We start from the raw sequence: 70,569 nt of genomic DNA on the forward strand, positions 1-70,569 counted from the left end.
AGGAAATCACGCGTCTCTTGTAGTTTGACGGTGGACCTCGTTGACGATGCCGCTCAAGATGAGCACTTGTTCGGTTCGGATCGAAGTCTTGAATTTTTCACGACGAGACAATGGACAGGGTGTCGAGATTCCTGGCTCGAAGATGAGGTCGAAGGGCCGCATTCCCTGCATGCCTTTCTGGAATGCTGCCACTTACCAGGGGATGATCCAAGGGGACGATCGCGAGGAGCTGTGATCGCTCGCTCGCGAATTATAGAAATTATTGGCGAAATCGCGTTCCTGTGAAGCGGGCCGCGTAAAGGGGACGTGGGCGATCCCCTTTATCCGCAGGGCGACCTCGCCGCATCCTCGGTGCATCCAGAATGCACAATGTGATGCCGAGGCTCTCCCGCAATTTCGCCGCGAGTCTGAGGGGCGATTTTGGCGAGGCCCGCGAGCGTTTCGCGATACTTTCCACTTCCTTCGGCACCCTCCGAGCCGTTCAGGAAGAAGGAAGGAGGCTCGTTGAGAACGGAAGTTCTGGTTAACAATGCGTCCGATGCAGACCACCTTGGTTTCAGGGGAGGTCAGGAGGGAGGACGCCATTCAGCCTTTCATCCCTCGCCGTCTATCACCCTCGTTTCGTCTAAGGTCAGAAACGTCCAACGCCGACTTTGTTCTAAATAAAATCCAAGGAAACTTTCTACGGAATTTTATAAACAATGATTTAGAGAAATCTCGAAACTTCGCGATTCTGCCCTTTCGTCCTTATTAAAGGCTACTGAACAGGTTACGAAGAAATATTCCGTAGGGAGCATCGCTTCTGGTTATTCTCGAGAAACCCTTTTAAGGGAGGGGATTAGCCGCTCGAAATTATTCTCGTTAAGATGAATAATGGAAGAAATTCTGCTCATCCCGGGTAGATCGGTGCGAGGCCTGAAAGGAATATAACTTTCCAATGACAATAACTAAACTTTGAGGGGCTCGAGTCGCCACGACGCGAGGTAGAATTTTCCTGCGAGGAATTTTCAGAAAATCTCGGCCTCCCGCCGAGTTTAAGCCACATCTTCATCGGATCCTTAACGAATCCGGGGTCGTTCAATATCGGGGGTCCCGCTCGTTTGGGGCTATACAATGAAATATAGCCGAGCCCTTCCGACTCCTGGCGCTCCCTAGGGTTCCCGCATCTCCAAAGATAGGTAATCGCGCCGACCTCGAGAATGACGCCGGTCCTCTCATGAATATGCTGACAAGACCAAAAGGTCCTACGCAAAGCGCCGCAGATTTCCTAATTCGGGGGGAAAAAATCCCATCGAGGGGCAATCAAATTGATTGCGCGCTATTCTATCCTGTCTTCGAATTCCCAAAACGCGGCGGCGCATTAGTTGAAAAATTAATCGAGCAAGGGGTGTACCCCTCGATTAGGGAGGAAACATTAGTAGGGGTCGGGTCGTCCAACCCAGTCCCTTAACACTTCATTTCCTGTCCTCTTTGGACGCATTCTATTTCCAATAACTTAATGGGAGCCTCGCAGGTTTGCCAGACACGTATCGGGAGTAAATACGAGAACGGTAGGAGGTTTGCGCCCCGGAAAGAGCGGCAACGTGCTCCACCGCGTTTACGCCCGTGGATTATTTATGAGAAGGATAAGACCCGACACTCCTGACTCCTTACATTATTCAGCGAAGACGGAGGAAAGGACATCTCCCACGGCGTGCATGTGCAAAAGTTTCCCGCTGAAATACGAAAGTACTTCTTGCACCTCCCTGACCTCTGACAGGCTCGCTCCCATGCTCGATTCCATCCGGAATCGATAGCATCCTCGATATATGGTTCATCGGCAGATTCGATATTCGCGCCGGGGCCAAAAAAGTTCCTACGTTCCCGGAATGCTGCCATCAAATTTTCAGCCACCTCCAGATCCTCCTGTCGTCTCTTCGGCGGCTTCTTCTTGGGTGCGATACCCTCGTCGGCCAGTCGGCGATTACCATAACACTGATTGCCACCCTTGTTGAGCTGCTCTCGAGTTGCTGGGCACTTTGCCGAGGGTAGTTGCTCCGAGGTTTACGGCTCATCCCCTCTCTATAATTCAAAAACGTACTTTTGATCTTCTTTAATGGAGACCTACTTGTTAGAGGTTTCACACGTACTGAATTTCCAACAAGATTCGATCGATGACGATTGATAAAAAATTACCTATAGGAGCGATCCAGTGTTGAACTTTCGTGCAGAGATTTTGGTAAGGGATGGTATCGTGTCTCTGTCGCCATCTTTTGGTCCAGATTATGTCGAGATTGATATCAGGAGGGTCGGTTATTATCCCGGTGAGAGGTTTCTTCAGGGTTCCCGAGCGCGATGCAGAGGGCAGTGGTTTACGAAATTCCCGAGTGATCCTCCTCCGGTAATTCAGGAAACTTTCCTGAATTTGTACTCCCTTCCACGAAGGGGTGGTGCCAAAAATCGCAACATAATTTCCTATCTTATGCATAAAAACGAGCACGACCAAATTTGGAAGCGCGTTCCGGGGCTAAAATATGCTTCTCTGATTTTCTAATTTCAATCTGCGCGAGAATTTTTTTTCGGGGGTAAGATCTGGAATAATACTTAAATCAATGCCACGCGTTGTGTAATTTTTTTCCTAGCTAGAACCTACAAAATTTGGGATAAAGGTTCCTGCTTATCTCAAGGAGCGCCCGGCCTGGATATCTCTTATTATCCGAGAGTGACATTGAAACTCGAATGGGAACTGATGAGCATAGCAAATTGGGGCTTATTTCATTTGCAGGCGCTTAAGGGAACGGCCAGCACCAGGTCACGTCCGAATCCGGAACATCTATCTATGCCTTTAAAAAAGGCCGAGGAGAGCTTCGAGCAAGCCGACTTGCAGTAATTCCACGGAAACGTGGAGTTGCATAACGAAATTGTAAACGCTACTTCAAGGCGAGGAGAGGTAGGAATTCTTTTTCCGCGGGAAAGTCGGGGCTGAATCCCGGTGGGTCTCGATCGCGCAGGCGCAGCTTCGGCTTTACCGAATCTCAGGGTGGAGGAAAGCTCGGAGCTTTCGTAATCAATACGGCAATGGCCGCCAGTAACCGGCCAGTCAGGGCTCGTCCTTCATCAAAGGCGCGTGTCACCGTTTCTGCGTCCCTAGAAAAGGGAGAAGACAGGAAAACACCAGAAGAAAATCGCAAGGCCAAGAGGTGGATCGAGAGGAGCCCTGAAGCCGTGCACCGAGTGCTCGTTCTTCGAGGCTCGAAAAAATTCCCATTGCCCCGCAGAATTAATTCCGGGTCGCTGTTGAAATTCCAGCATCCGGTGAGATTCATCTCCGGAGATGCGTTGATCGCGACCTGACCAGTGATCCAGGGTCTAGGGGACTCGTCTCGCGGATCATCCGCAGAGGGTGACTGACCCTGCGCAACAGCCACCGGTTCCGTATCATCCCTCTTCTGGGGCAGGGGTGATAAGTGCAGCAACAGTGCTCGGTAGTAGTGCCGCTTCGATTTCTGCTGCCTGAAATTGAAACCAGGTCGGCTAAAGTCTGCGACTCGATAGCGTCAAGTGACGATTCGACTTCTACCAAAGCCGGTCCTCGTAGAACATTTTTTTAGACCTCGGAGCCTCGAGAGAACCGCGTCGCATTTCGGCAGGACCCTTCGAGATGCATCCTTTGTGACTTGGTCTTGGGACCAACCTGAGGGTAACCGACCCTGCGCACCGGTGCACCGGTTACGTGCTATCCTTTGCGGTACCGCCTCCAAGTACTAGCAGTAAGTACAGCAAAGACTGCCAAAGACGGCACCGCGTCGATTTTCTACCCCAGAGTCTGGAAATTAGTCGCCATCGAGATTCAGCCAGAAGGACGTCGATCGATTCCCCGCGAATAGAACCAGATCGGTGCGGCACCTAAGACGTCGAGGTAGAATTGCATAAAATTAAAGTTACGGAGTTCTGGTCCAAGAGGGAGGTCTGGCCGTTACCAGGACCTTTTGAATATGCTTTCTTTGTGACCAGAACACCAGTCGATACCTGATTGGGCTTGATTCCCTGGAGCTTTCCCGAAGGGTAACTGACCTTGCGCAACAGCGATACCGGCTACGTGTCATGCCCGGTGACATTGTCCCGAGTCGAAGATAGAACCAAGAGGCACAGATTTCCCAACTGATCGGGTAAAACCCTAGTAAACTACCATATTTAGACATAAAATCTAGAATTATCCAGCCTGGCAGGAGTTCGACCTAGAAATTTAGGCACCTCGAAAGAAGACGAGGAAATTAACCCATCAACAGGAAGCCGAAGGCTCCTCGGACCAACTACAAAGAATTAAGGCCCATTCCTGCTCGTTCCTCATAGAAAGTCGGAAAGCTCCCATTCCGCAAAAGTCAGAGTCGTAGAAGAAAGGGAGGCTCGCCAGAAAAAAAATCCAGGGTTGGCTTTACGGGGACCAGCTGGAGAACGGCCAGAGCCATCTATCACTTCGGAAGCTAGCCAAGAGGATCCAACAGCGAGGGTACGAAGAAAGGAAGCCGAATCGGCAAGGAACTCGTCCAGAGGGAGCTCGACCCCGTGCCTGAAGAGCACCTGCGACCTGCCAGGACCTTTTTCTCGGATTCCCCCGGCTAGGACCTTGGTCCTAGTTCCCGGTTCCCCGGAGGAGCCTCCTTCCAGGTCCAGCTACCGCTACCACGATCGGCCTAATCGGCTCCTGGGAGGCCATCAGGCTCCTCTATCGGTGGTTCGGACGGGGTCGTGGGAGCGGCGGCTCGGACGGGAATTTTCGAAAACACTCCCAAAACGGCAACCCCCCGACGTCGCGCTGCCGTGGGCCCCACGCCGATCGCCCAGCGAGATCCAGAGAGATCTCACGATCGTCCACGGGCCGACCCGGTAAGATGGAGGAAAAGTCCTCCGCCAGGTTCTCTGAGTACCTATTCGCAAAAATGGGCGGCCAGGAAGTTTCGGCCTCGCAGGGTCCCCGCAAGGTGACCGCGGACACGCGCAAGTGGATGCGCGAGAATCTGCTCCTCTTGGTCACCCTGTCCGGTGTTCTGCTCGGTGTGATCCTTGGTAAGATTTCGACGAATTTCCCCACATTCTGCATGCTGCATGACCGCACTCACCGACGCCACCCTCGCCTTGCTCCTTGCCAGACCTTTGCTCCATTTTCCTCTCGAGGAAGCTGGCGGCGAGGGCACGTAGAACTTGTCTGCACGTTGCCCCCGACACTCCTCGGATCGCTTGCCCCGAGTTCGCGTCCTTACGATAGATACATCGTCCTTGTAGATATAGTTGTGCCTGCTAAGCCTATAGTGGTACCCAGGAGAGATCGGTGACGATATTCGAGGTCCTCCTCTGTCGCTCGGGCTAAATTTGACTTGCCTATTTTCCTGCAGGAGAAACGGGTAATTAGCTATGTGGAACGAAGGGTTGGGTGTTTCGAAGCTTCTGAACCGAAACAATGTCCCGCGACTTCCGAGAGCGATGCCTCCGCGGAAGTTCCCAAAGGATGGACCAGCTGATCGATCAGCTGATCCGACCTTTGGGGCTCCGCTGTGACGTAACCCTCCCACGTAGAGTGTGACGTAACTCCACCTAACCTGACCGGTCCCTAACTTGACGTACAAAAGAACCAACCCGGATGCGGAACCATCGGCTGAAATGTTACGCGCGTGATTCACCACGAAGCGAGCCATCGATTTATCGGATACTTAAAGAGAGGCTTCTCGGTGGGTGGCGGAGGGTGGAAAATCGGATGTGGCGGAGTAAAGTCTTCCAAAAAACGGCCTGCCAAACGAGCCATTCTTGGGCGTCCATTCTGTACTCCGGGTCCATTGTCGACGATGTATCCGATCGCGATCCTCCGTTGGAATTCCCCCAACGACTTGGTTTCTCGATTTTACTCGAGTCTGACCCAATTTTGCGACGCTCGAATTCAGACTTGGTGTTATGTAAAAGTCCGAGCGCTGGATGACTTTATCTCGTTAAAAGGTGCCAATCATCGTTAGGGGTTTCCTTTAAACGTCTCAGCTAATTGGATAACTGGGGGCTCGAGCTTTTAAAGAAATTCGGTAACGGCACGAGGTGTATCGCATGTCGCCACGCAATCGGTGCAGTTGCAGGCTCGTTGCATCATGCCACGTTGGATGACATAATCGAAGCCTGCCGTTTCTTAAAACGCAGTTTCCATGGAGAGCTTCTCGGCGCCGACGTCGCCTCTTCGGAGTGGGAATTCTTCCAAGTCATTTTGTTGGACAAGTAATCGAAAGAATGTCTATAAAAAGATGTCAAGGGTATCAGAAGGAGGCTTCCCGGGGTGTGGAAGGAGGGTTACGAAGATCGCTTTGAAAAGGGAAAAATCCATGTTATGTCTGGCCTTCGCCTATGGCTCGATTTTAAGTCCTGCAGGGGAAAAAAACCGGAGAGATGGACCGTGCCAAGAAACTGTCTCACGGGAACGAGGACGGTGTCAGGCTCGTGGATGCTCTATGTGAGACTGAAGCATACTTCAATGGACTTCAAAGTGTCCGTTCATGCTTCGGCGAGAGCATTTTCCGAAAGAAAGGGACGGGATCGATACCTCTTTCATTCGGGGTAGTGCCCACTCTCGAGAACTCGAAATATGGCCGTTCATTTGCGTCTTACTCGAGGTAGAACGTCGCAAAGCTTCTTTAGGTCGGGCCTGCTTTGTTGCCGAAATTCGATACAGTCGGATGGCTTAAAGCTGGCCGAGAAAGGACACTTTAAAGAGCTTTTCCTCATCCAGCGCATTCTGTACCAGAAACCGTGTACTTCGGAGGACACTTATTATTATCACCTCACGGCTAAGTCTATTAAAAAGCTCCGCGGTTGCTCTTGAATATTCATTATTATGCATCAGCCCATGCATCAAAATTTTCTTTTTAACGGAATTTCGAGTATTTTTCAAAAGCACGTTCGTGTAAAATTTTCAGAGTATTCGTATTCGCAGGCGGGTCTTCTTTTAACCAGAATAGAGAATTCATCCGATCAATCGCATGCTCGCCATCCTTCTCTCTCCTCGCTTCGATGTCTCTGAATTGCAATAAAACATCGCAAGAAGGCAAGTTGAGCTTTACTCGATTCAGAAAATTGCTCCAAAGTGGTGCACTCGATAATTATCGGCACGAGGTAGATTTCTTTTGCATCTGAAATTCGGCCAGCGAAGGTCAGGAGTAGAAGATTCTCCTCGAGTGACCTCCTTCAGTTGGATCGATGACCTCACTTATTCCTCTTTTTAACTATCGTACAGATGTGCACAATCACGGCAGAAAAATGAATATTCAACTCGCGAAAATCGACCTCCGGATTTTTCGTGCTCAACTTTGCCACGAGAATTAATTAATCCCTACTGCGAAGTACCATGGTTAATTATTTATTTTTTTTACCATGTCGATTAACAGGTTTTGGCCTTCGACCTCTGGCCCTAGGAGACGACGCGGTGATGCTCATGAGTTACCCCGGTGAACTCTTCATGAGGTTGCTGAAGTTAATGATTTTGCCGTTGGTCATCGCCAGCTTGATATCGGGTAAGTGATTTTATTTCTTATATCTTGTTAAAAGTCGAGATTTTAAATAGGAATCGAATGCAAAAATTGTAACCGGCACTAATCGCTCCTCCTCTTCAGGGTCGGCGAGTTTAAACGCGAGGATGAATGGGAAGATCGCAGTGAGGACTTTGTTGTACTTCATCCTGACTTCATTGTTGAACGCCATTCTCGGGGTTATTCTGGTGATTCTCATCCATCCTGGTGACCCTGGATTGAGGGAATCAGTCAACACCGTCACTCACACGAGGGTCGTCAATATCCTGGATAGTCTTCTAGACCTTGGAAGGTGACTACTGGATATCGAACCGCAATTTCTAATCAAAGTACAGAGTAGGTAATATACCCGATTCCGAGTGAAGCGCCCGTTATCGGTAAATTCGAGCACGAGTGCGAAGGAAACGGGCACTGTTCTACCTGGGCGAGGTAATTATAGCACCTCCCCGTATGAGGATTTAATCGGAATCGATTTCAAGAACTTTGGATTAAGCCGAAAGAGTTGGACGTCATTTCCGGCCGTGGAAATAACTACGTATCGATCGCACCTGTTTTATTCAAACGCGTATGAGGAGCGTTTGAAAGCCGCGATATATAGTCCCTCCTCGCGTTGGTTGACGAGTCGGACGGTTAGTTTTTCTTCAGGTTATAGTCCACCTCGACGAGGCCAGTCTATAAGAATTATTCTATATGATTCCAGGAACATGTTCCCAGATAATCTATTCCAGGCAGCTTTTCAACAGGTGAAGTACACCTTTTAAGAAATAAACGCTATCCCCTTTCGTCCATTCATACGACTCCATTCTCGAAACATGGTTTCTTCCAGGCCCACACGGTGTACGTTCCGAAGAAGCTGCCTTTTCAAAACGACACCGAGGAGTCGAACTCGGACGGAATGCCCGAGGAAGAGCTGATGCGAGTCATCCAGTACAGAAGCGGCACCAACACCTTGGGTATAGTCTTCTTCTGCCTGGTATTCGGCACCTTCCTGGGCACCATGGGCGACAAGGGGCAAGTGGTGATAGACTTCTTCAAGGCGGTGTTCGAAGTCACCATGAAAATGGTATCGACGGTCATGTGGTGAGTGGAGGTTCATCTTCGATCCGGTATTTAAATCGCTCTTGGGGAAGGTCCAGGTTCCATGGTAATACGTCACGTTCCAGGATGACTCCGGTGGGGATCACGTCGGTGATAGCAGGAAAGATCCTGGCGGTGGACGATCTCGGCCTGGTGATGTCGCAACTGGCCTGGTTCATCGTAACCATCGTAATCGGGGTATTTTTCTATCAGCTGGTGATCATGCAGCTGATCTACTTGGCGGTAGTGAGAAAGAACCCCTTTAAATTCTACGCCGGTCTGGCCCAGGGCACCCTCACCGCCTTCGCCATGGCATCAACGTGAGTCCGTCGACCTTGGACCCATCTGCCCATCATGCCCTCGTCCGACGCGTCTGCCTCACGTGGCCTCGGGGTCTTCAGTTCGTTCTTCATCTTCCGACCCTCTCGCTCTCTCGTTTCTTCGCCTCTCTCTTCTCGCCTAGCTCTACCTCTGCTTCTCCATCTTCGGTTTTTTCTTCTTTTCCGTCTGCTCCCGCCTGTTTCCCTTTCGTCGTCGCCACCTCGAGGACGGCCGGCGTCGTCTCTCTTCGAGGCTTTCGTCGTCACCTAGGCTAGCTCCTCCGTCGTATCTCAAGCGGAAAGAAATATGAAAGGGAGCCGTCCTGGCGTTCGTCCACGTTGCCGGAACGGGTGCCAGATCGTCCCTTGCCAGGCATTGGCATCGGGAGAATAATTTTAATAAGTCTTTGATATTTCTCTCCGTTCAGGGCTCTAGATAGCTCGGCAGCTTCCGACGATGCGACGAGACGGCGACGGCGTCCTCGAGGCTCCGGCGACGGAAGCACCCGAAAGAGTGCTCTCGTTTCGATTGATGACAGAGTGTGTTTCAGCCAGCCGGGATGGAGGCTTATGCGAGGCCGCCGCACTTCCTTCACCTTTTCCTCCAAGATCCATGTCATGGCCTCAGCTTTCCACGGCGTTACCGGCGACGCGGACCGGAAGACACCCGTCCAGTCGTCCGAAGTGCTTCGGCATTTATTCGGACACTTAACGCCGTGCAAATCTGACCACTCCCGAAATTCCTCTCTCTCAGACCCTCCTTGAAACTCGCCCGTTGCTCGCGAGAAACGGGAGCAAATCGTCATCTCCCTAAGAGAGGTATGCAGCTCCGGGTGGCACTTAGGACGCCGAATCCTTTCGATCTCTGCCGAGGTTCCCGATCTTTATATGTACCTCCGGGACCAGGGAACCGAGGCACGAGGTCGTTCTCGACGAGACTTTTCGGGAATTCCTTCCTGGACCGACTTCGATCGGGGATTCGAGTCGATTCGCTCATGGATCCTTTCGAGGACTTAAGGCGCCTCTGCATCGATCGGCCAGCTCCCCGGATCTTCGCGACCCACCATTTCAGGAGAGATTATCTTTAGAGGACGCTAGAGATCGGTCTAGACTCGGTAGACCCCCGATAACGAGCCGATAAATGCAGAGGCTCCCTTATCATCCAAGGAAGTTGGCCGACTCCGTGTCACCTGGACTGGTTCGGGTGCGGAAGTCAGAGGTCCTTTGCCTCCCGCGCTCTTCGGGTCGTCCCTCCTGGTTCCAGATCAAAAGAGAAGCGGACGATTCGACCTGTCGTCCGTGGGGAGGAAGAGGGATCGATGGTTTCTGCGCTAAAATAATATATCGAAGGTAACCAGGGCTGCGCGTTATCACCGAAACCGGTCGCAGTGTCACGAATCGACTGTCCGAGGTCTTCGAGAAAATTGCGCTACTCCCTTGGTTACCTTCAACACCGTTAATTAAGTATCGATTCGCGCATCAAGACCTGTGGAAGAAACTGGAAAAATATCAGGTGCTGGCGCCGATCGAGCTTTTCCAGGCCTTGCGATGAACTGATGACCATGCCGAGCAGAGCCGAGACTTCTATCATGGATCGCGTCGAGCAATGATCCATTTTCCCAGTTTCCCAGAGTCCAGCCTAGATTGTTCGACCTCGCTGGTCGTCGCTCGGGAACGACGGGTGCTCGGTGTCCCCACTTTCCGCGTCTCGGAAGTGTCTCCCCGGAAACCCCGAGCCCGGGGATGAATCTCGAGAAAATTTCCCAGAGCCAGAGGAGCGACACCTTTGGCCTTCGAAATTTCATTCGCCCGGGTTCCCGAAGTCTCCAAAACGTCCCGACTTGGAATCATCCGACACGATGTCCAATCTCGACTCCTCGCGCAGTGCTTTGAAAGCGCCCAGATCTCGACCCAGGCTTGATCAAATGACTCAACTTGTTTTCTGTGTGGATTAACTGTTTCCAGAATGCACTGAGTACAGTACACTGAACTGACCACTGAGAGCGCGTCTCAGTGTCTCATGAACAGACTATATGATATCATGATGATGTATTAGAAAGCGGCACGCGCGGCCTTTTGCAGGTGGTCCAGGTTTTCCTTGGTGGGTCTTGGTAAGTAAGATGGCCGCGGACGAAGGTACATTTCGTTTGTTCCAGGTTGGCCCGATTAACGCGAGCTTAGCGCGGGCAGGACACCCCCGATAACCCTCGAGTATAATTCTGATCTTTCAGTCCATTTGCGGTCATTCTGGCGAGCCCCTCGAGCTCGAAATTCATTTTTCGAGGACTTCTTTGGCAAGTCCTCACAGTCTCTAGTCGGCTCTCCGATGAGCCTCGCTTAGGAATAGGGAACCCCGTCCAGAACACACCTGTTGACTCCGATTTAAATTACGCGTATCTCTTAAAAGCTCGCGCCGTGAGGATTTAACGACACTCTCGGACAGGTTAGATACAAGTTCGGAAGATTTTTTGACCGAAACGGATACACGACTCGCGCCAGAATGACCATTTTCGATTAGCGGACGACGGCGTGGCAGCGTCTCATCGTTTACTTTTTGGTGCGCTCTTCGAGATATTTACTAACGCAGCTTTGCGCAGGGCTGCTGCACTTCCGGTGACTTTCCGACTGATGACCGACAAGCTCAAAGTCGACCCGAGGGTCACCAGGTTCGTACTGCCAATTGGCTGCAATATCAACATGGATGGCACTGCGCTCTTCGTGGCCGTCGCCAGCATCTTCATTGCCCAGATGAACGGCATCGTCCTGGGCTCCGGTGAAATCGTCACGGTGATGTAAGTTTAAACGTCGATGTAAAAAATTGACGAAAGACCGTACCTGGACATTTTTCATTTATTTTTACAGTTTGACTTCGACGGCAGCATCGGTCTCGTCGGCTTCCGTTCCCAGTGCTGCTCTGGTTCTTCTTCTCGTCGTCCTCAGCGCCATCGATGCTCCCGTTCACGACGTTTCCCTCCTCTTCGCCATCGACTGGTTTGTGTAAGTTTATCGCAGCATCCGTTTCTATTTAGTCTCCTGGGGTTAAGGAATTGAATGTAACTTAGTCTCCTCGAAATTTGTAATGTTCAGAGATCGCGTAAGAACCACCAACAACATGCTGGGAGACTGCTACGCTGCAGCCGTCGTTGAACAGTTGTCGAAGAAGGAGCTGATGGCCCTGGACGCGGCTGCATATCAAGTAATTTGATCGATTATTGCCATTGAAATTAATGTAAAAAAAATCCTTCCTATATCGCACTTCTTTTCCAGTCGGAAACGGTTCTGCCCACCACTATTGCAAATGGCTGCATTTCGGCGAACAGGGTACCGGATCCTGACACGATCGTCGTCGAGATGCAGGACGACTCGAGGATCACCGGGATCGCCAAGTAATCAAGCTTGTTGGTAGGGCTAGATTCATTTTACATTTTTCACGATCACGACTCATGGCTTGCTTCTTGCTCTTCCGACCTATTGTCCCCTTTTCCGTTGATAACGTTGACGTAGATCGATCCGATAGGGATCCAAGTTGCGTGGACTCGTCAGGATGAATGCCGAACGTTCGGCTCCACTGGGAACCCTTTTCCTCTCAGGACCCTTTCTTCCAGACCCTTGAATCCGCTTTTCGCTAAAGTTGGTCGACGTCGAGGAGTGCTTTTATTTTTCTTTAAGGCTTTTCCAGAAAATCTGTATTTTTTTTACTTTTAGCGGCATCGCTCTGAGGGTGCCGAGAAGTGTGACGGAGGCGACCGTCTGACCAGTGCCTAGGACTCCTTTCGTCGGACCACTCCGAGGAAAGGCGCCGATGAGGGAAGATTGGCACTTGCGTTCGAGTCCAATCGGGTGCTCGTCCAGGAATTCCCAAAATGGATCGCTAAAGGGTACATACAGCACGGCGTGAAAGTGCCACCGAATGTCGCTAACGGGTCCCCGCCAAGGTACCGATCTCGATCGGAAATGGGCTCGAAACTTCCCCTCCGATTTTTTCTGAACCCTTTCGTCGACGAGAGGATCCTTTCGATCGGCGACCCGAAGGTTGGTCGGAGTTCGTCGGTCGTGATGGAAAATCGGCACGGTCGCTCGGGAGAAAAATCGTGAGCGTTTTCGTTAATCGGGGAACCTTCTTGCCCACCTTCACCCAGTCAATACCGATCGGCTCGCTTCCGGCAGGATTTCTCAAGGGAAGTCTGCCTTGAGAGTGTTCCGCTGCCGGAAGTGTCCGGTGGATTCGTTGCCGATCTTTTTCACGGAAGGCTTGCGCTTCCACGAGGGATCGAGTCAATAACGTGTAGCAATAATAGAATTCAAGTATACTCGATGATCTTTATCTCTCAGTCTCATTGTCAGTATTTCGGTAGTCATCAGCTGACCAAGCCTGGTCATCGGGTTACCAGGTCGCGTATATTAGTATCAATTCTATCCAGACGGACTCTACTCGGCAATTTTTACGGCCCCAAAAATCGGCAAGGACCAGGTTTTTTTACCTTTACAATTCGCACTCTAGAACAGGCTCCTTCGAAAATCGAATTTCCATTAGTGACAGGTTTTCCCGTAATTTCCCAAATTTTCGGTAATCGTTGGGGGTCGATTAGTGTTGCGATCGGAGGTGCGTTGACTTTGATCCTCTCGACTCTGCGGTGTTATCTCGATTTAAGGGGTCCTGATTTCTCGGTCTCGACGCTCCGAAGGAATCCGATCCTCGAGCTGGCCGGTTCCGTTTAATCGATCGGAACGTTTCTTGCGATCGATCGCGCTCATATCGAGCGTCGAACGTGGGTGCCTTAAATTGTACCGAAGGTGCTGAAATCGATGAAAGTACGCGCGTTTTAGACTGTGTTTGTCGTGGAAGGTATTCGGTTCGCCGGGCTCGAGGTCGATCGTTTGGTTTCCAATTTGCGTTCAGAAAAAGAATGTCAAATCGAAGCGTAATCACGTATCACTAGACGCCCCACTTCGTCTCGATTTCGGATCTGAGTCGATGGACCATCCAACCTTTCAGGTCCAAAACCAGAAACCTGGTGACGGCTTAACCAAAAAGTAGTCTTGCTCTACCTCGGAAGAAAGAACACTGCCGATCAATTTTACGAGAAAAAAAAAAATAATAATAACAATAAGACTGCTGTTGCTCGTCTGATTAGAGAGTCGAGCATTCGATACTGCTAACAAGAAATCATTTTCTTCACTGACACGGTAAACCGATCCCGAGGAACAAACGGCAGTACGCGATTCCTTTTTTCTTCTAAAGAAGTCATCGATATCTTCTGATTAAGAAGGGACACGATAACCGCGTTTCTCTGTGAAAAAGCTAGAAAGGGTCGCTGACTCTTATCGATTCCAAAAGGCAGTAGTCATTTTTCTATGGCCTTTCTCTCTATTATGGGGAGCGGGAGTCTCTTAAGGCGGAGAGCACGATGCTTTGTCTTTCGGAGGGGAAATCATTTTAATATATAATATAGCACTGATAACGGTATTATATATCAATAAGTTTCTTCCGTATCAAGCCAAGGAAGGTCTTCGATAAATAGACGCGTCTCCAGACACCACGTAAGGTCCGCTGAACAACCGGGATATAAAGGGAGCCGACGATTGATCTCGTGACTCAATAGACAACGATCTATCGTCTCGATTTTTATCACGCGTCCGGCGAACCCGACTACTTTCTTCCCCTCAGCCTGTGGCACGATAGTGGCAATAAATTGAACCGTAAATGCGATTTGATCTCGTGCACTCGCACGCGATTGAGTAGAATACCATATGCACCGTGCGATGCTATCATCGGAGTTATCACGGAGGGTGAGTAGTTTAGTAAGGAATTATTTCTCGAAATTACTCTCCCTTTTTTGCAAGAAATCCGAGACAAATTTACTCATCACAATTTGCCATCCTTCCTCTGTAACACTACCAAGATAGGGATAGATAACAGATTAACACCTGAAGCTTAAGTTGAATTTTTGGACGTTATGAATTCCCTTTTTGTCTTTCATTTTCTGGGATACCATTTTGCAATACCGAATCAACGGAAAGGAACAATAACTGACTTAGCTCTTCTCGATATGACGACTTTTGAATGTCCATAACAAAGTACGGAAATGTTGAGCGAACATTCGTCTACCGAGTCTTACTCCACTGTCGATATCTACTGATGAAGTGGATTGATATGCACGAGAAAACGTAAGCCAACCTTTAGAGCAACGGCGAGTGGATTCATTTTTCAAATATTCCGCGATTTCATGGCGTTTTTCGTAATTTAATACCCCTACTGAGTCATGCTACGGTAGGTCATAGGACATGAAGATCGGATCGTACATTTTGATAATCCTACGTCTAACTCTCAGTAAATCACACCTTTCATTAATAAACGAGGCCTCCCAGCTGACACATATCATTGTGACGTGAACATTGCATAACAAGTATAACTTACGTATGAACGAGTCTCGCGAACTTTCAATATTCTGGCTTAAGAATTATTGACAGAGTTTATTAGATGTGACATAATAATCCGGTCTTACCGCTAGGGACAGCCTTCGAAAGCATACAAATTGTAAAAAAAAAAAAAAAAATAGCGCGATTGCGATTTACTTCCCAGAATGTCAGAAAACCAGCAATCAGAGGTTCGCGAGATTTGCTCACGGAATTAATTTCACTCAGATGTAATAAGCACGTATCGATTATGCTGTATAAATTATGTAACATCCGTATAACGAGGGGATATTAACAAGTGTAAAACTGTACGCGTAGGAAATAGTTACTTGCAAGTAACGTGCGATACCTGTCACGGATAACGTCATTATCTTCAACAAGCCGGAGTGTAAGAGGCGATTCTTTCGACCCGATAAATAATGGCCAATTTATGCAGACGAGGACAAGTCGTATTAACTTTTTCCAGTGACACTTTTCCTACGACATCTCATTAAACGAGTCTTTTATACGTAGACTAACGAGCACAGAGTTCGACATTTGTAAACGGAGTGCGTTTTACATCCCGTTCATATAATTGTTATCTAGAGCGAATAAACCGAACAAATGCAGGACGCGTGCGAAAATATGTTGCAACAATTCTCGACAAAGGGAAGGGTTAATAAGGCGGCTCCTCGTTATCAACAGCCACCGAGGTGGATTTCTTTTTCCCGGATCGAAAGTATCGGCCGTCTCGATACTCGAGCCTGTTGAAGACAATGATCGTTGTTTGACGAAGGATGTTGACGACATCTTGTCGAATGTGTTAATTAATGAATTAATTTGCCGCTGAATTTTCAGCCTAGGCCGACTCCGAAGTTCGGGTCATCTTTGCGAGTTTTAACGCGACTCTTGACTTAAGTCAGCTGATTTTAGTAGGCCGAAAGCTCCGTAGCCAGTTTTAGTGCTCCGGCCTGTTGAAGACAATAAGTTTAGCCGTGGCAATATCCATGCTGTACAAGGTGTTTCGTGTTTCCTGGATAATCATGTGAAAGGGTGTAGAGTGCTGTACGACCGGCTCTCGATTTTACATCGGTTTTTTAAGGACTCGAGGGGTCTGGGCAATCTGCGCTTTTCAAAGGCACCGTTTCAATCATTGTTCATACATCTAGGATTTAAGATCGTATCGCGGACGATCGAGTTTCGGCTCGTCGATCTCCCGATCGGTGATCGAGGATCTTCGATCGGGACTATCGCATATCTCCGCGAGTTACGCGATTCGAGTGATACGACGTAACGAATCATGGTGAAAGATCGACCGCTCGGAATTTCGGCTCGAGTTTTCGACCCTCTCATGTGATGGTTGGCTATTCCTATCCGTTTGCCAATGACTTATCGTTAGGTGCTAGATAGGTCGACGTGTGTATACCGTAGCTGCTAAGCTGATGTACAGAACCAGATACAGAAGGCGTAGTTTTAGCGGTTGTTGTTGTTGTTTCGAGTCGCAAGGCTCGCGAGTCCGAAAAAGGACTCGAAATCGGGAATCCGGAAATGCACCGATTCCCAGCTGCATCGGGATTACTCCGACATGATGTAGCTGACGGAAGACCAACTCTACCGAGATATCCCCTACGTATTACATATACGTGTACCTAAGGTAAAAAGTGTTACGTCGGTATGCAGATTTATACACGAAACGACAAGATGACCTCGGTGTATTTTCTTCCACCCTGACCTTCCACTTATTCGGCATCGCTTCCGAGAGCTTATAAAAAATGCAATATTCGTGAATGTGCGGTGATGGGTCAGTCAAAGTCCCGACGATTTGCTAAAAAATTCATTTATTAAAGCCCACGACACCGTGGACGCTTCAGGGGGAGTTTGTACAACGTGAGAGAACAATTCCGCATTTTTATACAAAATATGGTATATCTATTTATAACGTTTCCATGCGTTCGCGCGACACCAACGACGTGTCTCGCGATGAGCTTCCTGTCCTCGGCGAATCCCAACGCGTTTACAACGAGCTCGAGGTCGAGGATGAAGACGAGGAACGAGGTAGTTCTTCCGCATCGAAAACGGAACGCCACGATAATGGTCAGTTCGCTCGTGGCCCTTCTGAGTGCGGCTCGATCGATCAATCGATCGATTTAATCTCGAATATTACTACCTACTTTACGCGCAACTGTACAGTCCAAAGTAGCGTCGCCGTCGTGTCTCCAGGATCCACGAGGACGAACGCGAGCGTCGCAAAGATCCGACGACAGTCTATCTTTTGATTGTTATAACGAAATAATTAATAATAGGACCTATGTACAGGATCTACTTACAAGCTATCCGCTCCGACAATGCCGTATTTACATTAATTCAATAGGTTCGCGTCGACGTCGCTCGCGAGGCCGATAATTTACTGACATATTGCAACATATCGATACGTCCGTTAATCCAAGTATTGTACAACAGGTGTGACAGGGATGAGCGCAATTATCACTTATCGTACGTACTTCGTCTAATAGTTACGACCCACGACAGTAATTTCCATCTAGACTCCACGATGAGTACGTTCAGACCGATCGCCCGGTAAACCCGGTAAGTACCCCAATTCACGGTAACTTAAACGTAATTTGTTTTCGACCTCATATTTAAGTTAGGCGAATTTCCATGTCCTAGGTTATGGCGATCGCAGATTAGGCCCGTGAAGCCTTGGAAGAGGGTTCAGCCTCTTCAGTCTCAGATCCTAAGTTCCGCCTCGGCGACTGGGATGCCTCTTGGAGGACCAGGGTTCGATCTCTGGGTCGTGGGGGGTACCAGAGGGCTGATGCTGGGACTTCTGGTGGCGAGGGGCGACAGGGACGGCGAGAAACTAGGACTCAGTGCAGCCGAAGGAAAGGTGGAGGCGTCGTGGCTGATGGGCGATCTTGGAAGGATCCCTCTGGCCAGCGCAGGTGCCGCGAGTGATCTCGGGGCAACAGAAGTCAGGAGGGGTGGCGGGGGTGCCTTATGTACAGTTTTCCCTTTACTGCTGCTCCCAGAGTTCCCACTTTGCACACTAGCCGCGTCGTCTTTCAGACGAGCGATCTCACTGAAGACGTGGGCCAACGGTTGGTACTGGGGACCCCAGTCCAAAAGATAGTCCCAGTTGTAGGACCCCGTCAGCTCCTCCTCACTATGGACTATGGAGCTGAGGGAGCCGTTCATGGAGGGTCCACCGGGTGCCTCGAGACCCGAAGTGGATCTCCCGGGTTCCCCGATTTTCCCGTAAATTAAGGTCGCGATGTCCGCCTCGGTGGCAGCTTCGTCCTCGAAAAGGTGGAGGCTGTCCAGAGGTAGGGCCTCTGGCGGCCTTCTGGGTGTTCCAGCTGGGGGGTCGACTATTCCTAGCCTGGCAAGGTATTCCTGGGTGTTGTGCACCGACAGATCGCTCGCGGAGTCCCCCGTCTGTTGGCCTTCGTTGATCATCCTGATCTCCTCGTCGTCGCCGTCATCTTCCGCCGACCCCCGACCGGAAGAGCCGGACTGGTCGCTGCCGGACAGCTCGGAGGTCGCTTGCTGTTGCCCAGATTGACCCGAGGTCCCATATGGTGGGATCTCGTCATACTTTGGTGGGGCAAACTGGCAAGAAGCACCACCACCACCCCCGCCCCCCGTGACGCCGCTTCCACCGCTGCCACCCCCGGCACCGACGCCACTACCGACGCTTCTTATAGGAATCGTGTCGAAGGCACTTGGGTCCACGTAGCTGTTGGACGCCGTGGCGTTGCTCTCCCCATTGAGCCCCGGCTTCGTCCCAGGTTTTTTGTGCCGCTTGTTCCTAAAGTAGAGGTACAAGAAGATAGCCCCGAACGCGACCACCAGAAGAAGCAGAGCTATGAGGAGACCAAGGGCCCAGTCCGACATCCCTCTCGCAGCGGCGACGGCCATGTTGGATCCCACATCCGTTGACGTGCCCGACGACGAGGAGGGGTAGCCATGGTGGTCTCCGTCTTCGTCCAACCTGATCTCCACAACCGTCATGTTGGACAGGGAGCCTTGCCTTCCGGAACTGGCCGATACCACTAGCCTGGAGGACTCCTCGACGTCGGAGTCGATGTTCACCTTCTGCTTGAGGATCAAGGCCCCCGTCGTGCGGTTCAGCTTGAAGTACGGATGCTGGGAAGTGAGCTGGTAGACCACTCTACCGTCTGGACCCTTGTCCCGGTCCGTCGCCGTGACGTGACCTATCACAGTGCCTGGGAGCAGTGGAGTGCCGCTCCTTATTCCGAACCTGTACATCCTCTCGGTGAACTGAGGATAAAACTCATCCCTGGAGTCGATTTCCACCCTCACTCGAACCGCCGCCGTCCTGCCACCGGTGTCGGTGGCTCTCAGCGTAAACGCGTACCGATTGCGCTGCTCGTAGTCAAATATCGCCCTCGTCGTCACGGTCCCGGTCTTCGCGTCCACCGCGAAGAGCCTCCAGGAGTCGTCGATATCGGAGAATCCTGTCGCAGCCGCCGAGACGATGGAGTAGTTGAGGGTGCCGAAGATGCCGCGGTCGAGGTCGGACGCCCTGGCGGAGAAGACGGTGGTACCGACGGGCTCGTTCTCGCCGACGAACTCAAGGTACTCCGAAACCGGGAATTTGGGCGAGTTGTCGTTGACGTCCTCGAGCCGTACCCTCAATCGAGCCAGAGCGCACAAAGGAGTTACGGGATCGGTGTCGCAGGCCATTACGACCAGAGCGTGTACTTCTGGGCCCAGGTCGCAGTCCAATGTCGCGTTCACCAGGACGGCGCCGGACGTGGTGTCTATTCTGAAGAGACCGGCGTCGTTGCCGGAGGTAATATCGTAGACCACGGTGGCGGCGGGACTTCCGGGAAGGTCTTCGTCCTTTGCCCGAAGGATGGCCACGGTACTTCCACGCGGAGCGTCCTCCTTAACCGCGACTTGGTAGGACTCTTCGAGAAACCGTGGGTAGTTGTCGTTAACGTCCTCCACGACGACCACCACGGTGACCAAATCGCCGGTTTCCAAGACGCTGGCGGCCGTGGCGTTGTCTTCCCTGGACCCGAGTCCCAGGACATATCTATCCTTCCTCTCCCTGTCTAAGTTCCTCGCGAGGATCAGCTTCCCTCTCGACACCTCGAAGGACCCGTTGTCGTCCCCGGAGACCACGTTCCCGTCCAGCAGGTCCACGTCGGACAGCCTCATCAGGATCGAGCCCTTCTTCGCGTTCTCCTTGACGGACACCTTGTATTCCTTTCCTGGCTGGCTGGTCTTCAGGCTGCTCAACCTGACGATGACCGAACAGACGGACGATAGAGGAGGTTTTCCAAAATCTTCGGCAACGACGGCTAGCTCGATCTCCTTTTCCAGGGGCCTTGGCAGGGAGGTCCTGTTCGCCATTATAACCCCGGTACCAGGATGTATCGAGAATCCTTTGACAGGCCTCAACAGATAATACCGGATCCTGCTGTTGTCCTCGGTCAGATCGTCATCCGTGGCGTTCACTGCCGTGATTTCCTGCAGATCCTCTCGTCCTTCTGAAAAGAAAGAAATGGCGTTGGTCATGCACCTCGGGGCGAGAAAAAATTAATGATGGCGTCAACCTCTTATTTTATCCTTTCTCCCGCCTCGGCCCGCGCGCGATATAATTAATACCTTCCAATGGATTTCACTCGTCCAGAGGAAACGATTAAAACGGATCACTTTGCGCTCCTCTCGTCCGACTCGGCAACGGGATCGGTACGGATTCTGCCGGAGCCGTCCAGAAGAAATCTAGTCTGCCATTACTTTAATTGACGACCGATACTTCATGCACGGACAGCGGCTGATAAAAAGGAACACGCCGGTGCTTATCCATTTTTCACGTACATTGTAACGGAACGAATACAAAGTGGAAAGTTTCACCCGTGGCCAAGTGAGATATTGCCCAAGTTATTATCACCGACATCCTTCGCGCATTATACATGGGGGTGGAACCAATCGAATTAGCCTGCGCCCCTTTTGGTCCTCCAATGGAGCAAAGGCAACGCTTCTCCAGAAGCATTTCAACGATATAATTATTCTCAAATATTTCTACACGGATGATATCTAAATTCCAAAGCCCATGCCCCGCTCGTTTATTTAATATCATCGTTATAGCAACATTGGTTAAGCACGATACGCCGAACCACGGAATACCAAGGCGTTTCCTCTGGCATCGAGGGAAGGTAGTCTCGAAGCTCCTGGCGCATGTACGTCAGCATCGAATGCAAATTGCGAGGGCCCTGACGGCCAAAAGCGCCATTAGGCTTGGGCCTATGTATCTTTAATAAGTTTCGAGGGAGAGGGGCCGAGAGGGCCTCTCTTTCTCTTCCTCGCTTTCGAATGCGATCGAAGGAACCGACGTTCCACGAGGGAATGAGAAAAAGAAGCAGAGAGGCGGCTTCATGGTTGCCTCGCAAACGGTGTCCCCATGATTATTTATGTTCGTGGCCCGCCTGGTGCCCTCTCGCTCCCACTCGCCTCTTCCCCGTGGTCCATCCTCCTCCCGCGTTATCGCGGCTTGGTGTCAATTCGAGTTTGGAACACGAGCAAACAGGACAACGTGTGTCTAACCAAAAACCTGTTTTTATGCAGCGCATCCATTCTGCAAGCGCGTCTTAAAAGCCGCGACGCGCTGACGCCGCGACCCTCCAGAGCTCTTCGAGACCCTCCTTCGTGGTCCCCGTCTTGGTCCCGCCTTTCCTCCCCAGCTGGAGCACTCGCCTCCACCGAACTCTCTCAAAAAGCAGCGATACCAACCTGACAGGGTCGCCACGTAGGCCGGTTGCTGGAACGTGGGAGCATTGTCGTTGAGGTCGGTGACTCGGACGATCAGCTCGGTGCTGGCCTCGTGGACCCCGTCGCTGGCCAGGACTTGAAGAGCGTACTCCGATCGCTCCTCGGCATCCAGGTTACCTCGAAGAACCACCTTCCCACCGTGTCGATCGATGCCAAAGGGCCCGGAATACGTCGAGTTCCCGAAATTGTAGATCAGAGCCGGGGAGCTGTCCACGTCGTTGGCCGTGATGGTCGTTAGGACCGTGCCCATGGCGGTTCCTGAAATCCAGAAGAAATTTCACTAATTTTCGAAACTAACGTCGATTTTTCTCATGAACCTCGGTAGAATCGCATCCACCGTGGTTTCTAAAATCTAGGGAAAAGATTCCCTGGTTCCTGAAGCCGATGGTAATTTTTTAACGCAGGTTGCCGCGGTGGTTATTAGAGTCGCGCCCATCGCGGTTCCTGAAACCGAGGGAAAAAAATTCGACGATTTTCGAAGCCGTTGGTAATTCTTTAATGGAGGGCGAGATCGTGTGCGTACGTACACGTATTCGGGGCAAACTTATGTCCGGTACCGGAGAGCGCAATAATTAACCTCGACATTTGGCAATGCCGAGGCACAAAGCGGAGAAAGAAAGCAACGAGTGCGTTCTCGGAAGCTACTGAAACACGTTTCTACCCTGGCGGATACTTAAAATGCATTGAATCCTGCCTATCAAGTCGTTTCATCTGGTTTGGCCAGTCTGAGCCAGGATCGCTAATCCATTGGTAGAGGAAGGCTAGAGTCCTGAGCTTCCTAAACGAATGTAGGAAGCTTCCTACGATCCTACGGCTTTCGTCCCTTCTCTACCTACGGGGTATCAGCTCCTATCCTCCTTTGTGTTTCTTTCAAGCAAGACGTCCGATTGAGATGTAAATCAAAGCATTGCCTCTATAATCCTCCACCCACCGCAAAGTCCGGATCATTAGGGTCGCCTTTTTCTCTCCACAGATTCCGGCAAAAAAAAAAATAGAAACATCTAACAGTGTTCAGTCTCCAGCACGAGGAACGTCACGTCGGCCGATAATCCCCGCGTTAATCAATTCGTTCAGAATTCCCGCAATTTCCAATTAGTCCTAATTCTCTTGACAAGGAACATTTATGGCAGTGGATTATTCGGCAATTAATTTACACGCGTAATTCATGTTGCCCACTTACGGGACTCCCGAAATTAATGCGCCCCTGGCGGATTGTTATCAAGATACACGCATCCTCCTGGATGCTGCGACCTCGAGGAGGGAGGGAGGGGAAAGGAAGGAGAGGAGAAACAGAGGGACTATTTGGCACGCGGCTGGTCTGCTCGTAAATTCCGGGTAAACCGTTAACGTCCGACTAAATCGGTTTCCAGAGCGACCTCGTCCTCGCGCAAACCTACGTGCGCGTTCGGCCGAGGTCGAAGGACCAGTCACCTTCTCCTTCGTCCTTCTCTTCGCAAATCTTGTCGCCGGGATCCCGGAAGAGAGGAGGGAGGAATTCCGAGCCACGTGACGCGGCGCTCGGACTTTGAAGAGGGCCTTGAAGAGGTTCGGATTACCGCTCGCGAAATGGTCGAGCAGGTCCCACTGATAAGCTGGCCGAATAGGAATCGAGAAAGCGGCGATAAAGGCGATAAGGACTGCCATTCCGTCGAGATACCCGACGGTCGGGATGGACCGCTGCAGAGGAGGCTGCTCCCTATTAAAGCGTCCTGAAATCCTGTCTACCCTATCTGATATACAGGAGTGCTAAAGGACGAAACTATGTTTCCCCCTAAACAGCCGCTGGGAGCAAAACGAGAGAGGATGTTCCTTCGTGGAGGACTATTTGTCAATTTCGAAAGGCAGTTTTATTTTTGATTTTGGACCCGCCTCCTTCGCCGAGGCGGCCCGAGGAGGGAAGGAAAAAGCCGGCCGAAGAAATAAATTGAATTTTCTACCTAGTCGGGGGACCTTAGTCATGCGCAATATCTGGCAAAGTGATTCCCGACCGCAGAGTTCGAAGGTGCATCCTGATGCACGAGTAGAAGAGGGGCCACCAAGGTTCGTCGGGGCTCCATTGAATCGTATCTGTCAATGGGGAACAATATGATGGCAGAAGGAGGAAGAGGGTATATAAACAAGAGGGACGGAGGGAGAGGGCCAGATACCCTCGAAAGATGAAAAAGAGAGAGACGGCCAGCGCCAGAGGAGGAAAGAAGAGGAGGAAGAAGCAGAAGAGGGTCGTGCACCGTGCCGGCAGCCAACGCGCATCTAAGTTATGCAGATTGTTCCGAACAGTTGGACTTTAATACCGACATAAATCCTTTACCACTTAACTTTATATTTTGAGAGCAGCGCACTCCCACCTCGTCCAACTTCTCTTTCGCGTTCTTCGACACTTGCATCGTTTGCACTCTTTCTATTCGACACCTCGGAGCCTCGTTGGCTGTAGGACGTCTTTCTTTCTCGCCTCTTTCTTAGCGATGCTCATCTTCCGAGGTACCCACCAAAGGTAGCCGAGCGACGTAAAAAAAGTATGCCGATCTCCACCTTTGAGATTGAATCTCCAAATTGAAATTTGGTCAAATCTAGCGCGGCGTCTGGAAAACCCCGCGCGAGTGGCTCGACGATTTTTCCTACTTTCAACAAGTTCGATGAGTCGTGACGGACAAAGCTTCGAGTGTACTGATCGATTACCTCGCGCCTCGGACGGTCTACCTTGAAGAGAGATACCGAGGGCTATTTTGACGTCGGTGGCGATGACTCGCCCCAGCTTATTGGGTAATTACTGGCGGATAATTAAGCAATTACCGCAGACGTCGTTACGTCTGCTTAATCGCCTGGTGTCGAGGAGGAAACTGTGATGAACGATGCGCCATGATGAAGGTTAGGCCATTTTTTAGCAGGAGACCGCAGAATATTTCCCCGAGACTCTACGCCGAGAGACGTTTCCCCGACGCGAAGGAATATAACGTCTTCGTTGGTATTTAGTGGAATCATGCAAAATGCACTTACCCTCGGATACGGATATGACGTTGTGCTCTGGAAAGGTGGGCTGGTTGTCGTTCACGTCGATGATCCGGACGCTAAGGGCGGCGGTCCCGGTCAGCTGTGGATTTCCCTGATCGGTGGCGATGATGGTCAATCGATACTTCTCTCGAATCTCGCGGTCCAGGACGATGTTCGTCCTCACTACGCCACTGTATGGAGGACTGATGGTGAAGGCATTATCGGGATTACCGTCAACGATGTGGTAGAGGATCCTGCTGTTAAGACCCTGGTCCGCGTCGCTGGCCGATAGCTGGAGAGAAAACTTCGTGATTAGCGATGCCTTCGACGATCTAATTTTTACATTCCTAGATTCCAAACCGGAGGAGTCCACGATTCAACGAAGGTTGCTCGTACCTTGACCACGAAGTTCCCCTTGGTGTTGCCTTCGAGGACCGTCGCGGAGTACTGAATCTGCGTAAAGACTGGTGGGTTGTCGTTGACATCGGACACCCTGACGATGAGTTTGGAGTAGGCTTCCAAAGGATCTGGACCAACGGTCCTGGCGACCAGTGTCAAGACGCGCGTTGCACTCTCCCTAGGCGTCTGCTTCGTCTGCTGCCCCTCCAAAGACCTCCCCCAAGAGTTGGTCCTGTCGACTTCTTCGACCCCTTCGTCGGCCTCGACCAATCCATTCCACACCTCGGCGTCTAACCTGGAAGGCTCGTTGACCCTGACCAGGCCACTGTCTTCGTCAATGGCGAAGGTCTCCGAATCATCCCCGGAAGCGATCGAGTAGGAGACGTGGTGACGTCTTCCATCGGACCTAACCGCCGTCACCTGGATGACTTCGGTGCCGACTGGGGAGTTCTCCTGGACCACGACTTCGTACGTGTCGTTCTGGAACTTCAGGGTGGTCAGCTCCGACACGTCGCCGATGCGAACTTCGATCATCCCCCTGGAGCTGAGAGGAACGTTGCCCTTGTCTCTGGCGACGATCTCTAAGTGGTAGACCCTCCCGTTATCCTGGGCAAGGGACGAGGTCGACGTCACCACGCCGGATGTTGGATGTATCCGGAACTTCGGTTTATCCTGGGCGTGTAGAAAGGAGTAGACAATTTCTCCATTGGCGCCGATGTCCGCGTCCGTGGCCGACACTCGAACCACGTTTTGTCCAGGTTGCGAACTCAACGGAACTCGGGCTCTGAAGGGGTATTCCTCGAAGATGGGAGCGTTGTCGTTGACATCCATCACCGTGATCTGCACCGGTACGGAGGTAGACTTGGCGTCGTATTTCCCACCATCGGTGGCCACCACGAGGAAGTTGTAGACACTGCGACGTTCTCGATCCAGAGGACTGTAAGCAGGACAAAGAGAAATTTAAGTGCCGATGATCGAAACAGGGAGCCGAAAAATTCTTGGACGGTATCGCATCGATTTTGGAATCGTCAGCGATATCGGCAGGGCGGGCAAAGAAGGGAGATGCAAACGAGTGGAAGGGAACTCGAGGGAGTCCGGATTTAAGCTCGGAGCGAACTTGTTTGTGTGACGGAAGCCTTAATCGCGAACGGCGATCTTGTGTAATCCACGTCCGCCATTACCATAACTTTGCGGATCCTCTCCGCCTCGGTGCAGGCTCTTCTGGCCGATTCTGACGGTCGTTTTGCGTCTTAAATCCCGCAAAAGGCTACCGAACGATGCCTTAGAGAATTTCCGTTGAATAAACCCCACCGACGACCTGCGAATTGGTATACCGGCGAATCAACTGGGCCGCGGAATTATGCGCCGTCATTTTTCGCGAGCGGAGGCAATCTTATTAGACCGGAACCCGATGATCTCCGAGCAAATCCAATTGATCACGGAGGTAGAAAGATTTGTCCTGCTGCGAGTTTCAGTTCTGGTAGCACAACGATTGGCGTTTGCTTAAGATCTTAGGTCGGTCAGGAATTTCATTAAATAAGTGAATTCGAAGCTGGGGATCGAACCCAATAAACGAGATTGGACGCAGTCGATTCGCAAATGGACACATCAAACGAATTCCTGCGTTAAATGCGGTGCTTCACCGGGTGGTCCGAAAACTACTCTGCGGTAGCCGCGATACTTTGTGGCGGTCTTAGGCCACGCGTTGCTGAAGAAACAGCAACAGCCGAGAGCGGCTCCCGTGCGGCCAACGGAAGAGGTAGTGGCCACGGTTTTGCATATCAGCCTTTTTGCCGGCTGAAATAATGCATTGAAATGCCACATGGTGTCTTGGTGAAATGACACACGGCTGTCGCGCTGCAAAAGCACTCCTTCTCCATTCTTCCTCTTCTCCTTCTGGCTCCCCTCCTTCTACGGCAGGCGTCCCTCTCGGCTCCGATCCCGGACCAAGGAGGAACCGAACTTCCCTCGGGGCCAACCTCGGTGGTTAGCCACGGAACGTCTGGCCCGAGCGAAAAGGACGAGCGGCCCTCGAGATATGCAGATTAATAAACAAAGATTCGAGTCGGCACGAGGGTCCTTGTCAAAGGACCGGGAGGACAACCGTTTCGACTCTAATCCTTGCAGCCTCGCTTTCGAGGGATTAAGAACGCATCCCCAAAAACCTATACCACTCCGAGTCCTCGTCCACCGTGTCTAAGGCATGTCGAAGCAACATAGTAGCTTCGACGCGATTCCTTTTATTCTCCTGCACCTGGAGTCGTTCACCCAACTTGGCTCCCCAGGCTGCAGGAATTCATGCCACGAAGGGAACGCGTAAAGGTGCGAAGAGCATCGATGAAGTTTGCGGCTGCAACCTGCTGACGCTAAGGAAGAAGCTCATCCGTCGTATGTCGGAGTCTAATGCCGAATGACGTCAAGGACTATCCTCGCTGGATGTCCAGGGTTACGCTGGAGCTTTATGCCTCCTGAAATCGCCTAATCGTTCCCACCGTCCTCGGTTGTCGAGGCACTTTATAATTTTACGACATTCTCTTAGGTCCTTGTGCGGCTTCTATCCTACTTGTCCCCTCGCCCAGGGTTTACACCACGACGCCTATGTTCCTGGGCGATCCTAATCGCGCGAGCAATAAAGGACGTGATAATTGACGGGACAGCGGGAAAAGAGATGAAAAGGGACCCTGGCGTCACCGAGACCAGGGAGCATGGAATACGTCTTACCCGGCAGTGGTTATGACGCCGGTCAGGTTGTCGACCCTGAATAACCAAGATGTCTCTTCGGCTATGGCGTAGGTGATCTTCCCGTTGGTACCCTGGTCGGGATCCGTCGCCTTGACGGACATCACGCTGGAGTCTGCCGGAACGTCCTCCGAAACCGTCGCCACGTACTTCCCTGGGATAAAATTTGGAGGGTAGCTCCCAGCACCGTACTGGCCGAAATGCTGGATGCCGAAGTTGTTGAAGTCCTGGGAAGAGCCACCCATCTGCACCGGACGAGGTCGGGTTTCGGTGTACTGGTTTTGTTCAAAGCTCGGGGCGTTGTCGTTCACGTCCAGGACTATCACGGTGAGGTTGCAGCGGGCCTCCAGACTAGGTCGACCTCGATCTTTGGCGGAAAGTGTGAGGACGTACTTCGAGATGGTCTCGCGGTCGAGGCTGGAGGCTGACAGGACCCCGGTGGAGGAGTCCAGCTTGAACTTTGCTCCGATATTACCACCTGCGGCGAGAAATTAAATGGCGTCTTAGAGAAGAAGCTAGGAATCCTCGATTTAGGGCGAGCGATTAGGAAGTTCATCCACTTACCGACGATGTTGTAGAGGATTTCTCCGTTCTTCCCCTCGTCGATGTCCCGTGCCGCCACGGTGTGGAGAACGGCCGGTTCCTGGTTTTCCGGAACCGCCAGGGTGTAGCAGGAACCCGGTTTGAATTCCGGGCTGTTGTCGTTCTCGTCCAGGACTATCACCTCCAGGTTGGTCAGGTCCAGCAATTTGTTGGACCTCGCCAGAATGGGAACGAAATATCTGGGAGTGACCTCTCTGTCCAGGATCCCTCGCAGCGTTACCAGGCCGTTCGGCGAGATGGCGAACTTGTCGTCGGCGACGCCACTAGGGATGCTGAAGCTGACGTTTCCTAAAAATAGAAGCCATCGCTTTATTACCTATCCAACTCATAGAATTCCTTGGTTTCGTCATCCCACCGACCCCCCCACTAGGCTACCAAATCTCGGCGATAAATAGCCATAAAGTCAACGGCAACATCCAGACGCGAAACGCATCTGGCGGATCCCGCGATCGTTCCGGGCAACATTGTATCGCGGCGTCGGTCTCAGGATGGCGACATCCGATTCCCAGCCTCGTTACACGACTGGTTCCGTGGGCCGATTGTGTGGGCAGCATTGCGTTTAGTAAACAGCCGATCGCGCGTTTAACCCAGAAGAAAAGAGGAAGGAGATAGGACGCACGGGAAGGACCAAGAGGGATGACTCGGGCGGGTCCAGGGGACCGGTCACGTCATCGCCGCCAATTACAGACTTTGTCCGCACGAATGGCGGATTCCGAAATTTTTCAGCGACCGTGCTTCCACCTCCCTGTGTCCGGTGGACGTGTTACGGTCCTACGACGACACGCCATCACGTCACGAAGGAGTCGTGAAAATCGTCGCCGAAAGATCCGTGTAGGTGGTTGTCGGTCCAGCTAGGTGGGATCCGTTCTCCGAGTCGCAGGGGCCTCGACGCTGCATCCCCGTTCCCGATGCATTCGGTTTCTCAAATTCCAAGGGCCGGCGTTTAGCCTGTTGCGGCTTTTTTTAGCGGAATTAGACAAAGCCGGCGGTGCGCGGCTGTCGTCGGATTGTGCGTATCGCCGAGGCTTCTCCTGAATGCTTCGGTGTTGGTGGAGGAGCGGTGATTTGCCTATGCGTACCGCGGCAGTTCAGCGGCACGATGATATACGCGGCCATTGTTCGCCGAGTCTCCTTCTCCCTCCCTGCACCTCCCGTGGGCTTCGTTTGCTGCCGCGTCTCGTTCTTTTCCTCTTTTCTCCCATGCTCTACCCAGCCTCCCCGACACCGTCGCCGCTGGTCGGCGCGATCCAGCGGCCCAACTTTCCAAATGCCTGCCCCGCCGATTTTTCGCCACTTCTCAAAAGGACACGGCGACTAGGAATTGCGCAAAGTCCTTCGCCGCTGCGATCGGTGCCCACCATCGCGTCATACCTCCGCCCGGGGCGCCGACCCTTAACGGCAGGAAGTCGCCTCTTTGACCGTTTTTGTCCGTCGGGGACTCACCCCGTATCATCTTTGAAACCTCTTTTTTACCCCTCCAGGAGGGCTAACCTTTATTAAGAGTTCACCCGGGCATTATTGGGCTCCCTGGGCCCCATCATCGTGTCGAGTTACGCCGAGCCTCGACAGATGGCCAAATCCTCCTCGGGTACCCCAATTACTAGCTGCCTGGTTATGACCTCTTATTCGGCCGGAGATTTCGAGGGAGGTCTCACTTTCTGGGAGATATGTTCTAAGGAGGAAATATCCTTTATCCGCGAACGAGCGCCTCGACGCGCAAAGCCAGATTCGGAACGACCCGAAGGTGGAGGATCGCGAGAGAACCTCGAGGCCTTGCCATTTTGTTGGACTTCCTGTAACGATCGCAATGCCGGTCGGACCCGTGGCAATTACGCGAGGCATTTTCGTACTCGGGCTCTCCTATTAGTCGGATATCCACGGCAAGGCATCGCTGATTATTCCTCCGCCCGGCATAGGTGTGGAGCTTGCACCGGCCGCGTTGGGTGCGTATTACGTCGGGCTAGTGGCAATGGCGGCCAAGACGGAGGTGAGGGAGTGGACGGTAATTTTAGAGGGGCGACTATACCACGCTAAATTGACAGGATCCTCTGTTCCGAAGTAACGTATGCACGGGTCCGTCGGAACAATAACGATTTACGACAATGGGACGGAAAAGAGAGGACGCTCCTCTGCCGATAGCGTTCTTTGCCTCACTGTCTTACTACCTCATTATCGACGATATTCCCCGCCTATATATTCTCCGAGCTCGGTCACGTTCTGCCTACGTTAATATGAAACGATACCGCAGTGCCGCCGTTAAGCGATTCCATTTAGTCGGGTTTAATTTCAATTTGGCCATTTTCTTTTACCTTGATCGGCGATCGCAGGCCCGGCCACGTTCAGGACAGTGGTGCCGATGTGGGAGTCCTCGGAGATCCTTGCTACAGGACTCGGTAGAAGGAGTCTGGGCGGACCTGGGGCTTGTCCCGTTGCCGGGGTCACGGTGAGCTTCAGGATCGCCTTTCTAGGTGGGGATCCGTGGTCGTTGGCGGTGATCTCCAGCTCGGTTGGTCTCACCATCGGTCTCACGAGGCTGACGATTCCGGAGTCGTATCCAACCGAGAAGCGACCTTCCTCGTTTCCCGATGAGATCACGTAAGAGACGCGGCCGTTGCTGCCGATGTCGCTGTCGACCGCGACGACCCTCACCAGAGAGGTTCCTGGAATGAAATTGAAAAATAATTTTCCTAGCTCGATGACACCCTAGAATATTTAATATGAGTGTCCTGGACCCTCGCTCACCTGGAAGGACGTCAGTGGTGACGGCCAACTTCGTCGTTTCCGGCGCAACGAAGACGGGGTCGTTGTCGTTCTGGTCCAGGACGACGATTCTGGCGGTGACGGTGGCTGCGAGATTTTCTCCAGGTGGTGCCCTATCGCTGGCTCGCAGGACCAGCGTATATTCCGCCCTGTCCTCTCTATCCAGGGGTCTTGCTAGAGTTAGAGCACCGGTCAAGGAGTCCACGGCGAAGCTACCACTCGGTGGAATCTCGGCTACCAGTCCGTACCGCAGATCGCCATTAGGACCACTGTCGAGATCGGTAGCGGTGAGATTGTAGATGGTGGACCCGATGGTCGCTCTCTCCGAGACCTTCACCGTGATCGGGTCCAGCGGCCATCTCGGTGGGTTGTCGTTCGCGTCCTCGATCAGGATTTTCACGGACACGGCGATGCTCTGAGGATTGCCGATGGAGGTGGTGTCGAGGGCGCGAATTTCTAGATGGTACTCGCTGACGTTTTCGCGGTCCAAGGAGTGGGCAACTACCAGCTGACCGGATCCCCGGTCGACGTCGAAAGCTGGGAACTCGCTTTCCGGGGTGAGGGAATCCAGAGTAAAGGCGACTCGTCCTGCGGGACCTGCACCGGACACGGAACCCACGGCGTGGCCGATGCTCGCGTCTTCTCTCACCTGAAACCACCATAAAAGAAATGGTTAAGGCACGTCTTCTGTATCTTCTATCTGTATGGAGCAACGACTAGAAGAGGGCGTTTCAAAATCGCTTCTCGTGAAATTTTTACCGTGAACGTCAAACTGCTGCTCGTGAACGTTGGCCTATTGTCCGCCAAGGCTAGGACCTCGACACGCAGAGCTCGGATGCTGTGACGAGGTGGACGTCCAGCATCGCTGGCCTTGACGGACACCCGGTAGACGTTTCGCTCTTCATGGTCCAGCACTGCCTTCGTCCTGATCATGCCCGTTATCGGGTCGATCGTGAAGACGTTGTAGCCATCCGAGTCGCGATCTGGAAAAGGAGACCCCATGAGAGAAGGACACAGGCAGTTTAGACTAGGAAGTTCCTGTTCTTCGAGCCGATCGTAGATACGCAACGTCGGTTACTTACCTTTGAGAATACTGTACGTCACCGAGGCGTTCTCGCCAAGGTCTGCATCCAGGGCTCGTATCCTGGCGACCTCGGTGCCCGGAGGCTGCTCCTCTCTGACGCTGACCACGTCTCCTTGGGGGTCGACTATCTCCGGGGAATTGTCGTTGACGTCCATAATCGTGACTTTGAGGGGAACCCTGGCAGCTCGTGGAGGCGTCCCCTGGTCCCTGGCTTCCAGCACCAGCTCGTGAACCCCTCGAGACTCGCGGTCCAGGGGCTCCCTCGTCGTGATCTCCCCTGGAATGGACGAAACGAGGGTATTTAATAAAATTCCTCGGTTACAGTTAGATCGGCGATTATTGAGCCACTGGCAAAACCAACATCCCGCGGGTCCCGCGGCACGATCGAGCACTGACCGTTAAAGGACATCGGCAAAGTCCCCGTGATAATCGTAAAGCTTCCCTGGAACGGCAAATTGGATAATCGTCGGCCATTTTGCGGGTAAGAAGTCTTCTCTCGAGGGCCCTGCCTATTTCGTTTTTCGCATTATAATAATTGCGCGAGCGCGAGAACCCGCCAGAGGAAGAGAGAGGGAGAGAGAGAGAGTGCAGTGTCCATCCAGTCCTTCGCAAACCCGAACCATCCGACCAGCCGACCAACCAGGAGCCGGTGCATTATAATAATGTCGGCGCGTATAATCGCGTGCGCGAGCTTCAACGCATCTCGGTAACGAGTTTCTTGTAATTGCGATCGCGGAGGAGTCAGCCCTAAAGAAGATCGAAAAAGGTTTTCGCAGGCCAGCGTTGTCCTCCGCCGGCAACATTAGCGACTAATTAAACCAGGACCCTCCTCCTCGTCTTCCTTGCAATTTTTCCTACTTTTATAGTCGCGATCGAATTTCCCTTCTCGAGTAGAACTTTTCAACGGGGTACCAAAATGACGGCCGGTCTGCCAACGGTACGCGGACTCACCGGTGACCCACCGACGCGGCGTCGCGACGTTCCACGACTCGAGAGTGGAGAATGCAAGGAAGAAGACCCGAGGAAGGTTTAACGCGGGTGTTGGCGTAGAAACGATTGAAATGTATGAGACGCCGAGAGATTCCTCGCACGCCTCGCCTTAGGCGCCTGGCCGCATCCCGAAAGAGGGCCGTCGGTTAATCGGAATGCCTCTTAAAATTCTCGCGCTCGTTCCTCAATAATATCGCGCGTCCGCGACGCGGAATGCGAACGACAGGGCGCGGAGCCCCGAAGAGGAGGCGGTAAAAAGATTCCGAAGACCTGGGCGAGGCCAGAAGGAAAGTGGAGGTCAGTTGGCGGCGAAGTTTGAGCCGAGGAGTTTCCCTTGGTCCTCTTGGTCTTCTTCGTCTTCTTCGTCTTCCTCTTCATCTTTCTTCCGTCTGGCAGAGGAGCAGGCAGGGGGCAGGCGAGACTCCTCGTTCTCCGTCTCAGGAACCAACTGCGCTCAAACCGGCGAATCTCTCGTGTACACAAATACTCTCGCGTCGCATGCCAATCAGACGATGCGGCGCGTTAAGGGATGCGTCGAGGATGCGTGTGCGATCCTTCCAGGAGACGTAGGTGTGCGTCCACGAGCCTCTGCCCGTGGGCGGGACCGTTCCTCGAGGTCTCCCTCTTCGGATAATTATGCGCATCGGAGAAAGTGGACGCGGGGCTCGAGAGGCTTTCGAGCGTTCCTGGTTTCGATTGCGCTCGCAATCGTCGTATCGATATTTCTGGAGGAGGTTACCACCTCCGCGTCTCCCGGTACCCGGGACCAGTTCGCATCTCCTGGTCTCCGTTCGGCATGAACGGATAACGAGGTCGGATGGAATGCGCCGGGTGCACCTTCGGGGAAACGGCACGAAGGGTACTCGAGTAATGGCGTCGAGGACGATTCGAACGTCGAGGTCGATGACGAGTACCCGATACGACTGGTCCTACCACTGGTGCGCGTTCCAAGGGTGCGGGGATAAGAGCAAGGTTCCTAGGATATCGTTCCATAGATAATGGGATGGAGTATCTGACTCACCTGTGTCTGAGTCGATCGCAAAGCTGCTGTTCTGCTGGACGATGGCGTATCTCAGCAAAGCGTTCTTCCCGAGGTCGGGGTCGGTGGCGGCGGCGGTGCCCACCAGGGTTCCGGATGGCAGGTTCTCCAGGAGATCAAAGACGTAGGAGCCTCTCTCGAACCGAGGCTCGTTGTCGTTGTCGTCGAGGACGGTGACGAGGACGGAGGCGCTGGCAGTCGCGGCCGGGGAACCATTGTCGGTCGCCAGAACGGTCAGGGCGTATCGATCGATCGCCTCGCGATCGAGGCTTTGAGCGAGGAAGATCCATCCGGTGTTCGGGCTGATGCGAAAGGACGGCGAACCCTGAAGACGATAGCTCAGCCGGGCGTTGTTGCCCGTGTCCAGGTCGACGGCCGTCACTTGGAGGATCTAAGGAAGAAAGAAAGAGGGATCTTACGGAGCTCGAGAGGGCCGGAGTCGCCCTGGAGGTGGAGGCGACGATGATCGACGCCGACGCGATCGGGAGAACCGACGACCTCGAGACCTTGGGCAGATTACGATTCCTCGAGATCGAGGAACGGATTCCCGGCCGATCGTTCTCCTCTTCCTCCCCTCTGAGTCGAGCCGTTCTCCAAAGCGAGAGAGACGTCGAGATCGAGGATCAGGAGGCGAAACAAAGGCGAAAGATCAAGAGGATTCGGTCGGTCCAACATTGGGCCCCGCGAGATCGGGGGATTCATCCCCGGGACCAGTCGCGGATCCAGGGAAATCGAAGACGCCGAAGGGGCCAACGGGAAGCGGTGCGTCATCCGGCAGAAGAGGAGCTCTCGTGGAAGTCGGCCGTAATGTGTCTAACTGTACGTTATTAGTTCGCGGTGGGTGAAGGGTTACGTTTACGGCAGCCATATTATAGCGCGAGGCTGCCCGGCTCTCCTCTAGCGACCGAGATATCGTCCGGATACCACCGACAGCTCGCAGATCTGTTTTACCGATAGCCCCACCGATACGGGCCGGTACTAACGCGTATACCGCGGGTCTATTAAAAAATCTGTAAGTTATTTAACGGCTTATCTACCGGAGGGGATCTCGGCCCATTCGTCATCGAGGTCCAGTTCGGGACGAGTACGAGTTCGCTACCGGGTCTGCAAGCCTGGCGCCAAAAGTTCCATATCGGATCCTCCGGTGATAATCTTCCATCGCTCTCCGCGTTGCGGAGTTACACCCCTTTGGTTATCCTTCCACGTCCGGCCGGGAGAAAAATGGAAAACTCGAATAAACTATCGCGATAAGTAGCGCCGACGTTGATAGCACGCCTTGGGCTCGTTTTTTCTCGGTATACCCCCCTGGCCCTCCTAGAAAAATCTTCGATCGCCCCTTTCCTGTCCTCCCGTTGCACCGACTAATCGATATCTCCGTGATAAACCCACTCCAGCTCGCACCCGATAAATTTAATACGCTATCAACCGCGGACGGGCCATTTCGCGGTCGTGCGGCGAGCCCTCCTATCAAAGGCGGTCCTGAGAGCTAATTAATCCGTGTAATCCAAATATCACTCGGGCACCCCGAATGTCATTTTTGCGCCGACTGACGGTCCGAGTACCGACTCGTTCCCAAATTTCGATCCTCCGGCTCGGTCCCACGTCTCGTCCCTCCTCTCTGTCGGCCGCGCCTAAGTTGGACCCTCGACAAACAAATGCGCTCCTTGACGGGCGTGTAATGAACATTTTTCTCACCTGCGAATCGAGCCTGGCGCCTTCGGAAACCTCCACGTGATATTCGTTCCTCTCGAACACTGGGGGGTTGTCATTCACGTCTTGCACCTCGACGCCGAGGCTGAGATTCGCGGAGAGCCCGGCCCCGTCGAGGGCGCTGATCAAGAGCCCGTGCCTCTGCTGGGTCTCGTAATCCAATCTGCGCGCCAGGTAGACCTCCCCCAGCCTCGAGTCGATGCCGAAGAGGTCGTTGCTGTTCTGGGCGAGGTGGTAGCGAATCGGGGACCCCGGCACGCCATCCGGGTCCTCGGCATGAGCCACGTAGAGGGGCAAGTGCAGGGGGTGCGACTCGGGGACGGAAATTCGCACGCTGCTGCTGCTGAAGGACGGGGGGTTGTCGTTCACGTCCTCCACGGTCAGTTCCACCTGGACGGAAAGGAATTAAACACATCGAAATGGAGTCACGTACGTGCCATCGGTTATTCGAGCCCGTAACGACTCCGACTCCGAGAAAATCGGAGATGGAGGGAGAGCGAGACCGCTGATATAATTATTACGGGCTTGTACCAGACGTCGCGGGGCAATATGGCCGCTCGGTACAAGCGCGGCCGTTGATAACAATTAATAACTCGCGGTGATAAAAATACCCACCTGGCAGTAGCCAATCAGATTGCCGCTCCTGACAGCCACGCTCAGAAGGTACTTTTCTCGGGTTTCTCGGTCCAGAGGAAGCCGGGTGCGGAGAATTCCCGTCGTGGGGTCCAGAGAGAGGTCCAGCTCCTCGGAGACGAGGAAGAACCTGGTGGGATGGTCACCTGGAACGAGATAAAATTCGGGGGTCGTGAACCGGGCGATTTCTAATTCATGTTTCATGAGGGGAAAGGAAGGAAAGCGAGAACGGCGAGGTCAGAATTTTTTATGCTCCTCGTTTAACGAGGGGAATTCTTGAACCTCTTTATACGAGGCGTGCGGGTATCTCACGGTCTCGCGGGAGCGTTTCACGCGAAGTAGAAAAATAATGACCGCAATTAGGGTGGCTCAAAAGATCGAAGGCAGCGAGGACACGCGGCCGCGGGAGATAGTCGCGCATCGGGGCTCCTTAATTAAAATAAATTCTTTTGTGCAATGTTAATTGCGTACAAGTGCTGATCAAAGCGCGGATCCGTTCGCCGGGCCGCTTTATATCCCCTTAGCGTCAACTTCTGCTCCCCGTGATTATTAATAATTTTTCCGCGCGGCGGCCTCGTAACCCTCGGAATATCGAGCATTAATCTACCTTGGGCACGACACGTTGCCACCTCTTCGAGGCGAGGCCGGACTCCGAGAGGAGATCCGAGTAATTAGGCGTTCCGCCGCGAAACGCCGGACCATGGCGCGAGGCATCTCCCTTCGTTAATTATAACGAATTCGCGAGGGTAAATCCTCTTTACGAGCTTTTTACAGGCTCGCTTTGTCCATAGGATCGATCGGATTCGACGACAAATCGAGTAAATAAAGGACCCTTCCGCTCCCCCGGCTCTTCGGGGCTCCAATTCCCTCGGTCGAGATCGTCGCCCCGAGGAGCGAACCCTCGAGACCCACCGAATCGATTTATATTTAGCCGGATCTCTCCCTGGTGGACTAATGGCTCGATTTCGCCGACACGCACCTCTGCCCGGCTTAGGTAAATCCCCTCTCAAAGATGCGACACCGACAAAGACTGCACCGACCAGAAATTACCGGCGACTCGATTTCGGTGCGCTCTTCAGGGTGCTCGGTAAACGCTTCCTCGGTCCCTTGTACCGCGTTAATTCGGCTAATTAGATCCACGGATGATCATTTGTAGCGAGGGCTTCGGCGCGCTTCTTTGCGTTCCCTATCCCGAAATTCGAGTGGTGGGCTCTTCGAGGTGGGTCCAAATTTTTGGGAAATTGCGATTTTGGGGGAATTATTCTCGTGGGTGATCACCCTCGACTTCTGCCGAGTGGCAGCATTCGGGTCCTTTGTATCGGGACCGCGCAATATCGAGGAATAAAAAGTCCTCGTTGAAAACGACGGCGAGGACTCCGCCGGTCCTTCACCCTCGTAGGCTCGGGTCATCCGCATCTCGCCGATGATGGATGCTCGATTCCCGACCTCCCGACCTCCTCTTACCGACGGCCGACCTTCGCGCATCCCTTCGCAGTAGGCGCCGACTCACCGGCTTCTACTTGAAATCAATTAATAGGCAAACGGCCCGATAGCCGCGGCACTCTCTCCTCGACGTGGACGCAGCCTCCCGGACGGTCCATTGGCGAATTAACTGAAAACGCCGCTAATTTTAATGGCGATATAATTCAAAATTCAATCACGCCGGCTAATGTCCAGGACCATAGGGCCATTAATCACGAGAACGTCCTAGGCCCTTCGAACGAACACGGGTGCATCGAGTACAGGTAACCTCGCGGGTTGTCCCTCTCGAGGAAAGTGTCATAATCGATGACCGATCGAATCGGAATTATCTCGGAATACGTCTCCGTAGGCAACGTCGGCGGGAGGACGCCGACACCGCTTGACGTTCCCCGTTCGGGAAAAGTCACGAAGAAGGCACTCGGTCGCGGACGTGGACGACATAATTTATTGGAGGGCTATTTATATATCCGTGCCATCCCTTTAAAAGATACATACCGGTATACGCGAGCACGCTCGCGTGAGCATCGTCACCTTAAAGTCGAGTTCGCGTCGACAGGAGGCGAGAAGGCTGAGGAGGAATCCCCCTGGGGTACCCGAAACGTCCCTAACTGGATTTCTGGAATATGGACGCCAAGGAGGAAATTCGAAAACGCCGATCGACCGGGCGATCCGCGAAATCCAAGATGGCGCGCCTCCACCTGCGGCGCTCTTCCCAATGGAAATCCGATCGGACCCAATTAGCGGTGGAAGGGCGACGATTATATCGGTCCCCTTCGGCCAGCCCCGCGGTTGGACACGGTCGTGTTCGATTTTTCTGTCATTACAAGGTCATCGAGGGGAGAAAGAGAGAAATCGCCGAGGAGTACAGCGCGTCCTAACACAGCCCGGCGAGTATTTATCGAGCTTATAAATTACAATCGCAGCGCCGGCGACCCGGCGCGTTTCCCCCGCTCGATTCCCACCGGTCGGCGCAGGCTGCGTCGCCCGGGGGTGCTGGGACCGTGGGTGTAACGAAGACAAATAGCTTGCAAATTGTATTAATTCGAGAAATCGTGCCGCGATCGTGCGTCGACCGGTCGTCGTCCGGTTATCCGGTGGCTGGTCGCGCGGTGACCACGTCGAATCGGGAGCAAGTTTTTACGAGCCGACCGGAGTCGAGAGGAGACGGCAATGGCGGAGGAGGAGACCTCTCTCTCGTAAGGTGGTCATTACGGATTTCCACCCTTCGAGGACGAATCCTCCTCGTCCTTCCACAACTCCCTCGGCCGACCGGCGATCGAGCCGCTTTCCGCGGAGAACGCTCATCTTGGTCCCACCTGGTCCCAGTGGTACCAAATGATACCACGTGGTAATAAGTGGTACCGGCTCACTTAGAGTCCCGACTCGATTATATCGAACCACTGAAATTTCTGTACATTTTCTGAAGAAACTCAAAACGGTATGAAACTCGTTACAACGATCGTGGGTGGAGGAACTCTAGTCGGAGCGGGGTTCGTTTTTTGCATCTGCGCCCAGTAAACCCGCATTTGCAATAAATATCTCCCCAAGGATTTCGAAAAAGGTAACTCAGTCAGCATCTCAAATAATCCCTCCTGTCCCTGGCTCTATTCCCCTCTTATTTACGACGCGTCCTCCTCAGCGCTCCGTCCCTGTCGCGCTCCCTCATTCCTCTAGGTGGACGTCTCTCGTGCTTCCCCTTTTTATTCTACCCTCCTCCCGTCTTCCCGGACCCCCCGTCCCTCTCTCTCCCTCTCTATCTCTCAAATGGAATTCATTTCTAGTTCCTTGACTCCCGCTCGCCGGAGAGATTCCTCACTCTCTCGCGCCTTCTTGCCTCTCTTGGGCAAGGCGCACTCGCGCCGACGTCCATGTTACATGTGTTGCCATCTTCGCTTTTTCCCTTTTTCCACCGGGCCGGTCGCATATGAGCCGCCACGCGATGTTGCTTTTCTTGCGGGATATTTAGATCGGGGATTTAGGATCGAGGGTCCCGAAGAACCCGGGGCGGTTCCGCAGGACTTCCGCGAGGACTTCGTCACCTCTCGGAGGGATCTTTTTCCCCGTCGAGGGACTTCCCTCGTGGCCTGGAAATTTAAATTCGAGGACCTCGGAGGGCGATTAATCCGCCCTGTAATCGGCGATCGGTGTCGTTAGCGGGATTCCTCGCAGAGGCAGAAACGGGATGCCGGGGTCCAGATCCGCCGCCTTCGGGCTCCCGAGGATACATTGTCGCGTAAAGACAGTTCTCACGACAAAGTCGGATGGGTTCCCCGGAGCTCCCGAGAGGGGCCCAGGGGGGCCCATCCCGGGCTATAACCTACCGAATTACGTGCTCACGGGGCGCTAAACGTCCGGATTAACGTCGTCGTGGTGCCGCGCGAGTCGAATATCTCAGAGCCGGTCCCCGCTGGCGAGGACGCGCGACGAACGCGAGGAATTTTTCTGCGGCACGAATAAAGATCCCCCCGTTCCACAGTCTCGTACGTGTGCGAGAGGGTAGGAGGATTTGCATAAACTCGGACTTTTAATTGGCCGCCGCCTCGCGAGGGACCACCACCCCAAGGATGCCCCACCCGTGAAATTCGACATTACGCGCGAAACAATTAATATCAGGCCCTGCTAAAATTATCTCAGACGTCCCCGTGACTCTTAACAAAATTTGGAGGGCAGATAGAAATTCGGTGGATTTTTTTAAATTCACTGGAATTCCCGGAATGCCGATCGATGGCTGATAGGTACTTGGCAGTGATCCTAGGAACTGGACCAGTCCAGTCGATAAACCAGTAAATGGGACCGAGCCTGACGGAGGGGCCTCGAAATTGGGCAAGTAGATCTCAGAGAACACGCGTCGAGTTCGAGCCGAGCCGCGAGAAACGACCTGGTAATTAAATAATGACGATTAGTTGCAGCCCGAGGGGAGCGTCGAGGGACGCGACGAATGCGATGAAGAAGCGATACCGTGGTTAAGGCACGCTGTCGCTGATGGGGGTCTTGCTCGTCCCCGTTCGGCTTCCCTTTCGCTCCCCCTCGAACGCGGTTCGATCTCTCTCGCTTTACGTGGGACGGGCAGCGATGAAAGAAGCCAGGACGTAAGGACCGCAGAGACAAAACTCGCGGGTCTCTTCCTTTACGGCTATATTGACGTGTGGTGGCATACCGTCTCCCTTCGAGTGCCACTGCGGCACGTTGATCTCCTGGATGGAGAACGACACCCGGTGGAACGTGTTCTTGGCGAGGAGGTTAGGGTCCTCGAAGGATCTTAACCGCCCTGCAAAAGGACCAGGGATGGATATAGATGAATTATTAATTTCTTGAGATTTTTTGGGGTTATTTAAGGTTTTTCAAAATTCGTCTCGGGGAGAATCGAGGGTTCCTTTCTTAAAAGGACGAACGGGGCTCCGAAAGGATTCGTCCGATCGGAATCGGCGGATCGGAGCGATGCAAGGACGAGGTGGCCCTTCCCGTTCGGCCGCGAGGGGTTCGCCTCTTCTTCCTCCTCTCCTGCTTTCCGATTCTCCCTGCTCACCGGTCCGCTGCTGGCAGAAGAGCTAACGGAAGGAGAAAAGCGCGACTAGGGGAGAGAACGACAAGACAATGGACGGCGACAATAAGGCCTCGGCTTCCAGCGACGTGAAAATAAATTAAAATGATCCCTGCTACACGCGGCGAGGAGGATGTAAGGAGGACAAGATGCGGTGGATGCTATATGTCGAGATAATAGCGTGTAGCTATGTCTTTAACGAGATATATGTATACCCTCCCTGGGAGCAACTCCGTTTCCATTTGCGTTTTCTGCCGGGAATTCTGATATTCTCTGGGGAGAGGGGTTTTCCCCTAGACTTTCTTCCTAAATACCCATTTCACCCGCCGAGACCACGAGACAGGAGATGAGTCAGCCAGCATCCCTGATTTTCCATCTTCCTCGAGGAAGGAAACTCGCAACTCGTGTTACGTCGCATCGTCCAGAAAAACGAGGAACACGATGGCCGAATGCGTTCCCCCGTCCCACAACAAATCCTCAGCGACAGCTAATTGGAACTACTTGACGTCCGACAACGGGAGGTTCGAGTAAAACTATTACCAGATACAAACGCTAACAAGGACTGCCAATCCACATGCCGGAACACCTAGTCCTAAAGACACTTAACATCTGCAATGCGTGTACTAACCTTCACCCTTCCAGCGGACTGTCAGAGTGGGATGTGCAACAACATCAACCAGAGATGATGTCTCTACCTCGTCCTGACCTTTCCGCGGGATTTTCCCCGCTGGTACCACCCTAACACACCTTTTTGGGAGTGCTGATCGACCTTTCCGGGAAGCTGGCGTTCCTTTTCCTCGGCGGCGTAAAAGTCACCAGGACCCGGAGGAATCCTTTGTCCTCGGATCGCCGATCGAGGAGTTCCTCGCAGATCCTGCCGAGAGGCGTGCAGCCATTTTCCGCTGACCTTTGCAGAAGGAGCCGAGGCCGGCGAGCGGATTTCTTTCCCCGATCGGCTCGATTGCGTTTAAACTCGAAACTCTGGACGTGCGCACCGCGGGATATAGAGGCCGAAGAGGATGCCGAGGAGGTGGGAGTGCTAGAGAGATCGAAGCTAAGCAGAGATCGTAAACGGCGATAACGACGTGCGGAGATAAGAGGCATCACGAGGCCGGCAATGAGATGGAGGACGAGGGGGAGGCTGAGATGGACCACGAGCCGCGGGATGAGATGTTGCCCATCGGTACTTTCGCGGCCGCACATGCTCGACCGGTGCCGGCAACCCTAGCGGAAATCTAGAGGCCGGCAGCTTCCATTTTTGACGAGCCGTCATTTTTTTTCGGATCGGAAACGATACCGGGACTCCACTCTGCGAAGGTAAGGGTGAGGTCGGCGCTACGGACGACTTCGGGATGCCGGGACGGAGATAAATCGACTTTTCCCACAAAAGGGAGGAGCCGCGATTCTCGTAGGTGTCCAGCTACGACGGAAGGGAGTCGAGGGTGTTTGGAAAAATTCGGGGGAACGTTTAAAGGGACCTCGACGAGCGAGAAGAAGATCGCGAGTCTCTCGAGGGATTAGCTCGGCGCTACTCACAATGTAACGCAAAGCGAAGGACGAGTCGGCGCGGTTTCTTTTCGCTGTCGTAATAGTTTTGCGGATAAGGGGAAGCGGGATCATAATCACCGCTGATTCGTTGTGACAGATGGAAGTTGGTGGAAGCGGACGGGACCCGCGAAGTTGCATGGAGAGCCAGTGAACCGGGCTTAATGCCGATCTTATTTGGAGGGCGCGATGGCACGCGACGATTTGCATTCGACAATAAACATCCGTCTAAAACTGACGCGGACGTATGCAGAAGGTCTTGCAAAGGCCAGTCAGGATTAACATAATACCCGGCAGTCGCGTCATACAGGCGGCCGCGTCCAGGACTACAATGTGCGTTATTACGAGAGAGCCTCGTCCTCTCTCGATCTGATTTCGCGAGGACCCCCCGGCCCCCCTAATCCCCCTAATATACGTAAACGTTCGATCAAAGCGTGCGAACCGAGTTCGGCTCGTCGGAGCTGGACCGATCGTGGAAGAGGGAGCCGAAGAAGAGGCCGAGGAGGCCGAAGGCCCCTGAAATCCCGATGGAAGGGACCGCAGGAGAAGCAGAGGGGGCCAGAGGGGGCCGAAGGTGGAGGCTGGAGAACGAAATTCTGGGAACGGAGTTACGCAAATCAGACTGCGCGCATTCGTCCTGGACCGCGGCGCTCCTCAGCGGGAACGGCAGCGGCACGCTATCTCTCGTGGATCTTCCCGAGGAGTTAGGTTGGGTCCCGTCCGGGGACGAGCGTGGCGAGCGGCTGTCGGTGGAGCCGATGCACCGTATACCAAAGAAATTTGCAAGTCCGGTGAAAGCACGACCGAGGGGGAGCCAGGCTCCTCGCTCGGAGGAGAGAAGAAAGAAGAAGCGAACGCCTTGGAGGAGTAAGGACTCGCCGATGATCGGCGGGTGCATTCTTCGCCTCCCCCGTTTCCGCGGTGTTTGCGATCCTTCCACTCCGTAAACCGAAATCGGTTCCGCTGATGGGGGGAGAAAAAAAAAAAATAAGTAGCAAAAAGATCAGTCGAGACCTCGGAAAGGAAACGGCAGGACCGAATCGAGGAGGTGGCGAAGGAGTAGATTCGAAAAGTTGCCGGGAAGGTCTCGAAGAGACGAAAAGAAAAAGTCGCGGACGTCTCTTTCGGGCGACTCGGGCCGAGGTATCGGTAGAACTTGGAATTTAAGAGGGCAAATAAAAGGGGATGCGTGTATCGCTCAGGGATAACACGAGGCGCGAGATAACCGGGGGTCCGGCTCGATCGATTTTCCGAATCGAGAAGGGAACTACTTGGTATTCCCGGTACGGTGACAGGGGGACTTCTCTCGGCCGATTCGCACCTCCGGTCTTGCGTATGACGGAAGACCCTCTGCCGAGTCGGCGGGCGGCTTTCCCTTTAGGGCCGAGATAAATAAATTAAACGAGCTTGTCTCGGAATTAATATTATCTTAGAATATAAAGTGGGGCTAATACGGATCGGCTAAATAATTACCCAGGACCTCTCCGGCCCAATTAGAGGCCGCTTTTAGAGGCCGCTTTTAGAGGCCGGCGGAGGACGGCTCGAATCGGGAGAAAGAGTCCGCCCTTCCGCGATTAATGCAAAGCGAATAACTGGAAACTGGCCGCGTTTAAATCGGATCGGAAGGAACGGGTTTCGAGATGGAAAATTTCCGGCGTCTTTCCCGAGCGCCGCCGACCGGTCCCTCTCTCTCTCTCCTCTCGTTTCGGGCCCTTCCTCTTCTCCGTCTGGCTCGGTCGGTCCTTCGGGATGCGCGGGGGTGCGGAGCTCAAAGCGAGCCCGAACGGCGATATTTAAAGCGTATGCAAAGAGTGCAGCATTTGCAGGGGTGAGGAGCGGAGAAAAAAGTCCCGGACAATGGCGGGCTTGCGTTCGGCTGCCCGGAATCCGACTCGCGACGATTTATGCGACCTCGACGACGGTCTCCCCTCTTTCTCTGCCTCTCGTCCTCCCGGCTACCACGCGGCGAGACGCGGAGAGACCAAATAGAAGGAAGCCCCGAAGTCCGTACCTCTTCGGGCCCTCTCTCGGCGGACGTCCGAAGTCGGGACGCGTTTCGGTGCCCCTTTACGTCAGCGGGCCCTCTCGAGATTTAGGGGACCGTTTTAATTACCACCCCCCGGGCCCCGAGTTTCCATGGGGCGATCAAACGGGGCTTATTTGCTCCGAAATTCACGGCGGTCCCTAAAAATCCAAACCCCCTTCGATTTAGAGCTCCGTCGGCGATCCCAGAAAAGAGCCGCCGGAGGAACCGAAAAAATCGTTTCCCCGAAGAAAAAGGGAGGAGTGGCTCGCCCGAATGCGTTTATATAAAGCTCGTTCCCGGATAAGATAAAAGCGTCTCTAGGTTTCGCGAGGTACAAACTGCCATAAACCGAGCCATAAAACCGTCCCTCACTTTGTCATGGGATTTTATGCAAAGCGTCGCAAGGAGCGAGCCACCTCCGCCCTCCTTTTCGGCGTTTTTTCCCTCCTCCTCTAACCTCTCTAACTCCCCGGAGAGTCGACGTTGCGATGATACAAAAGTAACCGGGGCCCGATTCCGGGCACCAGACGCTTAACCGAGTGCATACATCGGGACGGTGCACGTAGGTGCAAGTGCATCGCGCCGGTGTACGTGGGGAACCGGTAAAGCGCGATGTTCCTCCTTATCGAAACAGGTGTCATAAAATGGTAGCGGCAGAGAGAGAGAGAGAGAAGGACCTTGGGCGTTCCTCGGGTATGCGCGAAACCACGAAAGCGGTTCGACGGTCTTCGAGGTCCTCGGCCTCCCTCTCTCTCTCTCTCTCTCTCTCTCTCTCCACTCTGTCGTGATCGACGGGGGAACCGGGTCTCTCTCTCTGCCTCCCTCTCTCTCTCTCTCTCTCTCTCTCTCTCCACTCTACGAGACTTTAATCTGATAATCTGATTGGCTGCCGTGTGTCAAATATTGCGAACGCGGGTGCCAGGCCGTGTCCCTCTTCGGGAACAGGTTCTTCCACGGGGACCGCGACGTCGGCGGAGAAGAAGAGCTCCATTCGGTATCCCCGACTCGGGAGGACCTCTATCTCGAATGGATCTTCGAGGCTCGTTTCCAAGGATCGCGAGCCGCCCGCGTCATCTCGAATACTTTACGAAGACCTTTTACATTTACGATTACATCGACCACTCGAGAGATCGCGTCGATTCTGGCCGGGTCGCGAGTCTCGAGCCGCCCCTGACGAAATCGGGCTCGTCGTCCGGGGATAACGCGGGGATAACTCTTCGGCGTCTTCTTCAAGGTACGACTCGAAGAGAGCTCGACGAGAAGATCCTTAGAGAAAGCTTCGAGTTTTGCCGTCCGGACCCCGTGGAAAATTCAAGACGAAGGGCGCCCACACGGGGGAAGAAGAGAGACGTATCCCCGCGAAGTGAAACGGAACACACGTTCCTCGCATTGATATGCAACAGGCTCACGTATGCGGTCCAACCCGGCGAACAATACGACCCACCTGTAAGGCACCACCGTGTAAACTACCGTTCGACGTGAACCCTATAGCGCGCCCCTCTATGCGCAATCGTAAGTTCGAGTGCACTTTACACGGTGCATCGGTTATGTGGCGCGGTGAGCGCAGGTCGTGACGCACCGTATCTTGCATCGGATGTACCTCCAGTGTGGAAACACGGATACGTACCTACCTTCTTCCCTCTTCCACCTGCCCTGCTGAATACTTCTGCCTTCGGAATCGATCCCCACCCCCGACTCGCGAGATTTTAATCTGGCCGGTCCTTCGCGGGACTTTCGCCCGTTTCCCCGAGGAGAAGGTGGTCCCTTCCCTGGGGTTCCGTCCTGGCAGGTCCACCCTCTTCGAGATCGTCTTCGAGACCCTCCTCAAGGTCGACCGGGAATCCTACCTCGAAGGGGACTTTTCTCGGAGCTTTCCGAGGACTCGGGATTTACGATGACGACTACCGCCTCACGGATAGATCCGCCGACATGATTTGCATGGCTTTATCGGGCTGCTTCGCCCAAAGGGCCCGTGCGTGTCGGTACGTACGCTCGTTCAATACGCGAGCGTTAACCCGACCGTGAACGTGGTCCCTCGTGACACGACTATGCTAACGCGCTGGCGCGGCGCGTGGAATACGTTTTCGCCTGGAACGCTTGCATTTCCACTTCTACCTCCGTCCTGGCGAGTCATACACCCTGATTCGAGGTGCACAAAGAGATGACTTAACCGCATATCGGGGACCGGTATATCTGCGCCGGGGAGCGATCGATACCGACTCCACGGTGCACCCAACAGGTGGTACCCAGAAGAGGTGTTAGGAAGGTACCGGGATATCGATAGCGAGCCGAGGAGCAGGGACGAGCAAAATCCGGACTCCGGGTCCAGGTCCAGCATGTAGTCCCAATTTTGCTCATCACTGCTGGAATCAGAAAATTGGTCCCGCAAGTGGGACCAATTTCGCCGATCGCCGTAGGAACCAGAAAATGCAGAGACGTGGACTCACCTGGACCGGTGGCCTCCTTGACGACGCCCACGACCGAGTTCTGCGGGACGCTCTCCTTGATCTGGAAGGTGTAGCGATGCCTCTCGCAGACGGGGATCCCGTTGGACTGGGTGGAGACGGTGATCCTGACGTCGGCGTCGCCGATGCTCTTCAGCCCCGCGGCGTCGGTGGCGGTGACGTTGAGCCGATGGGTCTGGGACCTGGAGAGCAGACCGGGTCTGGCGACGTGGATCTCGCCGGAGGCGCGGTCTATCCTGAAGACGCCGGCCTCGTTTCCGCTGGATATCCTGTAAGCGACCTGGCCGAAGAGGCCGGCGTCGAGGTCGTTGGCGGAGACCCTGAGGACGGGGCCGCTGGCGGGCCCGTCGACGCGCAGGGTGACGTTGTACCGGTCGGGGTCAAAGACGGGTCGGTTATCGTTGATGTCCGTGACCTGCACCCTGACGATGGCCGTGGTGCTGAGTCCACCTGCGCAGAAGAAGGGGCGCCTTGAGGACCGGGTCAGCGGGGTCGGGGACATCTTGGGGTTCTTATTTCCGCCGGCTCGGCCGAGGAAATCCTCTTATCCGGCCGAATAACGGCGGGGAATTAGCCGGGTATAGAGGGCGAATCTACGAGTCGGCCGCGAGCCGCGCGACATAAATCACCGGGGCTCCTTCGGCTCCTCCACCTTTTTTTCGGAGCCAATCAGCCCGCTCGCCCTCTCTCTCTCCCCCGGCGGTCGCGCCCTCCCGCGCTCCCTCTCTCTCTCTTCCTCGGCACACGGAGGTTGGTACCCTCCGCGCGGAGTTAATGCGCTCGGTGTAATATTTCACGGGAAAAATTGTGGCCGATACATCGCGGCGGAACGTCGAAGCGAAATGGCCGAGCGTTCCATCGCCGGGCGAGAGCGAGCGCGAGAAAACCGACCGGACCGAAAAACGCGGCGGATCGTAAACGTCGATGCTATGGAAGAATCGACATACGTTCCCGATCTATCTTCGATCTATCGAACCTTGTACCGACGCGCACCGCGTTCCTCGCTGAATTATCTCCCTCGCCCACGCGCTCCCCCGCCCGAAGAAACGAATATGCCGAAGAGGAGGAAGAGCACTCGTCAAAAATCGAGGAGCTAGGCGAAGCGTCGAGCGACCGAGTAAAAACCTTCCGGGACGAAAGGACTATTCGCAAAAAAATAATAGAGGACCTGTGCCTTGTACTCGGAGGGTCATATTAATTTCAACTGTATTTTAAACGTCTATTGGCCGACCTGGATCCACGAGGAGGACGAAGGATCACGGGGGAGAAATATTCCAGTCTCCAGAGAAGACGATGAGCGGGAGACGAAAAGGATGAAGAGGAAGCCGAAGGATGGAGGGAACGTGGGTTTTAGGTCCTAGGAGAAAAGTCTTCGCGTGTCGAGGGTCAACGAGCACGCGTTTCCATGGCGCGGCGGTTTAGGAGGACTTAACGCAAGTGTTAATATTAAAGACAGTATGTAAAACGGGTAATCCGATGTTTAAACGGTTTACACTCGTAACTCATAGTAATGTATGGACTCGGCTCCGCGCGCGGCTCGGAGAGCGAGGAGATTTATAGGTACGAGTGTCATTGGAGTCATGCGTCAAGGGCCAGCTTCGTTCTCCTCACCACACCTCCCTTCGTTCTTTCTTCTTCCTCTCCCTCTCCCGATCCTCCCTGCTTTTCCCCCGCGCCTGCCTCCCTTGTCACCCCTGTCCACCGACTCGGCGCCGACTTTGGCTCTTCGCTTCTTGCCGGTGCTCCTCTTGGTACCGGGGCATCGACGACGTCGGAGAGGTCCTCGGAGGGCTGGTCCCTGCTGGTCCCTGCTGGTCCCGGCTGGTCCCGGCTGGTCCCGGTTGGTTCCAGCTGGGAACCGTCACTCCGTGCCCATTTTTCTCACCACTTCTGGACTCCTCCTCCGGATTCCGCCGTTCGTTCACGGTCCGTGTCTCCCCGAGTTCGGGATAAACGCACCCGTAAACAGCATCCAGGTATTCCTTTCATCCCGGCGAAGATGCATCGCGGCGAGGTGTTCGCGCAATTTCCTTGCAGATTCAGCAATCACGGAACTTTTCTAAATTCCGATGGGTTCCGACGACCATCGCCAAGGGGAAGAGGGAACGCGCGAGAGACTCGATCGCGCGAACCATCGGAGAGATTTTCGAGGTCCGCCATGGCGTAGGACGCCAGGGGAACCTCGGAGATTTATGGGGCTGGTATTGGCCGCAGGTTCTCAACCCGGTCGCCCCGGAGAGGACATCTAAGCCGGCCGAGTAAATGGCAGAAACCGCGTCGGGAGACCCTATCTGTGGGAGTTAGCTTCGAAGATTTATGGTGCCGGTGTCAATAAAGTCACCTTCGCCATCCTCGGGAATGGTCCCAAGAGGAAGACCCTCGTGGCCGCGCCTCTCTCGAAAGAAGCCAGGACGAGGTTGGCCTCTTCGTCCTGGACCTCCACCTCGCGAATTGACTTTTAAGGCGCCTTCGAGTTCGCGTGTTCCGTTCTCCAGATACCAGGACTTCCTTCTTCAGCGAGTTTCAAAGTTTCCGAGCTGGGTCGCTTCTTTGGACCGAAACAGCCTTTTTTGGCGAACTCGGTTAATGGACACTTTGGAACGTATCTAGTGTCTTGCGCCATGGTCCCGGAGCATATTCCCGTCTTAAGTGCCAAACTTTCGATAGAAAGAGGCAAACGTTAATGGCGGCGACTGCGAAATTAGAGACCGCGTTTCGGCAAAGAAGCTGGCGGGTATCTTAATCGAATCTGAGGCATTAGAGTCGTCTAATCAAGGTCAGTCCTAGCAATGCGTTAAATCGTCGAAAGTGCCTCTCGGAATTTTCTCGTCGACATCCAAATGAGCCGTTAAGATAGCGCGACGTGCCACACAAAGATATCCATCGACTTTAAGTGCGTGAATAATAATCAGAGATCTCGCGTTCGCTTATAAGGATCCCAGGCTTTATCTCGGCGGAATCCATTAGTAGAGAAAGCCGGATCCCATCCTGGAATCTATTCGAATCTACTCGAATCTACTGTAACCCACGGCGACCGTCGGGATAATGGCCGTTCTCCATTTGCCCGACACAAATGCCTATTTCTGATGGAAACCTAATGGACACATGGTCGCGACCAGACCGCGAGACAAATGAAAGCATTTATTATCCGTTACGTCACTGTAAATCATCGGGCAATTATATTATCACGCTCGTTATAGCTTCCCTATTCATTCGCCATCTGCTTTGCATTAATTATGCCGGCCATTTACCACTCCACTTTGCTACTCGCCCAGCAGCGGCTTCATTGTGCGTTCGCGATAATGCAAGGTAGCCGTCGTAGCCAACGCGAGTCTATTATCAGTCGTTCTTGCTCGAAAGAAAAAAAATCCATCCCGAATCTGCGCGGAGCTAAAAATGGCGGCCAAATTGCCTCGTGAGAACTCCACTCTCCTCGGAAACCATGGAACTCGCATACTCCATCGACCTTGTGATCCGTCGACCATGTCACCATAAAATTTCTCGACGGATGAGGCGCCATTCCGGGCCGGTACTAATCGTCACGCGATTTTACCCGAAGATAATAATTAGTCAGGAATTGACAACGCTATGGCACTCCTCTCTGTGTTTATCACGATTCTAGACAGGCCTCCGAGGAATAAATCCCGTATCGGCGCAACTCATCGGACTCCCTCGTCGTTCTGCATTTCTCCCCCCTGAGCGAGTCGTCCATATAAATCACCGGATTATTTTTCCACGCACCGAACCCCGCGTCATATCCGGTGGCGGCCATTGTGAGAGAGGACACACCTCGTCCTGGAGGCGCCTCCAGATTCGACGTACGGTCCTGCTGATAACGAGCAACAATTACCGCGCGCTCGCAAAGTTGCCCGACGAGGAAGGAGAAACCGGGAAACGGGCGACAATGGCGAACCTACATCCGCGATAGATAAAAGGGGAGACCATGAATCCATCGATGAAGGTGTCGGCTGTTGCCGGGAATCGGAACAAATTGAATCGTTGTGAGAGGGCATCGGTTTAATTAGCGTTCGGAAGGAGCCCGAAGGAAATCAGAAGAGAGGTCGATATCTCGTCCTGAGAATAGGTCGACCCAATAATTGGTGTTCCGGGGCAGGGTTCGAGACGAAGAGCGACCATGCATCCCATCTGGGCTCCTATTCTCGAATTCATACGGATTTCTTCGCATACGAGTAGATTCGTACGAAAAGTTTCGCACTGTTGCAAAGACGCGTCATTGGTCAATATTTGATAGTCGTATAGGAAACTGTCAATTTCGCATCGGTATGGATTTGAGAATAGGGCAGTTTCCGGTGGGGTCCATCGAGGTTCTGTCCCAACGCCGGCAAAACGCGGCGATCCGCACTCGGAATGGATCAATGGACTTCAGTCATTGTCCTTCCCATAAGGGCAGAACGCGCCCGTTGAAAATGGGCACGGAATACTGGCAGCATAAATCATACAGCCTATTACAGAGCTACTAGATCTTGGCAGGGCGATAGCCACCTCCGCGCTCCCCTCCGTGCTGGTACTCCCTTTATCGAGCCGTCTCTTTCGCTCTTTCTATTCGTGCCCATCTCCGTCCTTCTTCCTCGCTCACGCACCAGACCCATCTCGTCCTCTCGCGGCTCCTCCTCTCTCCTTTCCGTTCCCTTCTGCGGTGCCGACTGCCCCCCTCCGCCTTCGTCGTGCTCTTCGTTATCTCTGCGTATGGGAGTCCCTAACGCGAGCCGAGCATTGTTCACACGATGCGGATTCCGCCGCGGCTTTTTCCCCGCGCCGCCCCCGGCCGAGGGGACCGATTACGCCGGCTCGCCCCATAAACGGAGGGCACGCTCTTCGGCATCGGATCGCCGATAACCCCCCGCAATTGGCCGCAGATAAGACCGCGATACCCACCTCTGTCCGTCGCGATAACTGGCAGCTCCAGATAGGGGGCCACCTCGCGGTCCAGGGCGGACCGCACGCAGACGTCCCCGGAGTCGCTGCGCACCAGGAGTTGCTCCGACGCGATTTTCCCTGCTGCCAGGGTGTAGTTCACCATAGCGTTCACCCCGCAGTCAGGGTCCGTCGCTCGCACCTGCAAGGATAAAAGGATAATATCGTTAATTTTGCGCCGACACGTTTGGAGTTCGACTCCCCTCCTCGGGCTGCTGGCTCGAGGATGAATATTCAGATATTTAATTTACCGTGTACGCGGGTGCTCGTGTAAATAATGTATCTTATGTTGGCCCGGTAACGAGCCGGGATAATATCTAATCCACGGATAAGGGGAGGTCCTCTCGCGTTATCACCGCGCCCGGTGATAACTCGGGGGTCGTCATCCTGGGCGCACTCGCGGCCGGGGGCTTTTTGTTTAATTTTGCATAATGTTCCTGAAACGGGACACCGTCGTGCGGCGGGCCGAGTCGCCATTCATAATATGTGCAGTGACTAATTTGCGAGGAGCAACGGTCCTTCTTTCGCTTCGGAGGTGGACCAGGACGGACGTACGCAAGAACGGACGTACGTGGGGGCGGTGATGGACGCCTCCAGCTCCCAGCGGTGGTTATTTATGTGAAGGAGCATCGCCACCTCGTTTCTCGTGGATGCCGTGCGATTTGTTGACTGGCTAGGTGGCAAGTGTTTCCATTACCTGGGATCGATTCCCCGAGGTAGGGTTCCACAGGGGGTGATCCGAAACCTTCCTCAAGATCCGCATCGTCGGGAGGACTTATCAAAATTGGGACCAGGGAAGAATCTATGCCGAATCCATCGGGACCGTAATTTTTGTAGGTATGCCCGATACGTCTCGGATCGAGTCCTCCATTTGGAATTCCTCGTACATACCCCGAGATCTGCCTAGAAACAATGGAGGCGCAATGGTGCCTCTCCACCGCGACAGGCCGTGAATAACAATTAACCCCTGATCCAACGGCTTAATGGCGCCCGTTAATTAGCATTCCGACGAAAGTTCACTTACTCATCGTCTTTGTTTCATTCACTTTGCGACTTGGGACCGAGGTGGAGGCGGTGGCCGAAGTCGAGAATGTACTGCCGGATGACGACGTTAACTTCAGGAACGTCCGGCGAACGCAATCATCCGTCGCGCAGGAACGTGGCAGGTTAACTAAGAAATGGTCCAACTAGCCCTACACGGAGATGTCGGTCGAGGGTGGGGTCGGAAGAGAGACGAATCTTGCCCAGCAGTGGGAAAGGAGACGGATGATGGAGCGGCGAGGCGGAGCTAGAAGAGGAGGGAAGGAGACGCGGGGTAATAAAGCCAGAGTCCGCGAGGAATGATTTACTGGCCCTCGGTTCGAATAACTTTCCCGGCAACGTTGTTGCCACCTCGAAGAAGGACCTGCTCCTTCGACCTCGCCGAGCTACGGGGAGCGTCTTTGTTTACGAGAAAGGGGGCTAGGATAATTGCAACTAAGTGAGACGATCCTTGGGTGGGGTGCGGATGGAGACGTATCTTTTCCGTCCAGATTTCCAGATGGGAAATGCAGAAGAAGGAAGTGGCAGGGGCTCTTTGTTCGACCCTGCGAAGCCTTCTTCGGGGTGCACCGGGCCAGGAGGGATGCAAGGACGAGCAGGTCCTGGGACTCCTCGAAGCGGGGAAGGAAGCGGTCGTGACTCGTGGGAACGCAGGGCTCGGTCTCTGCACGATCCGTGTTTCTAGATCGCGACCAAAGGCAGGACGGAGAAAGTATAGAAAGAAGGTGGGTGGCTGGTGGTACCGGCAGAAGGGAGCAACCTCGGCTGGTCAGACTTGCGCCAGGGATCGCATTGGATTGTATTCCGTGTACTCCGATTGAAATCGATATTCCGCCCAAGGTCGGGGCAAAACAAAACCAGAGGAACAATGCGTCTCATGCTATCCGTGGTGTAAAGGAATAACACACGGGCAGTCCCGCCTCGCGATATAATATACCTCTCCCCCCGACTCCCCCGATTTTCCTTTTTCGCCTTTTTTCTCGCCGCTTGCTTTGTGCCCCCTTTCCTTTCCTGCGTCTTCGGCATCGGCCGCGCGAGAACCTCCGAAACGCAGCGTCGAGGAAGGGGAGCCCCCACTGATTAGAAACAACGCTGTGCCCAATGAAGTTAACAAAAATATAATTAACAGGGCGGTTATACGAGCGGCTCGATGGGAGGGAAGCGAACGAGAAGAACCGAAACCGACGACTCGAAAAGGCAGGATCAAAAAGAGTCCTGCCGGGGCCGCCCGAGGAGCACCCCGGGCCCCTCCTAATGCCACGGGATCGTTTACGTCTCGAGGCGACCGGGCACCCGGGGGTCGTGTTCGGGGATCGCTCTTATCTCCTGGAGATAGTCTCTCGAGGCGCGACCGATGTCCCGGAAATTCCTGGGACGGAAACCTGGGGACAATTCCGGAAGCCGGGACCGGGATGAAATATTCGGTAAAGGGAGAAATTACCGGGAGCGGGAGCACCGAGAGGAGCTCCGAAAAAAGGAACGAGAAGCGGCCGGCTAACGAAGGTACGAATTGCGCGAGAAATGGTTGAGGAGGAGTCGAACGCTCGTGAAGAAGAGGCCCTGAAGCGGGATCGAATTAGCCGGCCAGATCAGCACCGATACCGTGCGGCAGTAATTCATTAGCATGATTGTTTTCGGTGGAGGCGTCCACCTTTTTCCTCTCCTCTCTCTCTCTCTCTCTCCTTCGCCTCTCGACTCGCTCCCTCGCCCGGCGACTTCTTCTTCTTGTGAATGAAGCATTCAACTCGGGATATATATCGAAGGGGAGCCGCCACCCTTCGAGAGATCGCACAAAAGGTTTTGACTCCGGACCCTCTTCCGAGGATCGTCGACGCACTCCTCGACCTTATCGCTCTCCCGGAAGACTCTTAACCCGCTGTTCTCTATTTTATGGAAATCACTTTTTCGCGCCGGTTCTAGGACCACCTCGAAGGCGAATTTCAGGTTAGCTTCCCCGGTTGGCACCAAAAAGCCACCAACGTCGCAGCTCTTCGAGGATCCTGCGCTCCAAAGTTGGAACCCTCCGTATAGTAACGAGTCTTGTCTTAACATTCCCTTACGACACTCCACATTCCCCTCGTGATGCCCGACATTCTTTTCCCAAATAAGGCCGAACCCCGCTATCTCGCGTTATGGCTCAAATTCCACAGAGTTAGATATTCACACCAGACGGTTTTTCCAGTTCGGGTGTCAACGATAGTCATGAAATACGAGAGATTCGAGCTAGGTTCTCAACGCGCACGGTCGCTTTTAAGGACGAGGTCCGTCTTCTACCCTTCTCCTTCGTCCTCTCTCGGTCGGCTAGCCTGCCGGTACTAGTGAATGCATCGGTGCACCCATGCACCGCCGTTGCAACAGGTACAAATTGTCCGGCCGCAAAAGTTATCGCAGTAAATCGCGGATGACTTGGCGCGGCGCATCTGGTATGTCGACTTTTATATACCGGTTGGGATTCGTCGCCGAAGGAGTGATATTTGTCTTGGGACGGGGTAGGAAAAAGATCCTTAAATTTACCGTCTTTTATGGGAAATATAGCGTCGCCACTAAGGGCCGGTTCCTGGCTACTCCACCTGGCAGGATCATCGTTACGACCGTCGCAAATTTCTGTACTTCGTAGATTACCATAAACACGAGGAACTCCTGCATCGTGGATGTCCTTGGGCGAGTATGTAATGATTTTAATAATTCGGTAAAAATTTCGGGAGAAGGATTTGCGCGGGGACCCAGAGGCTTGTTCGAAGGGTCAAAAGAACTTGGAGAACGCTGGATAACGGCTTCGTTATTAGGCTGCGATGAAATTGTGGAATCCACGTGCCAGATAACGGGGAACCGCGGTTATGCAGCTGCACCTGCGGTGGCCTGACCTTTGGTCACGGTGGCTCATATCGGACCGATCCGGCGTGGCCATTTTCATTACAGTAGTCATCAGGGTTAATCGTCCGACTAACTCGGCGTGGAATTCCGCAATCTAAACTTTATTCCTCGAGCTCGAGCTTAATACCACAGGTAGGATAAAACGGTCTTCAGGTATCCCCGTCAAGAGTATCAACGATAGCTCGGCGACAAAGTTCTGTCAGCGATGGCCATTTTTCCATTATGGCGTCGGGCTCGAATTAGATTTGGTCCACTTGGTCACGGTGCTCAGACAGTGAAACGCCGCTGATGGTCAATTATCGTTCAATGCCTTCGAGATACGATCGATTTGGCTCGTGACAGGTTTCGAGCTACTATCGGGGACCAAGGTAGTCACTTGGATTTTCTTTGGGAACGAGCGTGGTAAGGCCCCGTCGATTTTCCCTCGTCCGGTCCTCGGATCCCATGAACTCGAACTTTCCCTTCTTCCGTCCATTCGTCCATGGTACGTGCGACTACGCAGTCCGTCGGTTTTTGTTCCGCCAGCAGGACAGATAGAGCTGTTCCCAAGTAAGCCAAGAAGCCATCCTCGGCATTCTCGGCTCGCCGGTTCTCTGATGGACTGACAGTCGTCCACGGTCTGCCACGAGTTCTGTCCTCCTCTCTGTCCCTCTCGCGGGGTCGCCCTATTCTCCGTCTCCTTCCCGCGCTCCACGCGGGGAATTCAGTGTCTTTGAGCTACGACTCGCCGTCTCTTCCGTATCGGATCAACGATCTCTACGGATCTCTTTCGATCGGTCTTCGTAGGCCATCGTCTCTCCTCTCTTCCCATTCATCCTCTCGTTGTACCTCTTGCCCCAAATTCCGCATTTACTTTGCCCTTTCGATCGAGAGAAGGGTGCCACTCGTAGAAAAATCCTATTCTCTTAAAGGTACCCCTCGTCCTTCGAGAACCACCTGGTCTCGAGGTCCCAGGATCCCGATTCCCCATGACAACCATATTTGCATGGTGTATGAAATCTTCGGGTGGACTCGACTTGTCAGGATCTGCGATGAAAGGACAAATCAGCGGTGGGCGAGCAGAGTCGATCGACCAGACTGTGCCAAGAGAGCGACCTTTTTGCACCTTGCTCGCTGTCTAGAGTCCATTAACCAGCCCGTTCTTTGTCCCGTACTTATTCCCCGTCGTAACCTTGTAAATTTGCTTTTTCCTTCGGAGCAGGAGCGTAACTGGACTCGTCCTTCGTTATTAATGGGATTCGTCGCGCTAGCATCGGACGATTATTCCATGGGTCTCCATGAGTGGGGATTCGATGTCTCGGTACGGCACTGGACGTCCAGCAAAGAGGCAAGACATGCCCCCCGTCTGGACTAGTTTTTCTCCCTCCGCGAGAACGTTATACGCGAATTACTTCGATCCCTCCCCACTGGGGACTAGACGAGTGCTCTGCCACAACAGGATTACACAGTTGTTCTTCTAAGCGACAATTACCCTACTTTTCCCCGCCGCGGATCCTTTGGTCCTCTCGCATCTGGCTGATTTCGTAGCGACGACTGGACCACTGGATGTGACCTCGGTAACGTCGGTTTTCGGCGCTTCTTCGGGTACCCAGGTATCTTTAAAGTCTCCTGGAAAACATCTTTGCAAAGCTCTGATATTGCCTTGTACGGGGTAAATCGGTGATAGTCGCTCTTCAAGATGGCGACCAGCGGAAGTCGCGTGGGCGGGTGCTCAGGGTCCTGGAATCCTTTGTCGTGGAAATTGACATGCAGGTCCTGGCGCCCTGCGTCACCGGGTATATCCTGGTACGCCCGGCACAATTAGCCGCACATATTCATGCCGCATAAATAAATATCCCGGGGAGCGAGCACGCGCGTGGAGGAAGGAGCGCGTCCGAGGTGGCGAACTCGAACTCCGGGAAAAAACTCGAGTACGCCTTTACGCGTCCTCCTGGTCACTTAGCTGGGCATCGTTTGCGTATGTCAGTGTCAATAAACGCTCATTAAATATCTCCATTTCAAGTTGTAGCAAGTGGGATCCTTGCTGAGCTATGCTCGAGTGTCTCGCATTCTTGAGCGGCGGACGCCGACGCGCCGTCTGAGGACTTAATTTCAATTATTTCAAGGATACCACCGCGCGGGTACAAATTAAGAATGTTGGCGACAGTAAATGAGAGGATCGCGAATCCTTTATCGAGGATGCGGATTGGACGCAGGAGTGGACTAACGAGCCACTCGCGATCAGAGTATAGATCCAATTTTAGAGGGTCTAACCAAAGTCTCTTGACCCTGAAGAGCCTGGTCGTTGCCCAGGAGTCGCTTTCTTTGGCTTGTTTCTTTGCCCCCGGTACTTACTTTCGACTTTCGGAGGACTCCGAGGTTTTCTAAAAACGTTGAGAGGTACCAGCGAATAGAATGTACGCTTACGAGTGCATCTGCACACTCGGGACGCGTATTTGCGCACTCGGCCCGGCACTTTGCCGGACGTGATCGTCGTGGAGCGCTCTTTGCGCAGATCCGAAGACGAGAGACGGGGTCGAGGGGGAAACGGTCCTCACAATGCTACCAACCCGAGGAACTCCATAGAGCTGCCAGTCACTCTTTGCCCCAGGACTCGCCCCCGAGAGGACGGACCCCTTTCTCTCCCTCCGACGTCCCTGGCATCCCTCCGTCTCTCTCCGGGACTCCCACTGCTCTCCTTTCCTCCCCGACGCGGCCTTTGCGTCCGCCTTGATTTTCTATAGACATACCTTAAATACCCCACCGGTCGACGGACGCTCATCGAGTAACACCCCCCGATCTATCGATCCATCGATCCGCCGACCGGTCCAGGGGCGCGCACGCGAACGCGCGGATCAACGACCCAGTCGAGTCATCCTAAAGAGACATCACCTCGGAATCATCGATACCGATCGTCCGATGACTCGGTGCTTCGTCGGCATGCCACCTCTCCTCGCTTTCGGCCGAGATCGATCGATCCTATCGAACGGGTACTAGGCCGGGTCTAGGACGGAAAAGCTCCGACTTTAACGCGCCGTCTCTTGGGGAAACTTGCCGATCCACCTGGCCGGTTGCGTGCAAACCTCCCTGTAGAGGCCATTTCTTAACCTTTGCTCCCCCTTGCGGTGCGTGTTTTTGCTGTGGACCGACATGTCGGAGTCCCGGCCCCCGGCGGGTCGCTGGCCGGTAATTGCGATGAGATATGGCGGCCACTTCTCATTAAAATAGTTTAATATATATTTGTCAAGCTATCGCCGCGACGTATGTCCCGCCATCCGTTTTCGCTTTCGCGGGACGCGCGGCGCTCACCCCTTCGGGGTCCTCTTCGGGGTCCTCTTCGGGGCCGCGGGGAGGCGCGATCGCCGGCTCATTTTTTTTACCTCGCTTTTGCGCGAATTCGGCATCTGGCTAATGGCCTCGGTTTGTCTCGTTGTCACCACCGGTCGGCCCGGTACGCTGGTATCGTGAGTCGCCGCTACCGGAGCTACTAGCCTCGGTGAAGCTCGAGTATTAATTGCGGTAACGAGACCCGCGATGGGATCGATGTCTCTTAACCGGAGGCCTCGATGTCAGTCGTCCATCTCTGGTGGTACCTCGAAGAGGGTCGATGTAATTTCCCAGAATTCCGACTTCTTTGTTTCTTCTTTTCCGGCACAGGAAAGATGATCGACGGATTTCCGTCGAGATCGCCTCGGCGAAAAAGTTAACGAAATCCGACCGGCTGCTCGATAGGACCTAAATCGAGCGCGCGTCCTTCGGGAGGAAGCTGGACGACCTTCTGGACCGAGGAGCTAAAAACCAAAGGCAGTCGCGTCTGTAATTTCTTGTCCCGATTATTAGTCGACGCACGCAACGCTCCTATACATACCGTCCCCCCTCGCGATTATATCGATCGTCCCGATTTATAATACGAGTCCGAATGGCGCCTTTTACGCCTCTCCACGAGCAAGAGGTGTCTCCTTCGTCCTCTCCTCTCTGCCGAGTGAGACCTAATATAGTAAGATGAATTTATTGCCGTACCCTCCGAGAGCCCCCCCGCCCCGAATCCGCCGACTCTTCAGGGCTCCGCGTATCTCACCAGAGCGCTTCCTCGACGCCGAGGACCCTCTACGTCGACCTGTCGCGTGATGAAGACGCGTTTGGTCATTAGTAATCTTCGGTGCCTCGACAATCGGAAATAATGGCTCGCCTTTCCAGGATGGGCGCGAAAACGTCGACCCAGTCGCCGTGGGCCTAGGCTCCATCCATCCTCCATCGGCACTCCGATAAAACCCACGCGGCACTGGGACGATCGATTTGTTTATTACCGATCGATCGTTCACGCCAATTAACGGGGACAATTAACAGCTCCATTGTACGCCAACTATTGTGATCGGTTGGATCGATGCCCGAAGATCGGAACCTCCGGGTTACCGTTTCAATGGGATTTATTGACAAGTGCTCGCCAACTATCCGAGTCCGACTTTAACGAGTCCGGGATACGTGTATACGGAGCTAGCCCTTAGTCCACGACCCGGAATCGCGGGAACAAAGAAGACCGCGAATGGAAAATCGAGAGCACTAAATATCACAGCGGTTCAGCGTTGACAGGAAATTCCAGTCGATGCCGAAGAGTCCGCGAGGAATTCTTTTCCTCCGTCCTGCGACGTCGATCCGCGTCCGGTCGTTTTCCCAGGGATTGTTGAAAAATTCTCGGATGGGAAGAAATCAATTTTTGAAAATATTTTAATGCTCGATGGTCTTGGAGGAAGGATGTCGCGCCCCTTGAAGAGGATCCTCTCTCGAGAGCGAAGAACCACGTCTGCCCACCACGTACGTACGAATGACCGCCTTCTTCGGACGTATTATGTATGTATTAGCATAATTATTGGTTGTTCCCTATCAGTGCCGGCGGGCTGGCGTTCACCAATTTATGATTTCATCGCCGTCGCAGACGCGAGTCTCGCGTGTGTGCGTTCCGCGCGCGGAACGCACTCGCGAGGCGATCGCCTATTGTATGCGCGGAGGACTCGGCGGTCCCTCGAGTCTCCCGTTAACGGTTTCGGTCCCGATTCCGGAGCCGGCGGTTTTTCCGCGCGTTTTTTCCGCACTTCGATCCGGGGAAAGCGCCGCAACGGGAAAGCCAGCGGTGGAATGCGCGTGCTCCGGCAATTAAACCGGGTTTATAGTGAAGTAAACTATATTTTTACGGGTACGTATAATTGGAGAGAAGTATAGTTACCGTGATGATATTTTAACTATACGGCCGGGTGAAAAAGAGCCTCACCCTGGTAGCGCAATCCGGTCTTTAAGTAGCAGGTGCTTAAGATTCCCTCAAGATCGCCATGGAACCAGTCGCGCTGGTTCCTTGCACTTCGGATCGCATTCGAATCACGCCGCACTGCGAATTGCACTGCCCTTCCGATCCCGTCGATGTAATCGCCGAGGAATATCGATAGGGATCGATCGGGCTCGGGCGGCGCGCGAACTATCGAGGAGAACGCCGAAGAGAGCGCCGAAGAGAGCGCCGAAGAGAGCCCCGAAGAGACCCCTGAAGAGTCCGCGGAAGAGTCGGTTCGAGTTTTCACGCTCGAGCGGCCCACTCGATGGAGCTCATCCAACACCTGCCTCGAGTTCCGCGGAGTTCGCCAACGCCGTTTCCCGGAAACATTTTCCGCGGAACCTATCCGAACGGAAATGGTCATTGAGGTGATCAAGAACGGTCTCCTCGGGAGGAGCGACGCCGCGCTCGCCACCGGAATCGCCTCGGCGAGCCGGCCCCGAAGACTCCGAAAGGGGGCCCTAAAGTCCTGGTATCGCACCCCTTAATTAGGATTCCTCGAGGTTCATGGTGGGGCGAGAGTTCGACGACCGTCGTCTCCGGGTACCATCGACCACGCGGTCAAAATTTCTCTCCAGTCGAGATGTGTCACGCGATCGGACGCAATGGCAAATCGGGCACATCAAAGGTGCACCTCCTGAGTTACGGCGTCCCGCTTGGGAATATTCAACCCCGAAGAGATTTATCGTCCGCGCGGGGCCTCGCCTTCCCCTTTACTCTCAATTATCGCGAAGCCCCTTTTTCTCGCGACGCATCGGCGAGATTAGTCGTAGTCGTAACTCCCGGAGGTTTTGCCACCGCCAACAATCATCGGAGTTAATTAGGCGAACGTTGGCCGAAAGAAAAGGAGAAAGCGAGAAAGGATGCCAGAAGGGGGGACAAAAACGTAGGAGATCCTCGGAGATGCGTGCCCTCCCCGAGAGGGAGAGGTCCGACCCCGGCCGATTGAATTTCCTCCATCAAGGGAAACTAATTTCCGTTAGCCTCCATTTTCTTCTTCCTCTATTTCTTCCCGCCAATCCGCCAGGGATTACCGACCCCTCTCGACCATATGCTCTCCCTCGGCTTCCTGGCGACCTCGCTCGATTTTCGCCTGTATCCCTCCTCCCCTCGAAATTTCCCCCGCTATCCCACCCCTCTCCTCTTATAATTTCTAATTAATCCTTCCCCGTCGTCGCCTCAATTTGCCCCGCTCCTTTTTTCCCCCTTCTTTCTCCTCTTCCGTCATTTTCTCCCCGGGTATTTACCCTTGATTAGCGAACTGGTCTCGCGAGCTCGCGCGTATGTCGCGAGGTCGTCTCTCTTAAGAAGGTATTATATCTCCCGAACGGAGCGCAAAAACCTGGATGCTCATTTTCATCAGATTGCGGATTTCTGCGAATTCCTCCCAGGGGTTCGCGTCCCTTTAAACTCTCTCGGTACGTTCTCGGAACTCCCCACTTAACTTCTTGCAGCATCCCTCGAAGACCGTCCGCGTTTCGATCGACCGGTCCAGAGGACGAGGAAGGCCCGCCGACGTTAACGATTATGCGAGATGTCCGCATGCCCATATGCACCTCATTGACACATCAACTCGGTCATCTCTTATTACCTGGCGAGTCATAACCGCGATTATTTGATTACCTCGTCGCAACGACGCCCGGCTCTGTGCACCTGTCACGAGCGCACACGCACGAATCCGAGCATGGCGGATGACTATCCTACGGCCGCGGCACTCGATAAATATTATTCCACTCTATTTACTCCATTCTTATGCGTCCTCTCGAGCTCTCGAACGACCCGAGCACGCGATCATGACACCGTATGAATGCGTCGCACCGAGAAGAGGGCATTGTCCACCTCGTGTTGGCCCAGGACATGGACATGACGGGCGACTCGGGTCGCCACCCCCGCCATCGCTGATACATGGCGATTTAATTCCGCACCCGGGACGCACGCTCAGCGATTCCGCAAATGCACAAATGCAACCAGGAATTAAATTACGCGGCCTCGCGTGCGGACAAATGACCGACTCGGTAATGCGGACTTCGATTTGACGGATCGCGGTTTTCCACGTCGACGAGCGCCGCGATGACGTTTAGAATAACGGAGGAAAGAGTTATGGATATTAATTCCGCCATTACGAGGATTCGTACGAATGGGAGGAAGGACGTCGGCGGGTGTCAACCGGGAGGGGCAGGATGAGCGATAACGCGGAGTTGCGGTTCCCCTTTCGCAGGGAATTGATAAGAGGGAAGGTTAATCTCGAACGGGTGTTTTTAGTTGTTACGGGTCCTTTTTTCAAAGGGGTTGAATTTTTTTCAGAGAATGAGACGGAAGCACAATGGGAGGTTGGAATGGACGCCGCGAGGAAGATTAATCGAATCTTTGCGCAGATGTCATCATTCACCGGAGGGTTTAATCTTCAGCGTGGATTAGGAGACGCGGTGGAAATTTCTTGGTATTACGTTCCAAGGATCCTCCGTGGAAGCATCTTCCCGCGGTTATGGCTCCTCATCTCCCCGTCATTTCCGTGGAACGGAAGAGTCGGGAGAGGAAGCGGGTCCGGAGAGGCTGTGAAAAGGGATAGGCAGAGAGTAGGTCGGCCGTGTGTGAAATATAGGTTGATATCGCGATAAATAATGAGGTGCCCTTCCGCGGTGATGCCGCGGGCTCTGCTACCGTGCTCCACGCAAGGTAGCCGCTTCGTGAGATCAGCTCGCAGCATCCTCCTGCACCTAAGATGTGTTCGTACCCTCTGGTCATGCCTCGCCTAAATTCCGCACCCGGCCACCAGGACGAGCGATCCGCCTCGTCCTTCGATCCATGCCCGATTTTCTGCCAATTTTCCGACATCTCGGTCGGATCCTCGGACCGATCACTTTTCTAGTGTCCTCTTTTCGAGTTCCCAGCCTCGGGAGACGTCGAGGAGACCCGCTGTCCTCTCGATCATACCTCGAAGATCGACATCCTCGGGGACATGGACCTCTGGAGTATCCTTCGAGGTCTTCGCCCACTGCTCTCCGCCGTGGCAGGATCGCCTCCCTCTCCTGTGCCCGCTGACGCCGACTCTTATCCCGTGGATAAAGCAAAGAAGGCCGAGAGGAGAACCTCGGTATCCCAGGCTGCGAAGCATTAATCAAATTCTGCCAATAAATTGTACGCATCTCGGACGGCGCGATATCTCGCCGAGGTGTCAGGGACACATCCATACTCTCTCTCTCCCAGGCCGCGTCCTTCTTCCTCGCGTGCTCCTCGGCTTTCTTTTCTCTCTCCCCTCGTGTATCTCGCCCGGGAACGGAATGTCCTCCACGCGGACGATTTCTCCCTTATTCCGGTACCGGGTGCCCGAGGAGACCCCGATTTCCCCCCGGCGCAATTATGCGCCGCTCCTTATCGCGCCCGAAAGATTGCAAGGAGTGCGCCGAGGAACCGTCCTTAATTGTTTCCGATCTTATAATAAGTATCGAAGGACTCCTCCGGGTCAAAGAACCGGAGGACTCCGTCGATTCTTCGACCTCGAACTACCGGGGGCCCTCGGTCGAAATTCCCAGGTTCCGGGTGGAAAGCGCAGAGGAAGCCGAAGAGGTCGAAGACGCAGGAGTCGTTCCGCGGGAGCGCGTCGGGTGTTCTACCCGGAGCGGGCCCTATCGGCTCCTTTACACCCGGGGCCCACACTTAGGGCCCTCCCGAAAAACACGGGCGCACCCACACGCGCGTCTCGGAGGACACCTGGGCCCTCTAAGTGCTCCCTCTCGCGCGCGCCCTCTGGTTCCCCCGGGGAAAATAAAGGAACGCCGCGCGCCGACGGAATTAGCATAAGTGAGCCCCTCCGCCGCGTTGGCGCAAACAAAACCCAACAAAATCGCGCCCGCTCCGGAGCCAGCGGAGAAAGGCACGAAAAAGGGTGTCGATAGCCGAGGAATGCTTTAATTCCTCGCCTCCTCGGCCTCCGTTCCTCTTTCTCGCGGGGAAAGATCCTACTCGGCGGCGACGCCGCTCCGAATGAACTCTCTCTTCTTCGACCGGACCGCAAACATTGTTCCGCCGATCGATCGTTACGATCGCGCAAACACGCCGGGAGTTTTCGCAGCTGGGCTCGCATCGCCGGCGATCTCGGGAATAATTTCCACGGCGCAAACGTAAATTGGCAATAAGATCCCGCCATTTGCCGCTTTACGCCCCGACGGGCCGACGCGCCGTCCCGGCCGCCATTAATCCAACCAGCGTGCAACACGCTCGCCCTTTCGGACGCGGTTAAACGGAAATTGAATTCGATCCTTCCGCCTGGTTAAGATCTCCTCCCCGGCACCTTTGTTTCTCCTCGACCTTTTCGCGATTCGTCTCGCGGGCCGTGGGTTACGGTTCTTCGCCTCCTTGACCTGACTTCTCCGGAGGATGCCATCTTGCCCGGCGTTGAAGTCTCCGCTTTCGCGCAGCTTCTCCAATTTTCTTCGAATTTCCAACTCGTCGTTTGCTTCGTTGGCGTCAGATTTTTCCGAGGCGGTATTAATCGCACTTTCGGTAAATTTGGCGATATCGGTGAGACTTTGAAGTGGTTCGAAAATGGTGGTTACGGTTTTTCGCCTCCTCGTCCTGACTTCTCGAGGGGGACGCCATCATGCCCGGCGTTGAAGTCTCCGCTTTCGCGACGCTTCTACAATTTTCTTTGAATTTCCAACTCGAGGCCGCGAAACGTTGCTCGCTTCGTTGGCGCCCGTTATTCCCGAGGCGGTATTAATCGCACTCTCGGCAAATTTGGCGTTATCGGCGAGATTTCGAAGTGGTTCGAAAGTGGTGTCGGAGGAAGGAGGCCGGCGAAGGAGGGCGGAGGCCGGGCCGAGGAGGAGGAGAAGGAATCGCCGTTGACCGGTTCATTTCGTGCTTCTTCCCACCTCCGAAGTCACTCGTTATTGATGCCTCCATTTGTATATCAGCGAAGCCGAGGGAAATGACTAATGTCGCTGTTAAGACCGCCAAAAAGTCACGTCTCAATGTGTACCGTTCGTTCGCCGGGATCGCGCAATCTCTGACCGATAATGCCGCCATTTTCCCGCACGCGGAAGGATGCACGCACACGCATCTCTCCGCAGAAATTAAAACCGAACTCGGTCCTTCCGCGAGTCAATAAATACTCATCTCAAGAAGACTCGATTTTTTTTCTCGATTTCTCGATTTATCCCCTTCTGCATCTCTGCCCTCGTACCATTTTTTAATACCCTCCTTCCGTCTCCACGGACCGATCGATAGAATTTCTGAGTCTATTTCTGCAAATTATCTTTCGTGTTGTTTTTTCGGAATTTCGAGAGCAGAGTCCCGATCGCAGGAACCAAGATGGCGGCCGCGGGGCGATCGGGACCGGGCGTCGGCATCGCGATGACGGCCTCGAAGGAGGGAAAGAGAATCGAGGGGTCGAAGGAGGGAAAAGGAGAGAAAAAGAGTGATGCACGTCCGTAGTCTCCTGGCGAAGCTATAAGATTGCCAGGAGTTACGAACGCATTACCGCGAGGCGGCGAGGTGCCAGCCATGTTTATGTCCCGGTTCGACCCAGCTTCGATAGTCTCTAATGGGCCGCGAGCATGTTTTTAAGTCGCCCTACCTAAGCCAATATCGCGAGGACACCCGGAAAAGAGTAAACGAGCGGGTCCACTCCGAATATGGGCCGTAATGCACCAAATACGGCCGCAGGACCTTATAGCTTCGATCATTTTCACGACATCGGCCGGCTCGTAAAAGCTCGAAGGAGTAGCGTCGCGCCCCAAGTCTTGCCCAAATTACCAACGAAGAGGAGTCGGATTTCTGGCAACGCATTCCATATGTAAAATAAGGAAATATCGCGAGTGACTTTTATTAACTCCCCTGTAAGGCGTTCCGACTCGGAGGTCGTTCAACGCGTCCCGATGATCGCTAATGATTCACGAAAAAGAACCTGGCGGAGGAAAAGCGCAAAAGGAGCAGCCAAAGGATTTCCGGACCGTCCCGGTATATCGGCGTGACGATCCCGATAATGCCAGGTACTCCGGGCGTAAACGCCGAGGAATAATCATTTCGCCCAATCTCGGAATAATTTCCCGATCGGCACCGAGCCGCGATCCCCGTCCATTTACATAAACAGCACCTACTGGGAGGATAAGCCGAGGTCTCATTACCGCGTTCCTAGTGCACTTTGCCGCCTCCGTTTCATCACCCGGTCCCTCTCGTTCCCGAATTTAGCTTCTTCGGGGAATTGCTCGCATCCGATGCGTTGGGAATATTTGTACCGATATCTCCTCCCCCGAAGAGAGTACAGCAATGATCACGCGGTACAACGAGATGACAGCCACGGCATCACCGAGGCAGAACTGGTTGTCCGAGTCGAAACTTCCCTGGTCCTTTTGGCGAGGCCTTGTAGGAACAAATTTCCGAATGATCCAGCCATCACCCCGTATCGAAACCTATCAGCCCGGTATCGGCTCGGTTCAACATCGACAACCGGACGCGGGGGACTATCTCCCGCTACCACAATGTCCCGGTCCCGATTCCAGGATCGGGGGAAGTATACGGACTCCCAGTTCCCAGGGGGAGATTAGCCAATCCGCGGGTGCCGAATCCAGAAATTCGCCGGATTCCGGTCGACCTCTCCGAAGGCGAGGAGAGGCAAATGCAGGGAGAACGAGGGACGGAGGGGCAAGGGGAGGAAAGTTCAAGGGAGGGAGGTGAGCGTTTATCGGCAGGTAAGTGCCGTCTCGTGTCGAGATAAAGGCGACACCAGGGGCGACAACATCATCTCCGTCGCGGCGGCCATACCAAGGCAAAGGGCCCCTGCGCAACTAGTACATAGGTTGGTAGGTAGCCTGGTAGGTTGGTAGGTTGGTAGGTGCGCGAGCACTTATCCTCCTGCCTCCTCGCTGCTCTTCCTCCGAACCATCCGGACCAAAGTGGACGAATGGATCGGATATTGGATATTTATGCGATCCCGTACGTCCTGGATCGGCCACTTCGGCGGATCCTGCGGATGGTCGGCGAACGTTCCTCCAACTCGTTCCAGCTCCAAGTCGAGTTCCCCGGGGAACGTCTTCATTGGTTTCCAGTGCCGGGGGAAAATCGGCGACTCGAGGAACCCCAAAAGGTGGGGCCGAATTCACCTGGAGAGAGGAGGGAGCCGGAGATGCCGAAGAGCGGTGGAGGCTGCGGAGTTAGGGTATGCGGCCTACTACCGGTCGTCTCGGTGGTCGTCTCGGTGGTCGTCCGGGCGTCCGTCGGGTCGCCGTGGTTGTCGCTTTACGTGCGTGTCGCGCGTCACACGTGTGCGTGATCGCGGCGTTGTCCATCGTGGGGCCCGACCCTATCGACGGAACCCATCGCTTTCCGTTTGCGCCGGGCCTTGTCCCGTGTCGGTCATTATCGGCCCTCATTATATTGGAACCGATCAATCACCATACGTCCAAACTCCTCTCTCCTAACCTTGTCGAATATCGGCCGGTATCGTAGGCAGGCCACTAACACACCGGCGTTACCTGCAGGGTCCCCACCTTGGGTTGGACCGGGCCTTCCAGGTTTGGTGCTCCCTGCGTCCTGTCCTGTCGGTAACCCATTAGCGCCGGGATAGACAAAGTTTCGTCCGAGGTCGACCCCGCCGATAACGACGACTGGAGAGATAGTGGAGGCCCTGAAGTTCTCGACACTCCCGGTGTCACCGGTCCCGAACCCTGCTGGACCCGACCTGGCAACCGGGACTCGAATCGGCCACCGATTTCTTTATCCACCTCCCCAGTCCTTGATCTTCCATTTACATCTGCAACCTCAAAGGACGAATCCATAGATCGGGGATACTCGGTTGGAGGGATCCTCGGTTGGGTCCACCTCGTGATACCGCGAAACTCGATAAGGCCTATTGGGACGTTTCAGTCCCAGAATTTTTTGACCACATCCGGGATGATAGATTCCGCGCGTTATGCCATCGAAGCATGCGAGGCGAGGCTCCGGTCCGAAGGATGTCAGGGGAGGATCCTGAAAAGAGGCCAGGATCACGGAGAGGGAGGAGTAACGAGCGCGGAGGGCTGCCCCGGAGCCAGGCGGCGGTTGATTAGCAATTTTGAAAGCAATAAAAACGATTCATAATTCGCCCAGAAGAGAGATCGGAAGGGAGGAGGAACAAGAGGAGGTGGTGGAGAAAAAGCGGCCGCGCTAATGAGAAACTGCCGCACTCGTTATAACCTTATGGCCACCTCGCAACCTACCGGCTCGGCCAACCTGCGTACCTTACGCGACTAATCCGCGCACGACTTGAAATCTGCCGGGGAGATTCACCTCCGTCCACCTCCTC

The 70,569-nt window shown here is 53.8% G+C and overlaps 2 protein-coding genes across 2 annotated transcripts; one reads left to right on the top strand and one right to left on the bottom strand.

The window, feature by feature from the left end:
- Positions 1–4,840: 4,840 nt before the first annotated feature.
- Positions 4,841–17,026, top strand: LOC105703008 (excitatory amino acid transporter). The gene is made up of 11 exons (XM_012431051.1): positions 4,841–5,046; positions 7,398–7,523; positions 7,623–7,830; positions 8,239–8,281; positions 8,365–8,618; positions 8,702–8,935; positions 11,533–11,727; positions 11,798–11,932; positions 12,023–12,131; positions 12,203–12,321; positions 12,641–17,026. The coding sequence occupies exons 1-11, from the start codon at positions 4,872–4,874 to the stop codon at positions 12,687–12,689; spliced, it is 1,647 nt and encodes a 548-aa protein (XP_012286474.1). The 5' UTR covers positions 4,841–4,871; the 3' UTR covers positions 12,690–17,026.
- Positions 17,027–17,209: 183 nt separating this feature from the next.
- On the bottom strand, positions 17,210–53,701 carry LOC105702998 (protein dachsous). Its single transcript, XM_023434699.1, has 17 exons — positions 53,627–53,701; positions 53,033–53,213; positions 48,119–48,586; positions 38,588–38,596; positions 37,060–37,223; positions 36,430–36,834; positions 34,717–35,125; positions 32,704–32,982; positions 32,381–32,604; positions 31,604–32,270; positions 31,171–31,521; positions 28,823–29,149; positions 28,241–28,736; positions 25,517–26,456; positions 25,127–25,412; positions 22,094–22,390; positions 17,210–20,850 (listed from the first exon to the last, which is right to left on the bottom strand). Exons 1-17 carry the CDS (start codon positions 53,699–53,701, stop codon positions 18,059–18,061), a joined length of 8,370 nt encoding a protein of 2,789 aa, XP_023290467.1. The 3' UTR covers positions 17,210–18,058.
- Positions 53,702–70,569: the final 16,868 nt, after the last annotated feature.

The sequence above is a fragment of the Orussus abietinus genome, unplaced genomic scaffold, assembly GCF_000612105.2.
Source record: "Orussus abietinus isolate OABI.00-Male unplaced genomic scaffold, Oabi_2.0 scaffold107, whole genome shotgun sequence".
NCBI lineage: Eukaryota > Metazoa > Arthropoda > Insecta > Hymenoptera > Orussidae > Orussus > Orussus abietinus.

Bases quoted from the DNA above. Each gene is read 5' to 3' on its own strand.
- LOC105703008 (XM_012431051.1), top strand. From the start codon at position 4,872: ATGGAGGAAAAGTCCTCCGCCAGGTTCTCTGAGTACCTATTCGCAAAA. The intron at 7,831-8,238 runs GTGACTACTGGA...ATATGATTCCAG, and splicing joins AGTCTTCTAGACCTTGGAAG to GAACATGTTCCCAGATAATC. The intron at 12,322-12,640 runs GTAATCAAGCTT...TTTTACTTTTAG, and splicing joins AGGATCACCGGGATCGCCAA to CGGCATCGCTCTGAGGGTGC.
- LOC105702998 (XM_023434699.1), bottom strand. From the start codon at position 53,701: ATGCTCCTTCACATAAATAACCACCGCTGGGAGCTGGAGGCGTCCATC. The intron at 32,605-32,703 runs GTAAGTAACCGA...CTCCTTTTCCAG, and splicing joins GACGTACAGTATTCTCAAAG to ATCGCGACTCGGATGGCTAC. The intron at 28,737-28,822 runs GTAAGTGGATGA...TTCTCGCCGCAG, and splicing joins AATCCTCTACAACATCGTCG to GTGGTAATATCGGAGCAAAG.